Source organism: Arachis hypogaea, chromosome 18 (assembly GCF_003086295.3).
Source record: "Arachis hypogaea cultivar Tifrunner chromosome 18, arahy.Tifrunner.gnm2.J5K5, whole genome shotgun sequence".
Taxonomy (NCBI): domain Eukaryota; kingdom Viridiplantae; phylum Streptophyta; class Magnoliopsida; order Fabales; family Fabaceae; genus Arachis; species Arachis hypogaea.
Genome location: NC_092053.1, coordinates 38,141,588 through 38,213,676, shown reverse-complemented (window position 1 = coordinate 38,213,676; position 72,089 = coordinate 38,141,588). Strand labels below are relative to the sequence as shown.

Sequence of the window (72,089 nt, the reverse complement as noted above, 5' to 3'; positions counted from 1 at the left end):
ACTCTACTGAACCGAACAATATTCATGTGCTGAATAAAACGTGATAAACATTCATTCATCAAGAAAAGTATTTTTGCATGCACAAGGACTCAACTGAACACACTAACAATTAAGTGAATCAATAAATGAGCAACTCCACTGAATCGAATAACATTCATGTGTTGAATAAAATGTGATCAACATTCAATCATCAAGAAACACATTTCTTCATGCACAAGGACTCAACTGAATACACTAACAATCAAGTGAATCAAAATGAGCAATTCTATTGAACCGAAAAGCATTCACATGCTGAATAAAACATGATAAACATTCAATAATCAAGAAAATATTTCTGCATGCACAAGGACTCAAATGAACAGACTAACAATCAAGTGAATCAAAATGAGCAACTCCACTGAACCGAACAACATTCATGTGCTGAATAAAACGTGATAAACATTTAATCATCAAGAAAAATATTTCTGCATCTACAAGGACTTAACTAAACACACTAACAATCAAGTGAATTAAAATGATCAACACCAATGAACCGATCAATATATCACAAAAAGAAAATAACAATATATTTTCTATTCGTATGCACTAGTTACGCAGTAAAAATGGATTCAGAATAAGTCGATTTACTAAACGAAGTAACTCAATCCACTAAACCTTAAATCGAACTAGGAGAAACGCGAGTTTTGAGAGAAATTAAATAAACATAATAACAACAGTTTTTCTCATACCTTGCAGAGTCTCTATTCTTGTTTTTGTTTGTTTTTTCTTCTTCCTTTCGAAAGTTTGACGCGATTCTGGAGTAGGATCAGTTTCCGCAGAGAACACGATGTAGGTTTGAGAGATTTTGAGAGATTTGAACTTCTCTAGTAGCGGTTTCGAGGTTGAAAAAGGAACATTATTTTATAATAAAGGCGCAAATGAATATTAAACGTTTTGGAGGTTTGGGTGCATGAATACACGCTCATTTAGTGGGATTAAATTTTTTTGGTGTTGGGTCAGTTTAGATGGACTTAAATAAAAAATTACATGGATGTGTAGTATGACCAATAAAATTATAGCGATTACAAGTGAATATCTAAGTACAACAAAAACGGTAGGTGACTAAACAACTTTATCAAAATTTTCAACATGACAGTTTTAAGGTCAGATAATTTACATCGGTAATCAACATATTTTAAAATAATTTTTTTATTTTGAAAAATTACTGTTTAACATTGGAATTGAATCCAATATTGAATCTTGAATCAAAACCCAATCAAATGCCATTTTTTTTTGGTTAAGCACGTAGGTTTTAGGGTAGTGTTCTAACCAAAAAATAAAAAAAATAAAAAAGTTTTAGGACTAGTTTGGTTTAGGGTTGGCTATGAGTAGGATAGAATAGAGTTTAAGACTTTATCCTAACTCTACTCGTACACTAAAATTTTTAACTTTATCTTATTTGACTCTATCTATAGAAAAATCAAATTTTTTCAAGCAAATATAAAATTCAATCATTCTATCTTTCATACAAATTAATAAAATAAAAAATAAAAAACTAAATTCAAATTAAAATTAAAAACAATAAAATCTTAAAAATACCAAAATAAAATTACAAAATAACATGATCATCAAGTTTTTAATAAAATTAAAATAACACAAATAAAAATAAATATCTTGTCGCTCTTCTTTTAACTCCAAGTTCTTGTAATATTACTCTTTAAATAACAAACATACTAAATTAGTAATTTAAATAATTAGCTTAGTAGTTATTTTGAGTCCTTACAAAAAGAAAGTTGTGGGTTTAATAATCTCTTCCTTCACTATACATATAATTTTTAAATATATATTATGTTCGGTAGGTCGGTTACCGGATGGTTCGGGTCAGGACCCGGGATGAAGGAATGGGCTCGTCTGGTCACGGTCGTCTAGTCCGGGCTGGGGAGGTCCCGAGCACGTCGTGTGAGAGAAGAAGGGGGGTGCCACCTGCAAAGACACTCCGACGCTCTTGTCAGAATATGTGCAGGCGAAATGAGGGTGGTGTAGGGATGTGACGTACCTCGGGGGAAGAGCCATTCTTCCCCTTATATACATGTCAGTCCTGGGCCCCTCTGGAGGTCAGGCCCATATTTTCAGGGACGCTGTCCCATAGCTGTGTGTGAGCTGTATTGGGCGCGTGTCAGGGTCGGTTGAAGGGCGCGTAGCCGGGCCGGGTGGAGCTCGGGTCGGGTTGACCCGCAGAAGTCCTGGGCTGGGCCGTAACAGTGCCCCGACGCGCCGGTGATGGTCGCGAGGACGATCGGTGGCGCGTGATTTCCTTACTCGTGCGTTGTCGTCGAGTCGGCTGACTGTGGGAGAGACGCATCTCTGGTGCGCATGTCTCTTGGTCTGCTGAGGCGTTCGTTCGTCGCTTCGTTCTTCGCGCTGAGCATTAAATGCTCGTAATGATTTGAAAAAACCCCGCGCGCAAAGACCATTTTGCCCTTGCCTCCTTTCGCGCTTATCATGGTGGTTTTTAAACAGTTTTCTTTTCTCTTCCTCCCACTTTGCTGTTTTCATCTTCTTTTCTCCCTGACATCCAAAGATTCTCTATTCGAGCTAACTTGTGCCTCTCTTCTACACTCCAGTTTCGTACTCCATTTCAGGTAATTTCTTGATCCTTCTCCCCCCATGTTTATATTATGCCTCACTGTTGCGGTAGTTACTGTTTGTATGTTTTGGTTTACTTTTGCTGAATGGCCTTCCATTGGTGGGGTAGACGAACTAGGGGAGGGGTACCATTCCTGGGTAGATTTTAGGTGATTTGCGTGATAGGTGTAGTTTTTAACTGTTCTTGGCCATGATCTAAGTTTGAAAAGGCGTAGTTTCTGGGTTTCTATGGACTCCCGACCTCATAGTCTAACGGAGTAGTACCCCGATGTAGGTATGCCTCGCATCGTTTCCCGGTCTTCAGGAACTGGCGCGGCCTACGACCTGTATGCCTGGGTGACCGACGATATAAGGAGCTCACCCAACCAGATGGACTTGGAGGAGTTGACCGAGTTCCGGCAAGCCGGCTACTTGTGTGGGGGTACTGACGAAGAGGCCAACTACGAGGCCATTGTCCCTGCCCCCATGAGCGTATTTATGAGCTCAACTTTCACTCCCCTCGTGTCCCCGATTGGATCTGGTTTTACAAGTCCATGTTCACACAAGTTGGCGTTCGGATACCGTTCTCCGAGTTTCAAATGGCGCTGCTGAACCGGATATCCGTCCCCCCGTCTCAGCTTCATCCGAACAGCTGGGCTTCGATCCGTTGCTTCGAAATGGTCTGCGAGTACTTGGAGCTGCCGGTGTCGGTGGATGTTTTCCTCTTCTATTTCAACCTTACCAACCCCTCCAAACAGGGGAAGGCGAGAAAAAGGTTTCTTTCTTTCCGTTCTGCCCAGGGTAGGAGAATTTTTGGCCTTTTTGAGGACTCCTACCATGGTTTTAAAGATAAGTACTTCAAGGTTCGTCCCGTCAAAGGTCGTCACCCCTTTTGGTTGTCGTTAGAGGGGGAGCGCCTTATCCAGACTTATTGGAGTTTTGGTGCGGGGTCGAATCCTTTCATCAAGGTGACGTACAAGAGGTTGTCGGCTGTAGATAAGCAAATAGCTGACGTACTTTTTGCCATTTTTGAAAAGAACCCCGTGAACCCACATCTTCTTATGGGTGAACGGGAGGCCGCCAGGAGCTATATTCGTGAGTTGTCTTCTTTGTTTGCCTATGCTTCTTTATCGTTGTTTTTCTTTTTCCGATCTAACGACTAACGTGCCTGTTGTTCGTTGCAGTGGAAATGTCTGCCACCGTGACCGGTCTTGAGAATCTGATGAAGACCTTTTTTGAAGCAAGTGATGACGAGAATGCCGAAGAGAAGGATGTCGGTAAGTCGGGGGGTCCTTCAGGGGAGAAGGAGAATCAGTCTGTGCCTTCTCCCCAGGATACCGACGTGTCGGGGAAACAGGCTGCAGGGGGCCAGGCTTCCCCTATCCGTGAGGAAGGGTCCGCTGAAGGGCACGCGACTCTCACCACCCAGCCGGATAGTGACGTGGAGCTTATCCATACTCCCAAGAAGCGAAAGATGTCTTCCAGCCCGGAAGGGGCCCTTACCATAATGGAAAGGAACTTTGACGCTACCAAATTTATTGACTCCCAACTGATACCCGGGACAGAGGAGCATTTTCATGAGACCGAACTGTCCGGGCAGGCGAGGTGGATGTATCGCACCTTGCTTCGTGGGGCCGTGATAGCTCGGAAGGCTGAATTCGAGTTGTCGGGAATGGAGGCGCTCCGAAGGAAGCTTGAGTCCTCTGTTAAGGCGAACAATGACTTCAAGGCTCAGGTTGAACTCCTCCAGGGTCAGCTGTTCGAGATGGGGGGAAAGCTTAGCGCTGCTGAGGAGAAGTTGTCGTTTGTTGCGGAGAGGTTGAAGGCGTCCGATGAGACCGTGGCCCGGCTTCTTGAGCGCAAGATGACATTGGAGGGTCAGCTGAACGCCGCTCAGGGTCGGGTTGTCGCCTTGGAAAAAGAGCGGGAGCAGGACGTCTCGGAGGCGAAAACCGCTAAAGCTGAAGTCGCTGAGCTTAAGAAGAAGCTTAAGGTGACCAAGGAGCAAGGGAAGAATGCCATCTCGATGACCGAAGATGCCCTGAAGGCTCAGCTGAGGATCGCAGCTCCTGATTTCGACACGTCGTCAATTGGCGTTTTCAAGACTATCCAGGACGGAAAGATTGTGGACATGCCGAGGAAGTGAGGTCTTGTAACTTAGGATATTTTGTAACGCGTTTGCTGAACAACTTATTGCTCGTTTTTTGTTTTGACTCTTTATAAGTTATACTTATTTGGTCGTTTGGCCGGGTTGCCGTTTATTGTATTTGTTGTCGTTATTTCGCTTGGGGGGCTCGCGCCCGTTTTCCCGTTTTATGATTGTTATGGCTTGGATCGCCGTGGTCGTGTTGTCGTCGCAGTTGGCTTTGGCCGTAACGAAGATGGCCCCCGGGGTGATCAGTCCCGGTCTGCCGTTTTAAGGCGCGCTCGTGTGCGGCGCACGTAGGGAAGAGGTAGACAAGTACGAAAAATTTTTTTGACAAGTATGAGTTAATCGTTAGCTAAGTAAATTAATCAATATGGTGAATATTTGACAAGATAAAAAGGTAGATTGCCATGCAAACAAAGTAGGTATTTACTATTTCTTTAGGTTCTCAGGTCGGCGAATCGTCTGGTCATGGGTAGAACCTTCTTAGGCTACCCGCATTCCATGTTTTGGGCACTTCCTTGCCGTCGAGTCTTTCGAGTTTGTAAGCACCTTTGCTGAGTACCTCCCTTACCCTGTAGGGGCCTTCCCAATTTACCGTCAGCTTGCCTTCCCCTGGGGTCGGGACGCCGATGTCGTTGCGTCGCAGGACGAGGTCCCTTTCCTCGAAATCTCGTTTGAGGACTTTTGCATTGTAACGCAGAGCTATTCTTTGTTTCAGCGCCATTTCTGTTAGGTGAGCCATTTCCCTTGTTTCCTCAATCAGGTCCTTTTCGACCGCTTCGCTCATGCCCGCGAGTAGTAGTCGGGGGCTCGGTTCGCCGATTTCGACTGGTATCACCGCATCGACCCCGTATGTTAGTCGAAAGGGAGTTTCCCCCGTGGCGCTTTGCTCGGTTGTCCGGTAAGACCATAGGACGGAGGAGAGTTTGTCAGCCCAGCTTCCTTTCTTGTTGTCTAGGCGCTTCTTTAGACCAAGAAGGACGACTTTGTTTGCGGCCTCTACCTGCCCGTTTGTTTGGGGATGTTCTACCGAGGAGAACTTTTGCTTTATCCCTAGGCCAGAGAGGAACTCCATGAACTTTTTGTCTGTGAACTGGGTCCCGTTGTCTGAGATAACGACTTCCGGGATATCGAAACGGGTTATCACCTGCTTCCACATGAACTTCCGACAGTTGGAGGACGATATCGTAGCCAGCGGTTCAGCCTCCACCCATTTGGTGTAGTAGTCGATGGCGACGATGAGGTATTTGACTTGTCCTGGGCCGACCGGGAAAGGCCCCAGGAGGTCGACTCCCCATTGTGCGAAAGGTCGAGTAGTCATCAGAGAATTTAGCTCGGAGGCCGGTGCCTTGTGGAAGTTGGCGTTTTGTTGACACTTTATGCACCTTTTGACAAATTCCTTTGAGTCTTTCATCATTGTTGGCCAATAGTATCCTGCTCGGATGAGCTTCCTCGCTAGGGCTTTGCCCCCGATGTGGTGTCCACAACACCCCTCATGGACTTCTCTAAGCACGTAGTCCATCTGGTCGGGGTGCAAACACTTCAACAGGGGCTAGCTGAGTCCCTTTTTGAATAGTTGTCCCTGTATGATTGCGTATCTGGCCGCCTCCCTTCTTAAGGCTTTGGCTGCCTTCTCATCTTCGGGCAACTTGCCGAGTTCCAGGAAGTTGGTGATGGGGTCTAGCCATGAGGGGCTTGACTTCGTCAAATGGAGGGCGACCGTTGGTTCCTTCACCATGCCTTGGATGAGGGACCGGTTACCCGATCCTGGCTTTGTGCTTGCCAGCTTAGACAGGAGGTCCGCCCGTGTGTTCCTTTCTCTTGGGACGTGTTGGACGACGACCTCCTGGAACTGACTCGTTATTTCTCTAACCTTTTCCAAGTATTTTTGCAGGAGGGGGTCCCGGGCTTGGTAGCTTCCGTTTACCTGCGAGGTGACAACTTGTGAGTCGCTGCATACTTCGACCTTTGTCGCTCCGACTTCCCGAGCTAACGTTAGTCCGCCCAAGAGAGCTTCGTATTCTGCTTGGTTGTTCGTCACTGGAAACTCGAACTTAGTCGATTGTTCATAGATGACCCCTGCTGGGCTTTCTAGGATGACCCCCGCTCCCCCGGACATTTGGTTGGAGGCCCCATCAACGTGGAGCCTCCACCGTGTGCCCGTTTCCTCGGGAGGGTCCCCCGTCACTTCAACCAGAAAGTCTGCCATTGCCTGAGCTTTGATCGCGTGTCGGGGTTCATATTGTAGGTCGTATTGGGAGAGCTCGATGGCCCAGGTCATCATCCTACCGGCCAAGTCAGGCTTTTGCAGTACTTGGCGAATCGCCTGGTCCGTCCTTACGACTATACGATGGCTCTGGAAGTATTGTCTTAACCTTCGGGAGGAGACTAGGAGCGCCAGCGCCAGTTTTTCCAACTTGTTGTATTTCAGTTCTGGTCCTTGGAGGACCCTGCTAACGAAATAAACGGGTTGTTGGGTCTTTTCCCCTTCTCTGACGAGCACCGTGGCCATTGCTTCCTCGGTTACCGATAGGTAGAGATAGAGCGGTTCTCCGGCCCTGGGTTTTCCGAGAACTGGTGGTGCCGCTAAAATTTGCTTGAAGTGGTTGAATGCCTCCTCGCATGCTGGGGTCCATTCGAACGTCATTCCTTTTTTCATTAGATTGAAGAAAGGTAGGGCTCTTGCTGCTGACGCGCCGAGGAATCGGGACAAAGCCGTTAACCTCCCGGCAAGTCGTTGGACGTCTTTGATACAGCCCGGACTCTTCATCTGGAGAACTGCCTGACACTTCTCGGGGTTGGCTTCCACTTCTCTTTGAGTAATCATGAATCCCAAGAACTTACCGGCCTCCATGGCAAACGCGCACTTGAGCGGATTAAGCCTCATGCCGTGTTGCCGGAGGGACGAAAAAACACCATCAAGGTCGCTAAGGAGGTCGTTGGGTCGTGTAGTCTTCGCGAGTATGTCATCCACGTAGACTTCTACTGTTTTGCCTATGAGTTCACTGAATATCTTGTTTATCAGCCTTTGGTACGTGGCCCCAGCGTTTTTCAAACCGAAAGGCATCACCTTGTAACAATAGATTCCTCCTGGTGTTATGAACGCCGTTTTTTCTTCGTCAGGTCGGTGCATCGGTATCTGATTGTATCCTGAGTAGGCATCCATGAAGCTCAGGTACCGGTACCCCGCCGCTGCGTCAACGAGTGCGCCAATGTTAGGTAGAGGGTAGCAATCCTTGGGACACGCCTTGTTGAGGTCAGAGTAGTCTACGCACATTCTCCACCTCCCATTGTGCTTTTTGACCAGGACCACGTTTGACAGCCAAGTTGAGTAGTCCAGTTCTCGGATGAATCCTGCTTCTAAGAGGTTGGCCGTTTGCCTGGCTACTTCTTCTGCTCTTTCTTGCGACATTTTTTTCCTCCTCTGGGCCACTGGCTTGGTTCCCGCCTTGACGGCCAGATGATGCGATATGAGCTGGGGATCTATCCCGGGCATATCGGCAGGCGTCCAGGCAAAGAGGTCGGCATTAGCCCTGATCATTTCCATCAATGGCTCTTTCATTTCGTGGGGGAGGTTCCTGTTTATGAATGTGAATTTATCGTTCACCTCGCTGATCCTGAACTTTTCCAAGTCTCCTTCTGGCTCTGGTCTAGGTTTGTCGTCTATTCTGGCGTCTAGGTCAGCCAGGAAGACCCCAGACGCTTATTTGGATTTTTTCCTGAGAGAGAGGCTGGCGTGGTCGCAAGCGACTGCCGTTTCCAAGTCGCCTTTGATGGATCCTACGGATCCGTCATCAGTGACAAACTTCATCACCAGCAGCTTTGTGCTAATGGCGGCCCCCAGGTCGTTAATGGTTTTTCTCCCCAGGATGATGTTATAAGCCATGGAGTCTCGTAATATTACGAAGTCCGCCATGACTGTTCGTCGCTTTTGCCCCTGTCCCACAGAGGTCGGGAGTGAGATGATTCCGTCCAGCTTGATGAAGTGGTCCCCCAACCCTACCACACCGTGCTGGTGGGTCGTCAGGTCGGCGTCCCTTAGTCCCAGGGCATCGAAAACGTTTCGAAACATGATGTTTGAGTCTGCCCCCGTATCTACCAGGATTCGTTTGACGAGGCCCGTTCCGACCCTGGCCGTGATGACCATGGGCGGACTTTCCGGTGCCTCGTCAAACCATTGGTCCTCTGGGCCGAAGGAGATGGGTGGGATACCTCGGAAACTTTTACCTGTAGAGGTGGAGACCGCTAGGACCTTGGCGTCTTTTTTCTGGGCTGACTTTGACCTTGGGGCGGTATTCCTGGCCGTTACCACGTTTACCACTGTAAGGCCGTGGTCGTCACCCTCTGGTTCCTGCCGTCGCCTTGTTGGCCGGGATCTATCTTCGCTATCGTGGTCCCGGTTACGTCTCCTTGGTTCCCGTATAAGGTGGGAGAAGTCGGAAAGTTTCCCATCCCTGATAGCTTGCTCCAGGGCGTCTTTTAGGTCGAAGTAGTCTTGGGTCTTGTGTCCGTAACCCTTGTGGTACTCGCAGTAGAGGTTCTTGTTTCCTCCCGTCCTGTCCTTCAGAGGTCGGGGCTTTGACAGTATCCCCTTTTCCGCTATCTGTTGGTAAACTTCGGTGATTGGTGCTGTGAGGGGGGTATAATTGGTGAACTTCCCAACTCGGGGGAACGGTTTGGGTGTTTTACCCGGACCGCCGTCCCTAGCGTGTTCCTTTGGTCTTTCTCTGCCTTCATAGTGTCGGGCTTAGTTGTAGGCGGGCTGCCGCTTATTGGCAGCCACGACCCGGCTGACTTCTTCGTCATTGATGTATTCTTTGGCCACGCACTGGATCTCTTGCATTGTCCAAACGGGCTTTGTGGTAAGGTGTTTCCTGAAGTCCTCATTCGAGAGCCCGTTCGTCAAGCATAGACTTGCCACCGAGTCCGTTAGACCGTCAATTTCCAGGCACTCGTCATTGAAACGGTCCAGGTATTTCCTGGTCGACTCTCCGGGTCTCTGTGTCACCCCTAGCAAATTGATTGGGTGTTTGGCTTTGACAATCCTGGTCGTGAATTGAGCCAAGAAGGCGTGGCTGATGTCGGAGAATTGAGTCACCGAGCCCTGCGGGAGGTTGTTGAACCACCGTATCGCCGGGCCCGCCAAGGTGACCGGGAAGGCGCGACATCTGACCTCGTCTCCTACCCCTTCCAGGTTCATTCTGGCCTCAAAGGCCGTCAAGTGTTCCAGGGGATCTTGTGTTCCATCATACTTCATGTCTGTTGGCTTGTCGAAGTGTTTCGGCAGCCGGACCTCGAGTACGGAACGGTGGAAAGGGGTCGCTCCTATTATTACTGGTCCCCGGGTAGTTCTCCCCGGCTCGTCATTCTCCCGACGGCCGTCCTCTTCGCCTCTGTTCGACGCACGCCGTCTCTCGTGTCGGGCGTAAATGATGGGGTCTCGACTTCTTCTTCTGGCTCGTTCCCGTCCCCCCGTGCTCTCCGACTCGTATTGGGGGCTGGGTGAGCGCCTCGAGCGGCTCCTTGAACGGGAACTGGTGGGGCTTCGCTCCGGGGTGCGTTGGTCGCGTTCTCTTTCGGCTAGCCGGCGTTCTAAATCTTGCATCCTGTGGCGCAACTCTTGCATTATCCTGGCGTGGTTGTCGCCAGTTCCTCCGAAGGGGCGTCTTTCGTGAGTCTGCGTCGCATCCCTCGGAGGCGACCTCTGCTGTTGTCGGGTTTCTGTCGAAACTGCGCCTCCCCCAAGCACCGGAGGCGCGGCCTCGCTGCCGGTCCCAGTCTGGACTAGTACGAAGTCCATGGATGGTCCCCACAGACGGTGCCAATGTTCGGTAGGTCGGTTACCGGACGGTTCGGGTCAAGACCCGGGATGAAGGAATGGGCTCGTCTGGTCACGGTCGTCTAGTCCGGGCTGGGGAGGTCCCGAGCACGTCGTGTGAGAGAAGAAGGGGGGTGCCACCTGCAAAGACACTCCGACGCTCTTGTCAGAATATGTGCAGGCGAAATGAGGGTGGTGTAGGGATGTGACGTACCTCGGGGGAAGAGCCATTCTTCCCCTTATATACATGTCAGTCCTGGGCCCCTCTGGAGGTCAGGCCCATATTTTTAGGGACGCTGTCCCATAGCTGTGTGTGAGCTTATGGGGCGCGTGTCAGAGTCGGTTGAAGGGCGCGTAGCCGGGCCGGGTGGAGCTCGGGTCGGGTTGACCCGCAGAAGTCCTGGGCTGGGCCGTAACATATTATATAATATATTAAGGGTGCGAGTATGATAGGGTAGAATATACCCTGAACCTGCACCCGATCCTATCCGCAAGTAAATCCTACTCACACCCTGCCCAATCATATCAGTTAAGAAATGCTAAATGTTTACGTATAAAAAAAATGTTTACATGTAAGGGTGTATCTGGACTTTTTTTAAAATGAAAATTAATTTGATTTGTAAATTAATTATTTTATTTGAAATTTAAAAAAAATTGAATTGATTTAGAAATTTTATGAATTTATTTTATATTTTATTTCAAAATCTTTCATTTTTTCAATACATTTTTTTTGTAATTAAATCATCTAAAAAATTTTAAAAGACTAATTTTTTAAATTTTTTGTTAAAAAAGGGTGGTAGTAGTAGTGGGTCTTAAATTATAGTAAAGTTAAAAATATTACTAAAAGTAATATAATATTATACATGGTCTTAAATAGGTTAGTGCTGTTAAGAAATTCGAAACATTGTATTTAACCTAATTATAAATGGTTTTAGTAAATACTAAGTCGTTGACTTAATTATAATTATGTTAATTATTTAGTAAAATGACGAAACTCGATTAAATTCCTATAATGGTCCCCTAGATTCAGCCCGTGCACTAATTTAACTCCTGATATTTCAATTGCACTGTTTATGTTCCCCAGATTGCGATTCGTGCACCATAATGGTCTTTCGGAGAATTTCCAGCGTGACTCAGCGACGACGTTGCTTATGTGGCACAGTCACTGCCACGTTGGACGCTGTAGTGTACAGATGACGTGGATTGGGTGGTAAAATTTTCCAATGTAGTCCCTGTCTTTATGTTTAAACCCTAAAATTTCGTTGGCCTCCCCTCAATGTCGTTCTCTCCATCAACGTCTTCTTCTGCATCTCTTCTGTACACCAATAGCTGTCCCCATGAGAGGAAGTGGGAGCCATGTTGCAGGAAGTTCCAACCGGTCATCGTCGACGGAGAACTGGAGAAGAAGCACGATGCGAAGCAGGCAGGGATGGGTTCCGGACTGGTGCGGCTGTGGTTGTCGCCCGGTGCTAAGGTGGTCTGGGACAGAGTCGCATCCTAACAAGCCCTTCTATGGTTGCCCCAACTATAATGTGAGTAAAGGTAAATAATTTGTAGCTGATTGAAATTTTTTTTTGGTTGATTATTTTGGTTGGTTGCAGACAAGTGGAAAAACATGGTGTGGGTTATTCGTCTGGGCTGATTCTGTGCAAGAGGAGTTGTCTGTATACAATCCACGTCATCTGGGTTATTTTAGGGTTTAAACATGAAGACAGGGACTACATTGGAGAATTTTACCACACAATCCACGTCATCTGTACACTACGGCATCCAACGTGGCAGTGGCTGTGCCACATAAGCAACGTCGTCGCTGAGTCACGCCGAAAATTCTCCGAAGGATCATTATGATGCACGAATCGCAGTCTGGGGGACATAAACAGTGTAATTGAAATCTCAGGGGCTAAATTGGTGCACATGCTGAATCTGGGGGCCCACTATGAGAATTTAGTCGACGAAACTCACACCAAATTCAGGAGTTTTTAAGTAATTATCTAAATTAATTATTCGAATATTTTATTGCATACAAATTGCTTAGTGTATTGATTTGATAAAAAAATATTACCTAATTTGTAAGAAGGTTCAAAAGATCTCTATTTATGTATGAAATTTGGGAGGCTTAGACCCATGATAATTTATAGAAATGATTAAGAAGAGTTTAGTATTCAAACTTTATTTTCTTTCTAAAAATAATTACTTAACAAAGGTTTATTTTACAATTTTATTATTTTTCGTTTTTATTGGGTCTGATTCTCAAAAAGTTATATATATATATTTCAATATTTAAAACTAATACTATAAGAGTTTAGTTTTCATTGATCTCAGTTAGGCACTTGTACTAAAGTGTTTTTGTTTTTGTTAGAAATTATGTAAAAATTTAAGTGTCTAACCACCGAAAATGAAATTTAGTTAGGCTTTGTTTCAAGATTAATGTTAGATTTAATTCTCACATGTTGAAAATTTTTTTTTAACCCACTCTTGAATAATTAAAGCATTCTAATATTTCTCTCATGATGCAAGGAATTCTCTCTCGCTAGAAGAGCTCTTTAGGACGCTGCGTTCTGTTTCTAGATATTTTGTTCTTGTTGAATCCTTCATGCTCTACTTCTGGTAACTCTTCAACTCTACTCCATCCATACACTCAGCCTCATCATTTTTTTCTTCTCCTGTACAATACCACATCCATTAAATGTCACAACACTATGTCCTGTTCTATTAGTCTCTTTTAATCTTATCAGTACAAACCTTTTCTCATTAACTAAACCTTCAGAATAAACCATATCCTAACTACACATCGCAACACCTAATTTTTTCTCATCCCTATTCATTCTAACAAATTTCTTCACATACATCCTACACATAACTGCTCCTCTTACCTTCTTCCTTATTTTCACCATAACTTCACCCTATATATGTTTGTCACTTATACCTTTATCTACATCCCAAAGACAAGTACAGGCCTTCTAGCCTCAAACAATAGTTCTCTACCGCCTCCCGCTTCAACATACATATATTAGCCACCGTTCTACCACCATACCAACTCTCTTCTATTAGCATATCTCCATAACTACCATGGCCAAACCTAACATGGGCACAAACCCCATTAAAGGCACCACCATCACCCTCAACCCAAAATCCATCCCCGACTTCAAGGCAAATTGTTTCACTCTGATCGGCAGAGTCATAACAGAAAAAGAAATAAAGTTCAGAGCAATAAAAAACACAATACTAGGTATATGGGGTAACCCCAAAGATGTGTTGAAAGAGCAAAACCGTTGGCTTATAATTTTCTTTTCGATTAGAGAAAAATAACTTCGTTGCAAGTATAGTTCCAAACCGACAAACAATGCTCAATCAAAGTTTAATTTTGGTTGTCACAAGTCCAACCCAATAAAAGTATCTGAGAGTATTAGTCCCGGGTCGTTCTCTCTAGGAATTACAATCGAGTGCTCAATTATTGGTCATGAGATGCAAGGGGGTTGGGTTGATAAAAGTGCAAGAAAATAAATGGCAAGTAAATAAAGCAAACAACTAAATAAAGCAAGTAATAAAAAGAGACATTCATGGCAAGGATTGAGAATATAGGCTTTCTTCACATGAGAGAAAGTTAAATAAGACTAGTTATTCTCAATCCAAAAGTCCTAATCAACTTACTAATTGAATTAGTAAAAGATTAGAGTCAATGGAAATAATATTAACTAACAACTCTAGATCACCAATATTAGTTGGGTATTAATGACTCAAGATTGCCTAATTTCTCTTTCCAAGCCAAGAATACTCAAAAAGCTACTCTATCATCCAACCAAGAATTTTGTCAAACACTTGGTAGGCATAAAAGGAAAGCATGATTAATTGCAAGGAAGAATAAATTCTACTACTACCCAATACAAGAAAAGTAAGAATAACAACTCAATTAAACAATAAAGGAACATAAAACATAAATTGCATCAAAAGAAAATCCAAATCCAACAAGAGTTCATCAATATAAAAGAGACATAAAAGGAAAATTAACTCCATAAACTAAGAGAAAAAAGAAGTAGGAACAATAAATTGTAAGGAAAACAAGATGAAAACAAGAAATTAAACCTAAATCTAAGAGAAAAATTAACCTAAAAATCCTAATTCTAGAGAGAAGATGGAGCTTCTCTCTCTAGAAAACTAATTAAAGCATCATCCTAACCTAATCTAATTGCTCTCCCTTTGAGCCTGATGCGGTATTTTACAACCACACTTACTAACCGGCAAGTGCACCGGGTCGTACCAAGTAATACCTTACGTGAGTAAGGGTCGATCCCACGAGGATTGATGGATTAAGCAACAATAGTGTTTGATAGGATTAGTTAGACAAACAGAAAAGAGTATTTGAATATTCAATCGTACAGAAATTAAAATAGTAAAGTAAATAAATTGGGAAGAAAATATGGAGAAAATAATTAAGGTTTCAGAGTTATCTATTTTTCCGGATTAATTTTTCTTACTAACTATTTTAATCATGTAGGATTTAATTTATGGCAAACTAGACCCTAATTCCTTAGACCTTCCTAGTCTCCTCTAAAATTCATCAACAGCCAATTCCTTGGTCAATTAATTCCAATTAGAGGGTGATAATCAATTTCTAGTTTATATGCCACAAAAACTCTAATTACCCAAAAATAAAAGGATTATATGTCACGTATCCCGTTAAATCCAAATAATTAAAATTTAGGAGAAATTGTTTTCAAGCTGTTGTTCAAGTAAAGAGCTTTTCCAAGTTTTACAAGAACTCAAATAGAAAGATGGTCATACTTCCGTTCCACCAAATTCATAAAATAAGGAGCGAAAACAATTCTTAAATTATAAATCCATACATAAATTAAAATAGAAAAAGCAATAAAATCAATCCATACAAATAGACAGAGCTCTTAATCTTAACAGTGGAGGTTTAGTTGCTCATAGAAAAGAGAGAAAATTAGGATTGTCAATTATGTTCCCCTGATGGGATGAGGTGGAATCTCCCCAGGGACCTTCTCAAAGGAAGGAAAGCTTCCCCCTTTTATAACTAATCCTAATGAATTTAAAAATCTAATATCTAAAACTAAAAATTAAAATAATATCTTTTCCTAATTTAAGATTTGAATTTAAATTTGAATTAATTAACAGATCTTCAGTTGATGGGTGGGGACCACTTGTTCTGTCTATTCTGCAGCTTTTAATCTGTGTTTTCTGGGCTGAAAATTGAGTTAAAACAGCCCAGAAATTGACCCCAGCGTTTTCTATCAATTCTGCAGATCGCTCATGTGACGCGTCCACGCGTTCGCGTCATTTGTGCAGATTCCAGTCCACGCGATCGCGTCAGGCACGCGATCGCGTCATTGCGATTTCCTCCATTCCGCGCGGTCGTGTGAGCCATGCGTCCGCGTCGGCATTCGTTGGTCATCTCCTTGGCTTCTTCTCTTTCTCTGCAGAAACTCCATCAAATTCCGCCAAATGCTACCTAAAATAAATAAAATTGCACAAAACTCAAAATAGCATCCATAGTGGCTAAAATATAATTAATTCTTAATTAAACTCAATAAATTAGATGCAAATTCACTAGGAAAAGATAGACAAGATGCTCACGCATCACAACACCAAACTTAAACTGTTGCTTGTCCTTAAGCAACCAAAACTAATATAAGCTTAGGATGTGAATTTGCATGAGAATGAGAGTTCGATTAGGCTCAAGTCTCTTCTTAGAGTGGGGTTTACAACTGGAATCCTGAACAGTTTTGGCATCTCACTTTTATCCTTTGAAGTTCAGAATGATTGGCATCCATAGGAACTCAGAATTCAGATAGTGTTATTGATTCTCCTAGTTCAGTATGTTGAATCTTGAACACAGCTACTTTATGAGTCTTGGCCGTGACCCTAAACATTTTGTTTTCCAGTATTACCACCGGATACATAAATGCCACAGACACATAACTGAGTGAACCTTTTCAGATTGTGACTCAGCTTTGCTAGAGTCCCCAGTTAGAGGTGCCCAGAGTTCTTAAGCACACTCTTTTTGCTTTGGACCACAACTTTAACCGTTCAGTCTCAAGCTTTTCACTTGACACCTTCACGCCACAAGTACATGGTTAGGGACAGCTTGATTTAGCCGCTTAGGCCAGGATTTTATTCCTTAGAGCCCTCCTATCCATTAATGCTCAAAGTCTTGGATCCTTTTTACCCTTTGCCTTTTAGTTTAAAGGGTTATTGGCTTTTTCTGCTTGCTTTTTCTTTTTTTTTTCTTTTTTTCTTTATTTTATTTTATTTTTTATTTTTTTCGCAAGCTTTGTGCCTTTCACTGCTTTTTCTTATTTCAAGAATCAATTTTACGATTTTTCATATTATCAATAACATTTCTCTTTTTTTATCATTCTTTCAGGAGCCAATAATTTTAACATTCATAAGCTTCACTATCAAAATTATGCACTGTTCAAGCATGCATTCAGAATCACAGAAAATACCACCACATTTAAGTAAATCAGATTATTCTTAAAATTAACTCAATTTCTCATGCAATACATCACTTCTTTTTCTTTTCTTTTTAGATTCAAGTTCAGTGAGTGGTACATGAAACATCTTTTTAGCATTAAAGCAATTAAAATAAAACTAAACTAGTCTTAGAATTTTAACTAATAAAGGATCATGCAACAAACAAAGCAAAATAGCAGAAAACCGGAACATAAAATAGACAAAGAGGGGAGGAATAAAAAATGAAAGGAACTCAACCACCTTAGTTATCCTAGCAGTCGTTTATTCTTCAGGTTGTGCTCCTCAGTGAAGATGATTTGCCTCCCTTTTGGTGCCATAGGAATAAACAGAAAACTTCTAAGCGAAGCGTCAACACCAAACTTAAAAGTTTGCTTGTCCTCAAGCAAAGAAGAACTGAAAATAGAAAGAGATAATTTGTTATGAAAGAAAGAAAAAGAAGAGGATAAAAGAATAAGAGAAAATTAAGATTGGGAGAGAGAGGGAAAGAAAACTGGGTGGAATTAGTGCGGCGCAAGCGGCGTGGACGCGTGAGTCACGCGATTGCGCGGTTAGCGCGCTGTTGAAGTGGCGCGAACGCATGGGTGACGCGATCGCGTGGATGGCCGATATTAAAAAAAATGACGCGGACGCATGGGGTACGCGTTCGCGTGACCAAATTTGTGCTTTTAGCACACTTCTTGCCCGAAGCCAGCACAACTCTCTGCCCAAGCACTCTTTTACGTCGATTCTGCAGGTCACGCGTTCGCGTGAGTGACGCGGACGCGTGGGAGGCAGTTTTCCTACATGACGCGGGCGCGTCATCGATGCGGTCGCGTGGAACAATTTGTGCCAAAGGCACTATTCCAGTGCCACTCCCTCGCAACTCTCTGTCAAATTTATTTTTTTCACACACACCCATCTGACGCGGACGCGTGCGCGTCGTGTGCGCTCTTTTTTTTTATAGCCTGAGGTGTTCGGTTCCTGTGATAAAATAGCTGTATGATCAGAAAATTAGTAAGAACTTAATAAAAATCAACTAAGTAAAAACTACTACTACGAAAGATAACTAAAAATGAAGAAGAACGATCATACCACGGTGGATTGTCTCCCACCAAGCACTTTTAGTTAAAGTCCTTAAGTTGGACATGTGGTGAGCTCCTTGTCATGGTGGCTTGTGCTTGTACTGATCCAGGAATCTCCACCAATGTTTGTTAATCCAATGGCTACCGGGATCCCAAACTAGGCGCATAACGCCTTTGAGCAAGTGGAAACAAGTGACAGGGCCCCAAGAGTGTTGATTGTGGGAATGAATTCCAGGGTCCCAAACCTTGCTTTTACACCCGTCTTCTTGTGTATCACCATTGTTCCCACCGGGTGGCAAGCAATCTGAATTCTTACAGAGACATCCAAACAACCATCTAGACCCATTTAGATTAGCTCTACACCAATCCTTGCACTTCAATTTGGAGCATGCAACCATTTTGAACCTTGCTTGACAATTCTCAGCACTAACCATCTTCCTCTTACTCTTAATATCACAGAGAGCTCTAAGTTGACCATCCGTCTCCAGTAGCCCATATTCAAGTGGGAAAGTAAGGATTAAGGATAGGAATTTTACCCACTTGAATGTTGTATTGGATGTTGATGGCTTTGGAAGAGGTCTTGCAAGCTCCACTCCCTTGTGTTCTTCTTTGAATTCTTCCACCTCTTTGCAAGCTTCCTTTATTTCAACATCTTCCTCTTGGTAGCTTTCTTTTTCAACTAACTCTTCATTGACCTTGGTCTCAGAGCCAGCTACTTTACCACTTCTCAATTGAATAACCTTGCAGTCTTCTCTTGGGTTCACCACTATATCACTTGGAAATGTACTTGCAGACTTCTCAGGTAATTGCTTGCTCATTTGGCCCATTTGCACTTCCAAGTTTCTAATGGAAGCTCTGGTTTCTTGCATAAAACTCATCATCATCTCCCAATTAGAATCTTCTTAGGATTCAGAGTTTGCCTGCTGAGTTGATTGAAACTGGTGGTTATTAAAATTATTCTGTTGAGAACCATCTTGAGAATTATGATTAAAATTTTGTGGCCTTTGAGGTTGCTCTCTCCACCCAAAATTTGGGTGATTTCTCCACCCCTGATTGTAAGTCTTAGAATAGGGATCATTGTTGGAGTTTCTAGGAGCACTCCCCATGTAATTGACTTCTTGAAGAGGATTTTGGGTGTTGATAGCTGAGACTTGCATGCCACCCATCTGTTGAGTAAGTAGATTTATTTGCTGAGTCATAAGCTTGTTCTGGGCAAGAATAACATTAAGAATTTCTACTTCCATAACACCCTTCTTCTGAGGAGCTTCAATATCTGATAGTGGCTCTTGATATGGGTAGAAAGATGATGGTTCTTGGTAGTTGGAACATGGAGCATTGAAGTTTCTTTGGTTTTGGCTTTGCCAACCAAAATTTGGATAGTTCTCCCATTCATAATGATATGAATCACTACTCGGGTGTGAGTAATAACCCATATGATCTCTTTCCATTATTTTTCCTTAGCACAAAACACCAAAAAGGATTAAACGCACCATGTGGTAAATAGGAAAGCAAAGAAGACAGAACAGAATTCTAAAAATTAAAATAAGAAAAATTAAAATAAAACTAACTAGAAAACACCAAACTTAATTTCAGAAATAAAAAAAATATTAGTGCTATTGTAAATATATATATAAATTTTTTTTGAGGTTAAAAATAGAAATAAAATAAAATTAATAAAATATTAAAAGATAAGAAAAATAATGGGAAGAAACGGAATGAAAATAAAAATAAAATAAAAATAAAAATAGGAAAATAAAATAAAAAATTGGACGCAGGTTTTGAAAACAAAATTTAAAAGTTAAATGAAGTAGAAAAATTAAAACTAAGGGCAGGGGGACGAACGAAAGAAAAGGAAAACAAGGGAATTTTTTTTTTAATTTTTTTTCGAAAAATAATAATATTTAATTAAAATTAAAATTAAAACGCCTAATCTAAACAATCAAGCAACTAATAGTTGTTAATCACAGTCAATCCCCGGCAACGGCGCCAAAAACTTGATGCGGTATTTTACAACCACACTTTCTAACCGGCAAGTGCACCGGGTCGTACCAAGTAATACCTTACGTGAGTAAGGGTCGATCCCACGAGGATTGATGGATTAAGCAACAATAGTATTTGATAGGATTAGTTAGGCAAACAGAAAAGAGTATTTGAATATTCAATCGTACAGAAATTAAAATAGTAAAGTAAATAAATTGGGAAGAAAATATGGAGAAAATAGTTAAGGTTTCAGAGTTATCTATTTTTCCGGATTAATTTTTCTTACTAACTATTTTAATCATGTAGGATTTAATTTATGGCAAACTATATGTGACTAGACCCTAATTCCTTAGACCTTCCTAGTCTCCTCTAAAATTCATCAACAGCTAATTTCTTGGTCAATTAATTCCAATTAGAGGGTGATAATCAATTTCTAGTTTATATGCCACAAAAACTCTAATTACCCAAAAATAAAAGGATTATATGTCACGTATCCCATTAAATCTAAATAATTAAAATTTAGGAGAAATTGTTTTCAAGCTGTTGTTCAAGTAAAGAGCTTTTCCAAGTTTTACAGGAACTCAAATAGAAAGAGGGTCATACTTCCGTTCCACCCAAATTCATAAAATAAGGAGCGAAAATAATTCTTAAATTATAAATCCATACATAAATTAAAATAGAAAAAGCAATAAAATCAATCCATACAAATAGACAGAGCTCCTAACCTTAACAGTGGAGGTTTAGTTGCTCATAGAAACGAGAGAAAATTAGGATTGTCAATTATGTTCCCCTGATGGGATGAGGTGGAATCTCCCCAGGGACCTTCTCAAAAGAAGGAAAGCTTCCCCCTTTTATAACTAATCCTAATGAATTTAAAAATCTAATATCTAAAACTAAAAATTAAAATAATATCTTTTCCTAATTTAAGATTTGAATTTAAATTTGAATTAATTAACAGATCTTCAGTTGATGGGTGGGGACCACTTGTTCTGTCTATTCTGCAGCTTTTAATCTGTGTTTTTTGGGCTGAAAACTGAGTTAAAACAGTCCAGAAATTGACCCCAGCGTTTTCTATCAATTCTGCAGATCGCTCATGTGACGCGTCCGCGTCGTCCACGCGTTCGCGTCATTTGTGCAGATTCCAGTCCATGCGATCGCGTCAGGCACGCGATCGCGTCATTGCGATTTCCTCCATTCAGCGCGGTCGCGTGAGCCATGCGTCCGCGTCGGCATTCGCTAGTCATCTCCTTGGCTTCTTCTCTTTCTCTGCAGAAACTCCATCAAATTCCGCCAAATGCTACCTAAAATAAATAAAATTGCACAAAACTCAAAATAGCATCCATAGTGGCTAAAATATAATTAATTCTTAATTAAACTCAACAAATTAGATGCAAATTCACTAGGAAAAGATAGACAAGATGCTCACGCATCAGAGCCCTCTTGAATTCTGCATCAAATAGCTTTAGGAATGAGTTGGATTTGGGTCAGAGCAGCTCAAAAATCACCCCATCGTATTCACTTTAATAAGGTCACGTGACCAGCATCATGCGTGCGCGTGGTCGACGCGTGTGCGTCGGTGGCAAATTTCTTCCTCACGCGTACGCGTGGGTGATGCGTGCGCATACGCGTGGATGATGCGTGCGCGTGGCCCTTAATTCTCCAAAATGCTTATTTCTTCATGAATTCTCCACTTTGCATTCTTTTCTCTTCACTTCTTCCATCCAATACTTGCCTTATGAACCTGAAATCACTCAACAAACATATCAAGGCATCGAATAAAATTAAAGTGAATTAAATTTATCAATTTAAGGGCTTAAAAAGCATGTTTTCACTCTTAAGCACAAAATTAGGGAGAATTACAAAAGCATGCTATTTCATTGAATAAATGTGAGATAAGTTCATAAAATCCTCTAAATTCAACACAAGATAAACCACAAAATTGGGGTTTATCAAACCTCCCCACACTTAAACTAAGCATGTCCTCATGCTAAACTCAAAAAAGAGACAAAGGGTATCAACATTTATTCAATGCAAACTATCTATATGCAATCTACCTACATGCAATCTATCTAAATGCATGCAACTACTTGGTCAAAATAAATCAATTCCCAAGAATACATATATGAATATAAGGGTTAGAGCAATAGCAATCAAATCAAACCCACAATTGAATTGAGTTATTGAAAAGATTTTACAAACTTGCAAGAAAAGAGATGATCATGGATGAAAACATGTAATTAAGCAATCGAACCCTCACCTGATGTGTATCCGCTCTAGTCGCTCAAGTGTATAGGGTTGATTCACTCAATTCTCCCCTAATCATGCTTTTCAAGATTTGTTTTTCATCTAACAATCAACAATTATTCAATGCATGCATACAAATATCATGATGACTTATCCATGGGTTGTAATGGGGTTAGGGTCAAGGTAAGGATACATATGGTCAAGTGAGCTTGAAATTTGAATCTTTGATTAACCTAAGCTCTCACCTAACCTACAACCTATACAATTCAAAGCTAACCTAACTACCCATAATTCTCACTTTTCCACACACTCATGCATTTTTTTATCACAACATATATGCATTGGTTATTATTGAACTTCACTTTGAGGCATTTTGTCCCCTTCTTATTGCTTCTTTTTCTTTTTCTTTTTATCTATATATATTTTTTTCTACACATTTTTTTTATATTTTTTTTTTGTTTTTCCTTTTTTCTTTTTGATGAATTATATACAAAGGTACCAATGCATATGGTTTAAATATTTAATGTATGAGTATGTACCCAATTCCCAAAATTTTCAACAAAAAATACAAAAATACACTTTTATCTCACCTAATATTCCCAAACTTCCCGCAATTAAATAATAAATACTCTCACTAGCCTAAGCTAATCAAAGATCCAAACAAGGGACATTTATTATTTTTCACTTAGGGCTTGTAATGTGCTAAAATGAAGAACAAATGGGTTTAGCATAGGCTCAAAGTTGGCTAACAATGGAAGATAAAAGGGTAGGCTATTTGGGTAAGTGAGCTATTTGAAACAATGGCCTCAATCATATAAGTGCATTCATACACAAAATAATGGACATAAAGAATCAAACAAATCAAAGATTACAATCATAGAAAGAGAATAATGCACACAAGAATGAAAATAGTGGTTATATGATGTAACCACACAATTAAGCTCAAAACTCACATGCTTATGTGTTCTTAGCTCAGAAACATGTTCCACAATATATTCAAGCAAGTTCCAAAAAAAAAAAATTTTCCAATCAATTGGAGTGCCCTATAAATAAATTTCTTGAAAATTTTCATTATTTTGACTAAGCTTATTATATATATATATATATATATATATATATATATATGCAAACTAAGAAAATGCAACTAAAAATCCTAAAAGACCTAAAAAATGAAATGCGAAAGTGTTGGGATTAGAAATTTGTCACCTAAAAATGGCCGATCGGTCGAACGACCTCGCCATACTTAAAAGTTTGCACCGTCCTCGATTCATTCAAAGATGAACAAGGGGGTACGGCAACTTTATGAGTTGCCACCTTCAGCTGGTGGATCAACCGGCTGCTGCATGTTCTTTCTCCCGCTTCTGTTTTTGCTCATGATGGTTCATCTTGACAATAGGAAACAGGATATAATAAGACAAGTAAATACATAAGCAAGGAAGCATAGATTGTTGGAATGAGGTAATGATCACTATAATGAAGTGAGTGAATTAGTGTGGCATTGAAGAAAATGGTGTGTGGGTTCTAAGTTGTGCACAGTTTAGAATACACACACTAATTACATAGAAGCTATGTCACGATTACACAAAGAAAGTATGCACTTCACTCATTTTAGTGTGCTTGAAATACTTCAAAAAAAAAATTTTAGGTTAAGACAACCCAACAAGAAATAAAGAAGCATGAAAGTATACAAGCAAAAATCAAGGAATTGTAAATTGGATATGAATGGACATTGATTGATGTGTAAGTAAACTTAGTGAACCAAGTGAAATATAGAGCTTACACATCAAACAATGACACATATTTAAGTTTGTTTGCAACACCTAAGTGATATAAAAGTGGAACACATGGGTGCTATGGAACTTAGGAAAAAGAAGATAGAAGTGAAAATCAATCACATAGCAAGCATGGTCCACAAAGCTTGAAAAGCTAAAAAAATATGTCACTAGGTAAGCTTTCAATCCAATTCCACAATTCCACAATCTCAATGCATGAAATAGGTGATGTAAATAAGGGTCAATCATAAACAAGTATCACCTAACAAAAAAAATGCATTGATTATACACATTCGCCTAACAATAGATAGTGAATTCAAATTACATGATGGCTAGCTACAACATGCAATTCAAGAGATGTAGAGAGCTTGAAGGCATTGCCATACACTTGGTATTCAAAAATGTTAAGCATGAAGAGTTCAAAACCAAGTAACAAATTGTAACCTCAATAAAAAAATCCAACAATGAGTATAAAAAACAATTATGCTAAAGTAGCATCAGATTAATAATAAGCAGCAATAAACAGTAAACAAAATCAGTAATCCAACACTTATCATGAAAAACAAAAAATTAAACAGAAATTAAACTAACTAACTACTAAAAGAGATGGTGATAGATGGTAATTGGTAGTGTTGGATGATGGTTGAAGGAGAAGGAAGGAAGAGAAGAGAAGAGAAGGGAAGAAAAGAAAAGAAATAGAAAGAAAAGAAGAAAAGAAATCCATTAATCCTCGTGGGATCGACACTCACTCACCGTGAGTTTATTACTTGGTACGACCCAGTGCACTTGCTGGTAGTTATACGGATATTGTTTGTAAATTCTGTATCAAAGAGCAGACAAGAAAATATCTAAATGGCAATACAAGATCCAACAACTCCTAAACTCTCCTCATACTGCCGACCAGCTTGATCAGATCAAGGAGACAAAGGAAAAAATTAAAGAGCTATAGAGACAAGAAGAGAAGTTTTGGGAGCAAAGGTCAAGAATTAAATGGCTCAAGTGGGGAGATTGCAACACAACCTACTTTCATGCTTCAACTCTTTATAGGAGGGATAGTGACGTTTGGTTTTTCTATCGGTAAAGAAATATAAAAATATGATCGCATTGTAAGTATAGCTTCTAAACCAACAGAAAATCCTTTCGTACAAACGCTTTGGTTGTCACAAGTAACAAACCCCTTTAAAATTGATAACCGAAGTATTTAAACCTCGGGTCATCTTCTCAAGGAACTGCAAGGAGATGTTCTTATTATTGGTTATGAGTTTTGTAAATTGGGGGTTTTGAAAGTAAGGAACAAGTAATTTAAATGACAAATAAAATAAATAACTATAAAATAAACTCTTGGCAAGGTATGAAAATTCGGAAGTCCTATCCTAGTTATTCCTATGAGAATTGAAGTTAATCTCACTTACTTAACCTTTACGAAAGCAAGGGGAAGTCAAGTGAACTAATTAGTTAGATTCCCAAGTCCTAGCCAACTCCTAAGGAAAGACTAGAGTTAGTGGAATTCCAGTCAATTAGCCGACATAACAATCAATCACGATAAGTTGATAACTCAAGAGCCTCCAGTTAATCAATTAAAGCCAAGAATATAGAAAGCTAAATAAGAATCATAAATCTGAAATACCTCAATTGCATTAATAAGAGAAAATCAATCTAAACATAGAGAGTTCATAAGCCAATTTGGCAACATAAGTAATTAAAGGAAAGCATTAAAGTGTCTGAAAGTAAGAGAGAAATATGAAGTAAAAGAAATATTGAACCTGAGAAAGGGTTGAAATCCTAAATCCTTAAAGAGGAATCCTAATCTTAAAACCTAAGAGAGAGGAGAGAACCTCTCTCTCTAAAAGCTACATCTAAAGTATGAAAAGTGAATAATTGAAAAAAACCTCCTTGAATGGATGTATTTTTCCACTTTATAACCTCTAATCTGTGCTTTCTGAACTTGGATCTGGGTCAAAAAGGGCTTCAGAAATCGCTGGGAGCGTTTTCTGCAGTTTCTGGTGAGTGGCGTCTGTCACGCGTCTGTGTGGGTCACGCGGTCGCGTCATCTGGGAGTTTTCCTTGTCACGCGTTCGCTTCGGTCACGCGTACGCATCATTTGCGTTCTGCTCAAGGCACGGATCCACGTCAGTCACACGTTCGCGTCGATGCCTTTTCGCGCTGGGCATGCGGCCGCATCGTCCATGCGTTTGCGTCGCTGCCAGTTTCTTCAAAAACTCCATTTTGTGCTTTCCTTCCATTTTTGTATGTTTCCTTTCCATCCTTTAAATCATTCCTGCCTTAGGAGATCTGAAAATACTCAACACACAAATTACGGCATCGAATGGTAATAAAAGGTAATTAAAATAATTATTTTTAAAGCATAGGAAACATGTTTTTCACATATATCACATAATAAGGAAGGAAAAGTAAAACCATGCAATTTTACATGAATAAATGGGTGAAGGGTTGAATAAATCACTTAAATTGAGCACAAAATATATCATGAAATATGGGTTTATCAACCTCCCCACACTTAAACAATAACATGTCCTCATGCTAAATCCAAGATAAAGAATAAGGTAAGGTTAGAGTGGTGGAATCTCATGTAATGCAATCTATTCTAAATGCAACTACCTAAATGAATCATGCAATTCTAGTTATTATTCACTTGTATATAAAGCTTACATGTAGTTAAATTAATTCATATCCTCAAGGAATCATATATGCATAGCCAAACCTTAGATAATGTAAAAGCACTTTTACAATTGAGATGGGTAAAAATATTTCACAAACTTGCAAGACAATTAACAATTTAAGCAGAGATGTATGGTGATGAGCTATTGAACCCTCACTGGATTTTGTGTTTACTCTCTAGTCACTCAGTGTTTATTGGGTTAATCACTCTATTCTTTTTCTATCCTTACTTTCTATAACTTTGTTCTTCATCTAACCAATCAACAATTATAGAATACAGACATACAAAAATCATGAGGTCTTATTCAAGGTTGTAATGGGGCTAAGGTAAAGGTAAGGGTATATGTATAAGGCTAAGTGAGCTAATAAATGAATCCTTGATTAGTTTAAGATCTCACCTAGCATACATACTATATATAATTTTAAAGTTCCTTAACCTATTTACCCAACATTTTTCCTTTTGGATTACAAGCTCATACATTAATTTTAAATTTGAAATTTTGACCCATGTGCATTGACTCTTTTTTATTTTGCATTTTGGGGAATTTCTTTGTGTATTCCCTTAATTAAATACTGAAAATGTAAAAATACTTTTTTTTTATTATAAATCAATGCACATGGTAATCCCATTGTTTTGATCTCACATGAGCATGCTTCCCAAATTTTTGTTTTTGAAATAGCTTACTCTTTTTAAATTCCTACTTTGTTTCTATCATCCCATGTTCTCATAAAATTTTCCACACTTAAACAATACACAATTTCTATCTTAAACTAACCAAGGATTCAACTTGGGATTTTTATTTTGTTTTTCTGCTTAAGGCTAGTAATGTGGTTTATAAAGCAAGAGGGGATTAAAAAGCTCAAGGGGGCTAACAAGGGTGATGTAAAAGGTAGGCTAATTTGGGATAAGTGAGGAAAAATTCAAATGATGGCCTCAATCATCTCTTGGTATGTATCTATATTCTATAATTGGACATATAGATTAAAACAAAGTAAAGAACATCAGAATGAAAAAGAAGGGTAAAACACACAGGAATAAAATTTATGGTCTGAATACAACCATACAATTAAGCTCAAAACTCACAGGCTGTGTGTTCTCCAGCTCGAAAATCATATATCAGTTATACATGTCATGCAAGAAGAAATTAAGAGTTCCCATTATTCTCAATGTAATTTTTAGGGTGGCCCTTAAAATCTTAGTGTTCCTCCTTGATGAAATGTTGGTAACTAACTAACATGTAATGCTATATATACAAGGTGTGTGGATTGTTTGATTATGTTAAAGTCTCTAGTTTACTCCTTTTATTTTCAATTAAATCAAACTATTATATGCTAAAAGGGTAAACTTTATACTAATTAATCCACATATTCTATAACTAATAAGTTTAGAATTACAAACTAAACTAAATGGCTAAAATATGAACTAAAGTGCAAAATGCGGAAAATAGGGTAAAAATATAGCAAAAGAACAATGTATAAGTACTGAAAAATGAAAATAAAAATAAAAATGTAGGAAAATAAAAAAATAAGATAAAAGAGTCTGTAGTGGTTCACCAAAAAAATACGCCAGGGATGGCGACCTCCCCACACTTAAAATGTAGCATCGTCCTCGATGCTCACTCAAGCTGGGTGTGAAGGAGTGTCATCACCGGAAGGACGGGCTGCTGGAGTCTCGGTGGTAGCCTGAAGGTCTGCGGACTGGATGAGGGTAGGAGGATCTGTCTGCTGCAGTGGAGGCTCTGACTATATAGGAATCTCTGGGTCTGCGGCCTGAATCTGGTGTGGCTCCTCCTGCTGTGGCACAGCCTGCTCTGGTCCTGCCTGCTCAGCCTCTCTATGTGCATGTGTCTCCTCCTCTTGCTCGTCCGCCTCCTCCTCAGATGGCTCTGATGGTGTGTCATGCTCGGAGGGGATGTCGCCGCCAGATCGGATCATCAACTTGAGGTGCTCATAGCGTCGCTTGTTGCGACGCTCAGATCGCTCATATTGCCGCCGGTTGTGGCGCTCCATCTGGTCCAGCTGCTAAAATAAGCGGTGCACGAGGTGGTAAACAGGCTCTGAGGCAGGTGGAGGTGCAGTGGGTGGGACTGGTGTAGCAGTGGAAGAAGAAGGGGCAGCTGAAGATGTGGCTACCTCACCAGAAGCGGTAAGGAATGGAGGTCTGTAGCCTAAATCTTGAAACTTTCTGCTGTGAGGAATGATCTTCTTGTAGTCTGCAGCAGTCGGCTTTGCATCAGCCAGCTCCCAAGGCACGTCAGCTCGACGGCCGAGCTGGGTAATCAGATATGGGAAAGGGATAGTGCCTCTGACATGGACCCTGACCTTGTAATACCGGATGAATCGTGGAAGATACAGGTCCTTACCCTCCATCACACACCAGAGGAGGGTGATCATAGCAGCAGACAGCTCCGTCTCATGAGTGCTCGGCATAACAAAGTTGCTCAGGATATGGTGCCAGAGCCGAGCCTCATCATTCAGATACATCAGTTTGATACCCTTAGGCATCGCTGTGTTCTTTCCCATGACCCATGGGACAGTAGGATCAAGGGCTATCCTCTGCTTGACAGCATCCCAGTCAAATCTCATGAAGTGCATGTCCTCTTCAGCCCTTTGGTAACCGTCAGGCTGATCTGACTTAGGCTGAAGCTGCAGAATATCCTCAATGGCTTCCTCAGTGACCAGTATCTGTTTTCCTCTGAGGTGCACTGCATCCAGGGAAGTCTTGAAATAGTTGCAGTAAAACTCTCTGACCCAGGAAGCATTGACCTCTGTCAAGTTTCTCTCCAAGAAGAACCAGCCTCTCTGTTTTATCTGTTCGGAGGTGTACTGCTGTAGTTCTTCTGGAATTTTCAGAGTCCTCTCCAGGTACAGGTTCCTGGAGGTGGCAAACACTGGATACTTCAGCTCACAGTATCTGTTTGCAAATTTAACTGGATCATTGGTAGGGAGGAGCTGGTCAGCCTTCTCCTGCGGGGTAAAGTGCTTTTCCCGCCAGGAGTCATCATGCATAATGTCCAGGATAGACATAGAGGATTTGCCTCTTTTCTTTTTGCCAGTGGTGGCTTTGCCTTTTCCTTTGCACTGAGGGTTAGACATCCTGAAAAATAGAAATTCCAGGATATAATTGAAGAACAAAAGCAGGAAAACAAGTGGGCAAATAGAATAATAACAATAGAAGCACATAGTGGCAAAAGAGCAGTAGAATTATGAAATGAGTTAAGTATATGTGCATTATGGATTGTATTTGAGTTAGAAATCTGAGATGAAAAATCACAATCCAAAATGTAATATAAGTAGAAGTCATGTTAAGTAGGAAAAATAAGAATCATGCCTTGAGTTAGAAAGTTAAAGTAAACAGTTAAAAACCAAAGAGAGAAGTTTGAAAGTTAGATCGGTTAAGATTGAAAAAGAGGTGAGAAAGTGGAAATCACTGAGTTAAGAGAGAGAAAATTAAAGTGAGTGGCATGATAAATGTTCCCTAGGTAACAAGAAATTCACAAATTTAAAGAATAATAAACTCAAATTCAAGCAAAAATATCAATGTATTGATGAAAATTCAGAAGGATAGAAAAGTTGCAAAACTAACATGAAATCATCAATAGTTCAAGTTATTAACTAGGGGATCAAAAGGAATAAGAATGCTAGCCCGGGTACGCATGCATTGGTTTGGTGTTGCCAAGTAAGGCAAAACAGTAAGTTCCAAACTCAATACATGAAAACAATTTGTAAAAAATTGGGCAGCATTCCGGCTAAAATTTGATGTTTTCGGGTAATAAACAGCCAGCAGAACAGTTCATAGAAATTAAAATAAAGCTGCAAATAGACACAAGTAATATGAACATGAAAGAGCAGTGTAACAGCATCATGAAATAGTGAAGAACAGCATATGAACAATATGAATACCACAGCCAGACCAAAATTGCAGAATAAAGAAAACAGGTAGCAAGAATGGCGTAATTATCAGGCCTAAATCCACTAACCACATCCTAGCTACCTAACCACCTAGAATCCACTACAAACATGCATCTCTAACTAGCCTAATTTGAACATAATCGGAAAAAATAAGCAACTAACTATGAAGGAAAGAGAAATTGGCGTTCGGCGGAACCTGGTATGTGTGTGAGCAGAGGTGAGGGAAGAGAGATGGTGGTGGGAAAGCGGCGGCACTAGGGGGCAGTGGCGGCACTGTGGCGGAGCAGGGTCGGGTTGGGGGTTGGGGTTTGGGTGAGGGGGAGAGGAAGGGAGAATGGGGCGAGGGTTGTGGGTTGGAGGCGGCGCTGGTGGGAGGTGGCGCTAGTGGCGTGGTGGCGCTGGTGGCGTGGTGGTGGTGGCTGGCCACGGTGGGAGCAGCGGTGGTGGAGGGAAGAAGAGAGAGAAGAAAGGGAGGGAAGGAAGAAGGAGAGAAAGGGGAGAGGGGGGTGTCGCGTGGTGGTCTGGGTGGTTGGGGGTGGTGCAGTGGTCGGAGTGGTGGTTGGGGGTGGTGGTGTTTGGGTGGGGAGCAGAGAGGGAGCAGAGGGGGGGTTAGGGGGAAGAGAATGGTGACGCGGGGGGGGAGGGGGGAATAGGGTTTCGCGTGGTTGGGGTTAGTGATTTTGAATCCACGCGAACAAGTGGGGCACGCGATCGCGTGGCTAGGGTGAAATGGGATTGACGCGGTCGCGTGATTGACGCGATCGCGCGGGTTGGGTACAAGATGGATGACACGGACGCGTGAGGCACGCGACCGCGTCGCTGTAAATTGTGCTAAATGCACAATTCCCGCGTCGTTTCAGCGCAACTTTCTGTCTCCATTTAGGGGGCCATAATATCCACGCGACGCGGACGCGTCGCTCACGCTTTCGTGTGGGATGGGTGTTTTGCAAGTGACGCATTTGCGTCAAGGATGCGAAAGCGTGGGCCGTTTTGTGCTAAACACACACCAGCCACACGATTCCAGCCCAGATTTATGGGCGTTGGATTTTTTACGCCGATTTCCAGATCACGCGTTCGCATGAGTGACGCGGACGCGTGGGAGGTGTTTGTCACGACTGACGCGAACATGTTGGCGATGTGGTCGCGTGGAAAAATTGTTCCAAAGGCACGCCTCCAACCACGCTTTCACGTGACTTTCTGTTCACTTTCCTTTTCTTCCTAATGCACTGGTGACGCGGATCCGTCGGCGACGCTGTCGCGTCGCGTGCAATTTTTTTGTTTTTTTTTTTTATGCAATTATACACTTATGCAGTATGCAATGCTAATGAATAATATCCAGGTTCAATGAAAATAATATAATATAAAAACAAACAAAACGAAATAAAATTGAAACAGGAACGATCATACCATGGTGGGTTGTCTCCCACCTAGCACTTTTAGTTAAAGTCCTTAAGTTGGACATTTGATGAGCTTCCTGTTATGGTGGCTTGTGCTTAAATTCATCCAGAAATCTCCACTAATGTTTGGAATGCCAACAGCCTCCGGGGTCCCAAACTAGGCATGTAAAGCTTTTGAGCAGCTTCAAACAGATTCTCAGGCTACCGGGGTGATGAATGTCAGAATATTTTCCAGGATCCCAAACTTTGCTTTTAAATCTGCCTTTGGCTTGATCTATATTCTTCCATCCGGACGGTTTAGAAATTGTGTTCGCACCAAGATGACCAAACGCCTCCTGAGACCCATTCAATTGAACTTGATACCAATCCTTGCACTTCGAATTGAAGTGCAGAACCTTATTGAACCTTGTACACCAGCTCTGAGTACGAGCTATTTCCCTCTTACTCTTAAAGCTGCAGAGAGCTCTAAGCTGGCCATCTGTTTCAAGCAAACCATATTCAAGTGGAAAGGTAAAGATAAAGGTTAAGGATTGTACCCACTTGAAGCTTGTATTAGGTGGTAATGGCCTTGGGATAGGTGTTTCCAGTGGTTCTGTAAGTTCTACTCCCTTATATTCTTCTGTGAATTCCTCCATTTCTTTGCAAAATTTTTCAACTGCAACTGCGTCTTGATCAAAGTCTTCTATGTCTTCCTCGTCACTCAAGTCATACGTTGGAGGTTGAGAGAAATCTACCTCGACATCATCTTCGTATTCACTTGGATAAGGTTCTTCAGACTCATGAAGTTCAGTTGCGGATGCAAGTTCATAACTAGGAGAGCTTGATTCATGGTCATCACTGCCAATGGAATCAATTTCTTGGTCTGTTCCGTCCAATTTTTCACAAGGTATATGCTTTGGAGGTTGTGCACTGTCCTCTTTGGCATCAATTTCGAACTTCTCAGCAGAATCCTTTACAGTTCTCGATTCCCATGGAGGTTCAGCATCTCCTAAATCTTCAACCACTTCTTCTTCTACAACTATCATGGCTTCCTCCACTTGTTCCAATACAAAGCCATGCTCCTCATTGTCCACCGAGGTTTCTAGTGTCTCCTTCATGCTTCGCTCTTCTTTTGATTCTCCACATGTAGCCATGGGAGTGCTTCGAGTGCTCAGATGTCGGGAAGCTATTATATTTACTACCTCAGTTAAGGCAGTAGTGAGTTCCAGAATGCCCCTTTGCATCCTCTCTTGCCCTTGAAGAAGAACATGAAGTTTGTCATTCATTGGAGGTTGGGGTGGGTAAGAGGGTTCGTTGGTTGGGAAAGAGGGTTCAAAATAAGAATGTGGTAGTTCTTGGGAGTAATTGGATTGGGATTGTGGTGGATAAGGGTCATACGGTGGTGAATGGTGAAAAGGAACTTGTGAGTGTGGTGGTTCAAAGCTACGTTGAGAGGATGGTCAATAAGCACAGGGTGGGGCTTGTTGGTAATTACAAGGGGATCCACCATGTCTATCAGCTTGGTATGCATTGTAGAGTGGTACTTGCCCATGATATCTTGGAGGGTGTTGTTGCCTAAAGAGTTGATCAGATCCTCTTGGCTCCATCCATCTTTGATTGCTTAGACCTTGATGCATATTCCTGTTGTAGCTTCCACTCCTTTCAACAGATTTAGAACCAAACTCAAAGCGAGAGGGGGTGAGAATTCATAGTAGCTAATAGAAATGAAAGGGAAAAACAAAAAAAAAATAAACAAATAAAAGAAAAATATTTACAATAACCAATAACAAGGCACACGTTTGCAGTTTCCCGGCAACGGCGCTATTTTTGACGTTCGATTTTTCTATCGGTAAAGAAATATAAAAATATGATCGCATTGTAAGTATAGCTTCTAAACCAACAGAAAATCCTTTCGTACAAACGTTTTGGTTGTCACAAGTAACAAACTCCTTTAAAATTGATAACCAAAGTATTTAAACCTCGGGTCGTCTTCTCAAGGAACTGCAGGGAGGTGTTCTTATTATTGGTTATGAGTTTTGTAAATTGGGAGTTTTGAAAGTAAGGAACAAGTAATTTAAATGACAAATAAAATAAATAAATAACTATAAAATAAACTCTTGGCAAGGTATGAAAATTCAGAAGTCCTATCCTAGTTACTCCTATGAGAATTGAAGTTAATCCCACTTAATTAACCTTTACGAAAGTAAGGGAAAGTCAATTGAACTAATTAGTTAGATTCCCAAGTCCTAGCCAACTTCTAAGGAAAGACTAGAGTTAGTGGAATTCCAGTCAATTCACCGACATAACAATCAATCACGATAAGTTGATAACTCAAGAGCCTCCAGTTAATCAATTAAAGCCAAGAATATAGAAGGCTAAATAAGAATCATAAATCTGAAATACCTCAATTGCATTAATAAGAGAAAATCAATCTAAACATAGAGAGTTCATAAGCCAATTTGGCAACATAAGTAATTAAAGGAAAGCATTAAAGTGTCTGAAAGTAAGAGAGAAATATGAAGTAAAAGAAATATTGAACCTGAGAAAGGGTTGAAATCTTAAATCCTTAAAGAGGAATCCTAATCCTAAAACCTAAGAGAGGGGAGAGAACCTCTCTCTCTAAAAGCTACATTTAAAGTATGAAAAGTGAATAATTGAAAAAAACCTCCTTGAATGGATGCATTCTCCCACTTTATAACCTCTAATCTATGCTTTATGAACTTGGATCTGGGCCAAAAAGGGCTTCAGAAATTGCTAGGAGCGTTTTCTGCAGTTTCTGGTGCGTGGCATCTGTCACGCGTCCGTGTGGGTCACGCGGTCGTGTCATCTGGGAGTTTTCCATGTCACACGTTCGCTTCGGTCACGCGTACGCGTCATCTGCGTTCTGCTCAAGGCATGCATCCGCGTCAGTCACGCGTTCGCGTCGATGCCTTTTTGCGCTAGGCATGCGGCCGCGTCGTCCATGCGTTCGCGTCGCTGCCAGTTTCTTCAAAAACTCCATTTTATGCTTTCCTTCCATTTTTGTATGTTTCCTTTCCATCCTTTAAATCATTCCTGCCTTAGGAGATCTGAAAATACTCAACACACAAATCACGGCATCGAATGGTAATAAAAGGTAATTAAAATAATTATTTTTAAAGCATAGGAAACATGTTTTTCACATATATCACATAATAAGGAAGGGAAAGTAAAACCATGCAATTTCACATGAATAAATGGGTGAAGGGTTGAATAAATCACTTAAATTGAGCACAAAATATATCATGAAATATGGGTTTATCAGATAGGAACCGAGTAGACAGATTGAGGAACAATGAAGGTAACTGAATTCATAATCGGAAAGATATTTTGGGACTAATTGAGGAATATTATTCGGGACTGTTCACATCTAGAGGGAGTAACAACAAACCCGAATGTATAAACTATGTTCCCGTTAGAGTATCATAAGACATGAACAATGACCTTCTAAAAGAAGTCACAGAGAAGGAAAGAAAGCAAGCTATTTTTGGCATGGATGGATCAAGAGCCCCAAGATCCAATGTTTTTAGTGGACAATTTTATCAAAAACATTGGAACACCATCCAAAAGACAAATGTGCGGTGGTTAAAAGTTTCTTTGACAAAGGCTACATCCCCAAAGAAATTAATGAGACACAAGTAGTGCTTATCCCTAAAATTAAGCAAGCAGAGAGCCTAAATTACTTGAGACCAACAAGTTGCTGTAATTATGTATATCAGATAATAGCAAAAGTGATGGTGGCCAGGCTGAAAGGTATTATGGAGAAAATAGTTTCGCCTACTTAAAGTGCATAAGCAGAAGGGTGATCCAGGACAACATAGTCATTATTCAAGAAGCTTTTCATAGGATTCCCAACAAAGGAAGAGAAGCCTCACAAGACATAGCCATTAAACTGAATATGAATAAAGTGTATGATAGGATGGAATAGAATTTTATTGAAGAAGTTCTCAAGGCTTTTGGTTTTCACCAGAAGTGGATTAAGCTAACCATGGAATGCATCAAAAGTGTGACATCTCACTAGGAAAATCATTTCCCAGAGAGGATTAAGACAGGGAAACCCCCTTTCACCCTACCTTTTTATCATTGTTTCATAAGTTTTTACCATCCTTATGGATAGAGCTTGATGAACGGATATTTTATACGCTTTTTGGCATAATTTTCATATAGTTTTTAGCATGTTTTGTTTAAGTTTCATTATATTTTCATAGGTTTTAGTGTAAAATTCACATATTTAGATTCTACTTTGAGTTTTTGTGTTTTTATGCAATTTCAGGTATTTTCTGGCAGAAATTGAGGAGTTGGAGCAAAAGTCTGATTCAAAGGCAGAGAAAGCACTGCAGATGCTGTCAGGATCTGACCTCTGTGCACTCGAAGGAGCTTTTCTGGAGCTATACAAGTCCAAATAGAGCGTTCTTAACGGCTATGGAAAGCTAACATCCAGGATTTCCAGAAATATATAATAGTCCATACTTTACTTTATAATTGAAGGCCCAAAACTGGCGTTCAACGCCAGCCATCTACCACAGTCCTGGCGTCCAACGCCCAAGGGAGGAGTGACCAGCGTCCAATGCCCATAAAGGTGTCCTTAGCCAGCGTTCAACGCCCAAGGAGTATCCTAGCACGTGGGAGACACTAAAGCTCAGCCCAAACACTCACCAAGTGGGCCCCAGAAGTAGATTTTTGCACTACAAGTCTAAGCCTATCATATTTCTGTAATCCTTAGTCATTAGATTAGTATATATATACAAGAGTTCATCGTTGTTAGAAAAACTCTTGCCCACTTTTATGTTTCTATTGTATTTCTATCATGAGTCTCTAAACCTCCTAGGTTGAGGGGAAGAGCTTTGCTGAGTTTTATGGATTAATAAAAGTATTACTGTTCTATCTTCAATCCGTGTTTGAGTCTCTATTCTAAGATGTATCTTCGTTCTTCATCCTTACGAATGCATTGAACCGGCACAAGGTTATCTCATTCTACATGGGTTCAGAGTGAGTCTTTCATCGGACAATGATGAACCACTAGCTTGATTATACATCTCTTATACGGGAAATCCACGACTTCGTTGGGGACTTCTCGAGACATCAGTTCAGCCGAGGTATGGGGAGATTAGAGTCTTTGTGGAGGAGGCTAGAACCAAAGGCGCAACATTCTTTGATCCAGAAGATTTGACCTTGTCTGTGGCGTTTTGAGTAGGATCATCAAGGAGAATGAACTGCAGGAGCTTCACCCTCAATCAGACTGGATCCGCACTAACCTTGGGGTTCAACACTGGAGGAGAATCGGCAACCTCTCAAGAAAGGCGTTGATCACATACAGCCTACCATAGAAGAAGTCATTCACAGTTGGAGTAGACAGTAGGGCCAAATTGATCCCGAAGAGCAAAGCATCTCTGAAGCCTTAACCATCTTCTTATCATTGCATTCACCATCAATTGAGTAACGTTATCTTTATTTTACTTTTATGCATTTTAAACAACCAACCAACTTTTCTATCCTCCTGACTAAGATCTACAAGATAACCATAGCTTGCTTCAAATCACAATCCTCGTGGGATCGACCCTGACTCACTCAGGTATTACTTGGACGACCCAGTGCACTTGCTGGTTCAGTTGTGCGAAGTGTAATTCCGCGCACCAGAGCTCTTAATAAAAACCTGATTTTGGGATTCAAATTAGCCCCAACAGCACTAGTTATCTCTCATTTATTATTTGCAGATGATTGTATTATCTTTTTAGGTGCAAAAGAAAAGAAAATATACCAACTTCTTCAAGTTCTCAATGAATATACCTCAGTATCAGGCCAAGTCATCAATTTAGAAAAGTCATGGATAATCTTTGGAAGCCAAGTTTCTCTTCAAACAAGAGTTGACAAGCAGATAACCTCAACATCCTAACGTGGGACAATCTGGGAAAATACTTAGGGTTACCGGCGCAATGGAAGAGATCAGAGAGCAAGTCTTTGGATTGGATTATGGAAAAGGTGGATGGTAAAATAGAAGGGTGGAAAGATAGCTTGTTGAATCAAGCTGGCAAGAAAGTGCTCATAAAAGCAGTCATCCAAGCGATACCAACCTATGCCATGAGCTTCTTAAAATTTCCAAAATCCTTTTGCAACAATCTAAGTGCAAAGGTGGCTAAATTTTGGTAGAGAAACTAAGGAAAAGAAAGAGGAGTATGCTGGAAAGCGTGGTCAAAGCTTTGCACGATCAAAAAGGAAAGAGGCCTCGGATTCAAGGAGTTCCATCACCAAAACACAGCCTAACTAGCCAAGCAAGCATGGAGGATCACCAAAAACCCGAATGACATTCGGGTCAGAAGTATGAAAGCTCTATATTTTTCAAATTGCAAATTTTGGGAGGCCGTAAAATGCTGGAGAGGTTCTTGGATTTGGAACAACATTCTGCAGGGAAGAGATCTTTTGAGAAATAAAGCGAAGTGAAACATAGGCTAAGGAAGGAATGTAAAAGTGAGGAAGGATAACTGGATCCATGGCGTGGAGCAACCAATAGACAAGAACAACAATGAAAATCTAAGAGTGAAGGCATTAATCTCTACATCCAGGGAGTAGGACCAATCTAAGATTCAGAATCTCTTTTTCCTGATCATTGCAAAGAAAATAATCCAAACCTCAATTTGCAGAATAGCAGAGATGGACAACCTAATTTGGCCTTACAATAAGATGGAAATTACACTATAAAAACAAGGTACCACATAGCAAAAAAATAAGAGAAAAGAACCTCAAAAAATATCCCCTCAACAAGCACTCTTATGGATGATCTTTGGCTAGGAATCTAGAATTTGAGAACATCACAAAAGATCAAAATGTCCTTACGAAGGATGGCTCACAACATTTTACCAGTAAAAGCAATTTGATCTAAAAAAAGATAACCAACTGTAACCTATGTCCTATTTGTATGCAGGAGGAAGAGACAACAGAACATGCTCTGTTATTCTGTGAGTAGACCAGAGCGGTTTGGTTTGGCTCACAAACTCAATGCATTCCAATAAAGGAAAGTGTTAAATCGGCAAGAACATGGTTACAAGACATGTTAAGGAAGTGCAACCAAGGAAGCAAACCCGAAGCAATTCAAACATGGAGTAGGATTGACATCACAATGTGGACAATTTGAAAAGTAAGGAACGAGAAAGTCTATCAAACTATAGATCCCAATCCAGAGACAACAATCAAGCATGTAAAACTATTGGAATTGGATTATCTAAATGCAACAGAGGAGGAAAAAATCACATACAAGAAAAAAAAGTAAGAGAAATTCAGCACCTATTTTTTAGAGACCTCCACCACCAAATTGGCACAAGCTAAACGCAGATGTTGCCTTTTCCAATGAAACCAATTCCGGAGCCATAGTAGTAGCAATCAGAGACAGCAATGAAAACCTCAGGGGAGGGACTGCAGTAGAAATACAAACAAGTTCTAACCTATCAGCATAAGCACTTGCAATCAGGGAGGCTATCATTTTAGCAGAAAATCTTAGAATTGAAAAAGCAACAATTGAATCATATAATCTACAATTAATTTAAGCTCTCAAAACAAGAATTCAAGACATAAAAGTTGTCCAGAATAGACTCCCGAATTGAGATTTTCTTAGATTCCAATAGATGAAAATTGACTGGCTCACACTCTAGCAGGCCTAAAATTGCAAAAACAACTCCAACATCAATGGTCTATCTCTCTGCCTAGCCAAATTGTAGAAATTCTCAGGAAAGAGAGAATGGACATACCTCATAAGCAGAAAAGGAATGGAAGATGAAGTAGGATCAGCAGTGGTATCTTAACCTTATGCGAATTGTTACATGCAATGATATCTCGGCAGAAGTGAATCCGTCAACTCTTAGCAGGTGTTCCTAGTCTTCATAACTTCCTTTTAATTAGTGGGCATCTCCTCTATAACAGGTTTTTATTCACTTGCCCAGGATTAGGTCGTTGCAGTAGCTTGTCCATAGTTTCCCGCATAGACATCATTCACGTCAGGACCTTCGTTCTTTTCGTTAATCAGCTCTTTTTTTCTAACGTCATTTTGTATGGGTAGAAAGGGATGAAACATGGGTAGTAATTACTAACTAGGAAGGGGTCCTAGTAGATAGTGGGTAAGAACTAGGACAAGAGTTATGTTCTTCCTGGTTTGGGATTTTGCAGGTCAATCTCTTCGACCCGCGTGAACCATCCAAAAAAAAACTAATTTTTTTTGAATAAAAAATTTATTTCAAAACATACTAAATACTGCAATTACAATATAAATTATTTGACTCTAAAATTGACACGCTATAATTCATGATGAAACTGTCTAGTCACCTGTAACTTTTTTTAGACTTAGATGTATACTTGTAATCATTATGATTTTACCATGTAAGTTCTTTATTTACTGAAAAAATTAGCTTTTAACACTATAGAACTTTTCTAAATTGACAGTGCATCAAAATTAAAATTTTTTCTAATATCAAATAAAGTGAGATTAAATAAAAATTAAATCAATATCTTACAAATTGTAACAAATTTTATTTATCGATTTTATTAATTATCTAATTTTACTCATATCGCATTTACTTGTCACTAAATATTTGAACATGAGATTAGAACAAAATTAAGCAAATGTACATTTTAAACGCACGTAAAGTAATTTGAAATGTGATTGAATATTAAATATATAAATTACATATATTGATAAATAAATAAAAATATTTATATAAAAAATCTATAAGTAATTAGCACTAATACATAATTCAAACTTATAGAATAATATATTACATTTACAGAAAAATTTTATATCAAAGTTATTTATGTAACCAAATTTAACCAAGTTGTTATAATATATTTTTCATTCACGCGTTTCTTCTTCTTCTTCTTCTCGTACATCGTTACTACTACTATCTCTTCTTATTCTCCTCCTTTTCCCTCATTTTCTCTTTCGTTATTGTTGTCATCACCATCACCACCACCTCCTCCTTTCTTTCTCATTTGAATTTATTCTCCTCCTTCTTCTTCTTTTTCCTCTTCCTCCTCCATCATCATTATCATTATCGCCATCGCTGCTGCAACTATCTCTTCTTATTTTCCTCTTTTTTCCTCATCTTTCTCTTTCGTTGTCATCGTCGTCATCATCACCACTATCACCTCCTCCTCTTCCTCCTCTTTCTTTTCTCATTTGAATTTATTCTCCTCCTCCTCCTCCTCCTCCATCATCATCATCATCATCGTTATCGTCGTCATTGTCATTTTTTTCTTATAGGTAAATTACAGTGTTTCTTTTTCTCCTTCATTTTTTTTCAAATTTGTTGCACATGTAAGATTTTAATTCAATAAATGTGCATTTAAATCTAATTAGAAAGCAATGCTCTTAAAAGAAGTAAGAGCGGTAGAAAAAAAAAGAAAGAAGAATAAGAAGAAAAATTGTAGCATTAAAGAAGAGATTTTTGTGTTTTTGTAACAATATTTTGGTGTCAAAATTAAGAAAATTTTGTGTTTTTTTTATTTTTGACAAGAATTCAATTCAATAAGTGTAAACTACATTTATTCAACTAAATAAGATTCCAATATAGTACAAACATGTTCATTCAAATAATTTTGGTGTTATTTTGTAATCTTTTATTAGTATGCAATTTATTTTTTACATTCATTCAATCTATCTATTCTTATTATTTAAAAGTTGATGCCAACTCTTTGTACATTGAATCTAAACCATATTTTTTTTCCTAATGATACCACGTCATCAATTTTGGTTACTTGGCAAAACCTTAAAAATTAATCAATTAACTTTTAGTAAAATATTAAAAAAAATTAAACCATAACTCCCATCCATAATTAATTAATTTATTACTATTTAATGAAAATATAAAATATTAATTAAATGTAATAAATATCTACATTAAAAATATCATAATAATAACATTATCATAATAAATTTTAAGTTACAAAATATTCAAATTTCATCCTATTTGACCTACACTTATATATCATACATCAGATTTTTATTATTATTATTTCATTTCACAATTCGTAATTGCCTATGAAAAATATTTATACCAACAAATAAAAAGAAACTTATCTACTTAAAAATGATTCTATTAGCTGATTAGGTACAAAATAAAAATATTTATTGTATTTTTAAACAAATTTATGAAAAAAATACTCTTATTAATTTTATTATTTATAAATTTTTTAAGTTTTTGTAATACTTTACATATAATTATATTTTCAGATCCTTATAATTATACTTATTTCAATATGTTATTTAAATCAAAGAATCAATTTTAATCATTTTTTAATACTATTTTGAGTTTGAATCACTCGAGACATTATCTAAAAGAGTGGGTTAAAAAAATATTAATAGGTATTTTTATTTTATGCTATTTAAATTATTCTTATTAAAAATAACTTATTCAATATATATACACAAGATAATAAATATTCTAAAAAAATTTGTTCTTACTATTATAGATGTCGTTGAAAACTTATATGCACTAGGAGAAAAAAAATAAATAAATGTCAAAGAAAAACAAAAAATGAAATTTTTGTGCTACAACATAGAAAATTATTACAGATTCAAATTATAAAAAATTCTATCAAATTATACCTATCATAAAAATTTTCATCAAATTATAAATTTCTAACTCAATAATTATTACATATTCAAATTAAATTAAAGGTTGCAAATCAAAAAGTTGCAATAACTTTTGTACTATTTGATAAAAAAAAATTATTGGATACAACTGTCTTAAATCTAATTATACTCCAAGTCACCAATAACACTAAAGCACTATCTCAATTGAAGAATGTATACAACTTCACACTTATATTAGAAGTCAAAGTAAATGATTTTAATTTTAAAAATGGCTCTCAACTGTTACCAAGATATTTGTCCCAATAAAAAATATTGAAATTGACCCCTGTTACAACAAATCTAATAGGTAATATTATAAAAAATTTATTTATTTAAAATATCATTTATATTACTCATTTATATTCTTCATTTATTATAGGAACCAACTTCACCAACACTAATATTATCAGATCTAGATGACATACCAATCAAGAGATTAAGGAGAAGAAAAAGTAAATGAATCTAAGTGTTTACAAGTTTACAAAGATGGAACAAAAAAGACAATAAAAAATGTTTACAAGTTAATAGTTTAGAAAGAACATGTCTTTAGTCTTTACAAAAATATATGAAAAAAGAAATAAGTCTAACAACAACCGAAAATATAAAAAAAAAGAGGACAAACACCACATAAGAAGACCAAGTTCGTCAATTAAAACAAATACAAAAATAAAAATAACAAATAAAGATATAATTTTGTACAACTTCAATATAAAAAAATTTTGTATTATAAAATATTTTAAATAAAAAATACATTAAATTTAATATTAATTTGTCTATATTTTAATTAATTTTAAGCAATATAATACTTATTAAAATATATTTTATACTATTATTAATTTACCACCCTGTGCATCGCGCGGATCTCAATCTAGTTAAATAAGATTATTATACATGTTCATTCAAGTTTAATATGAGAAGTAAGAGCATCTCCAATGGTGAGTTCCTCTTTGACTTTTTTCTGACATATAGGAACTCTAACTATTGGAGGAGAGAAGGAGTGAGTTCCCGCACAAGGATCAAGGTAAGGGAGTTCCTCTAAGCAGGGACTCAAATTAACCAATAACAACTTGCCATTTGGCAAGTTATTATAAAAAAATAATAATATAAAATCTGAAATAATTAAATAATTAAATAATAATTAAATTAGTAATAATTATAATAAAAATTATATTAAATAATTATATTTTTATTTAATTAATAATTTATATTAATTATTTAAATAATAATTAATTAAATAATTAATTAGATTAAATAATTAAGTTTTTATTTAATTAATTATTTATATTATAATTAATATTGAATATTATTTATATTATTATATTAAATTATAATTAATTAAATTTATTTACATTAAAAAATAAATTTAATTTTTATACCTTATAAAATAATTTTTAGTTGAGTTAGTTATTTTTATTTTTAAAATTTAAAATGCTAATGATATTATTAAAATTAGCAGTTGTAAACACAAAATTATAAATTAGTATAATCTCGAATTATATATTGTGTATTATTATTATATATGAATTTATTTAATATTAATATCTTTTAATAATGAATTATTTTTAAATTTATAAATTTAAATAATATTATTGAAAAAAATTAATTATATTAATTTTAAGTATTTTAATTAATTAATTAAGTGGGACCACAATAGGGACTAAAGTTAGTTCCTCCTAATGGAGAAGAGAGAGATGCTTTGAGTTCCTATTTATTGTTTATGACGCAAAAGCTGATGTGGAGTTACTTTTTATGACAGGTGGGCCATAAACAGGAACTGGGATGAGTTTCCTACTGGAGATGGTCTAATACTCTTAAAAAAAGTAACAATAACAATTCAAAACTCCTCATCTTCCTCCTCTTATTCTTCGTTATCTTGATCATCATGATTACCTAGCAAGATTAGAACATCAAATTAGAATATTCCTTCTCGTTACCTTTAGTTAATAAGTAGAAGAAGAAAAGAAGCTCTTATTGAAGCATAAGAAGCATAAGAAGACATTTATGTGTTTGTAGTAAAATTTTGGTGTCAAAATTAAAAAATTTGTGTGTTTTTGTAGCAACATTTCGATGTCAGAATTAAAATTTTGGTATTTTTTTGTTTTTGGCAAGAATTCAATGCAATAAGTGTAAACCTACATCCATTCAACTAAATAAGATTGCAATATAGTACAAACATGTTCATTCAAGTAATTTTGGTACTAACTTGTGATCTTTTAGTATGCAATTTACTTTTTACATTTATTCAATTAATTAAATAAGATTGTAATACATGTTTATTCAAGTCTAATTTGAGAAGCAATACTCCTAAAAAAAAAAGTAAGAATTCATCATCTTCATCATCATCATCACAAGAAGCAAAAAAAAAAAAATTACAGCATTAAAGAAGCTGTGTTTTTATAGTTAAATTTCGGTGAAATTAAGAAGTTTCGGTGTTATTATTAAAAAATTTTGGTGTTATTTTTTAATCAATTCTGCATAATTCAAAACTCTTCATCCTCCTCTTCTTTTTCGTTATCATCATCTTCTTCTTTTCTTGTCTCATATTCTTATAATTGTTCTTGTTTTACCCTTTTAATAAGAATAAAAACAAAAAAAAAGAGAAGAAAAAAATTAAACAAAAAAAAGACACATAATGCCCAAAAAAATCACCATGACAGTGAAGAGAAAAAGAAAAGAAAAACGTAGCAACTGCATGCAGAGGAAAAAGAGTGAAAAAGAAGAAAGAACGCGAAGGAGAAAAAGAAGAAGAGCGCAATGCTGTTGGGAGTTAGAACATGTCTAGACGCTCTCACTAATAAAACTAGTTTTTGTTAGATTTTAACCAATTTAGTTAAGTTGATTGCCAAAAAAATATGGATGTATAGCAGGACTTTTATATTTATTCAAGATATCAGCACATTTAAGAATAAACTGTCAATTTTCAAGGTTAAAAAAAAATCAGATAATTAATTTTCACATTTTTAATTTAGAGACTAAACTGTAAAGTGCTTAAACTTGAAACTCTATAGTGCAAAGCGCAATCAACTCTTAAACTAATGCTCGATCACCTAACTGATAATACAAAAAGACGATTGATTAACATTATTTACAAATGGCTTTTCCTAAAGTGAGATAATATTGTATTACATATAATTAACTAAATGTAATATAGGTCAAATCTTTAAAAACATTGATGTAAACTTTTATACAGGAAAATCAATGTGAATACATGATATTCTTAAATCTGAGTCTAAGCACTTGTACGGGAAATCACTTCTTGCTCTTTATTCAGCCTTCTGACCATAGCCAAACAAATAGATACAATATGTAACATACAAGACTATAGTGCACAACAAAGAAAATGGTTCTCAATATATATATATATATATATATGTATATATGTTTCTTAAATCTGATGAACATGGAAATGACCTAATTGCAAGAGTAGATCAAAGCTTAGACGCCATGAAAAGTTGTAGCAACAATGCACTATGTATGTTTTTCCTTTCAATATTCCAATTTGAAAGCACTGTTCAACCCCACCAATGAATGCACATATATACAGAAACTTGGAACTTTGAACTTTGAAGTGGTTCACTAGAGTAACTTCTGGCCACTCACACGGATGCAACAGTAATTGCATCAAAAAAATTGACAGAATCAAAGGAATGTAGCAACTGTTTATTCTTTGCACCTTGGAATCTGTTTCCTACACCAAATAAATAAATAAATGCAGCTGTTAATAACGAGAACTACTCATAAAGTTTATTATGGCACATCAAGTATGTTCTCTAAAAAATTTTGTTATCAATTTGGTCCTTCAATGTTTGAAGTACACATTTATTTGGTCCTTTGTTGTATATTATCCTAATGGTTATGTGCTATGAAAGGACAAATTGATATATAAGGCTATGTTAGTTTTTAGAACAAAATAAGACAGGACACTCATAACAAGATACAAAAAATATAAATACAAAAAAATTAGTATTTTTGTATTTTGTTTGGTGATAAACTATATATAAGAAAGAACAAATTATGAAAGACTAATTTACTCTCATTTTCTTTTACACAAAAAATTTACGAAGAAAAATATAATAATAAAAAATTAAATTATGAAAAATTGATAAGAATAATGAAAAATAAAAATGAGTTCATGTCTCATATCTCAAATATGATTTTGTGTCTCCGTATCCGTGTCCCTGCCTCAGTGTTCCGTGTCCATAAACAATCAAAGCCTAAGGTCTTTGAAGGACTAATTTGGTGTCATTTGTTAATTAGATGGGAAAAAACCAAGTGCATATTCTCATTGATGAATGATATTTCAGGTTGATTAATCAATGACACGTTATAACACTGCCAAATCAGAAATAAAAAAGCAAGTAAGAAATCAGATAAATCATGTGTCAGGGATTATGAAAGTTTAGAGATCAAGGTAGAATCATCATCTGAATGCCAGAACTTCATGTACTAATTTCATGATAAAATTGCATTCTTAGTCAAATAGAGAAAAGGCAATCTTAGCAATGAAATCAAAAGATCATGAATGAGTATGCTGCATGATCACTTTTCTTAATTCTTGATTGGAATATGGAACAGAAGCACTTCATGAGTTCATAATCAATAATCAACGCAATTAACTCGGGAAAACTATCTCCAAGTTGAGCATCAATTAGGTTTAGCATGGTCATTTTAACAGATCAACCCCACAAAACTGCAAAAACCAGATATCTTATTCTGCACTAATCTGCAGTTTCCCATACCTTTTGTTTTCGGAAGTACTAATCACGCATATGACACTATCAAAGGTTCTCCGGATTCTTCTCTAGATTTACTCTCGAAATAGAAATATAATACCAACTGTATGATTCCCAGAACAGTTCCTATCCCATTTGGCACCTGTAAAACACAGATGTAATCATATAGATAAATGTTAAATTGCACAAATCAAGAGATAACCAACAAAACAAAAATTTCGAATTAAAACAAGTATACAACAATAAATAGGAAAGAGTAAAATAGTGCTCAGAAGAACTTTACATAAATGAAGGGATCCTCATTGAGCAATCCATAAACCAAAAAGGAGGTGCTCATTAGGAAGGTGGAGAGCGAGAGATAAAACGGCATGAATTCGACACTCTTTGTCTGAATGACCAATTTCTGGGAAACATAAATACATAATTCAAGTAAATTCATCAAGTCAAAAAGCACAAATCAATGTTAATTGGGTATCTATGTAACGAAAAACTTACAATTATAAACAAAGGTGAGGCAAACATTGAAATGAGGGAAGCACAGCTCAAGAATCCAACAAGGATTCGGCGTGTTTGACTATCAGTTACTTGCAAGCTCCCAACTAAAATGATCACAAAAACGCCGATAACTGCCAGCAATAGTCCAAACATTCTCACCTATCAAATTGCAGTTTAAAAGTTTCACAGCTTAAGTTAGAAACCAACCATATCCATATCACAAGAACAAAATTCCAATAGTGTGGGAAAGTTAACCTTTTTTGATTTCTCAGCATACACAAGGAAGATAATTATGTACACAAACTGAAATACTGCTCCGATCGAATTAACTGTCGTTACCAACAAATTATCGGGCGATATCAGAGGCGTGCCATACCACATGCAGATCAAGCAGTTCATGAGAGAGTAAATATATGGCAATCCTGAGAACATTTCAGTTGATCCATTTCTGATAATTCTCCTAAATGTAGGTCTACAATTCAAAAACATAAAAAGAGTTAATAACCAATGAAACAAAAGGAATTTATAATAACTAAACAGAAGTTTCTTATGAATAATGATTTAGCATCTTAAAAATATTCCTAAGCATGTTCCTAAATGATAAAGAAAGTAAAAAGTATAAACTATCAATGTCTTGGAATCTTTTAATCAATTCTTGCTTCATTTAGTAGTTAGGAGGATAAATCATTATTCTAAATAAACTTACATGGGAGATACAAACAACCCAAAAGCAAAGATATTCCCTGCAAAATAAACAATTAAACATAGTGATTATTACTAAAATAAAATAAAATAAAAAGAGAATCTAAACTCTGTAAAGGAAAATCTACTAATCCACTACTACTAGCATATTGTAAAGTTGGTTCCTTTTGATTCATCAAAAAAACCCCAGAATGCTAAAAATCCCAGAAACAGAAAGACAAAGATTACGGTTTGTACCTGCGACTCCAGCTGCATCCTTTGCAACCTCATAGACAGGATATGCAGCAGAAAAAGACATTAATAATCCTCAAAAATCAAACACCAAACCCAGACAGCAACAAATGCAACCAAACCAACCCCTTAATTTATAGCACTACAATTGGAAGTGAAATTTGACTATTCAAGACTTGCCCTATGTGAATGCTTGTTCCTATCCCACAGAAATTGGAAAAAAACAAAGAAAACTCCCCCACGTTTCTAATAGAAAGACCAGAAGGTTTTTTTCTCTCTCCAAATCTTGTACTTGAGACTTGAGAGGGTGATAAGTAACTGATAAATGCAGCTGAAGGCCTATTATGTATAATGATGCTAAACCTCGAATTATAGTTATCACATAAATAAATTAGAAAAAGAGGGGTTTCGTTGAGCCACTAAAATTGAAGCAATTTGCAATTGTGTACATCCACAAGATTAATGATGAATGTAAGTTGTTGCTACTGAGAGAGAATTGACCCACAAGGCATATGTTAAGTATGAGGGGGTGTGTTTTAACTTTTAATGTTAAGTATGATTGTGTTGTCTGTTTGTGCGTGTCACTGAATGTATTTGGAACGTGTCTGAGCTGTTCGGATCAGGTCTATGGTGATTACGGGGCATAACAATTCGCCAACATTCAACAGAAATTAAATATGAAGATAAAGATAAAAAAAATTAAATTAAAAGAAAATTTTTTTAGTTTTCTATTTATAGAAAATAATTAAAATTTATGTTTTGAAATACATTATTTTGTACTAACGCCTGCCATCACTTTGCAGTTTAGATAAAGGATTTTAATTTTCTAAAGTTTGAATTTTACTTTAAATAGTAAAATGTGATTTTTTATTATTTATTTTATAAGTGGGATTAAAAATAAATATAAAAGAAAAACTATTCAAAAGTAGAAGATCATATTTTACTCTTTAAAGTGAAATTCAAACTTTAGAAGATATAAATCCTTAGATAAAGATTAAAATATATTTTATAAAAGTATACATACAGTTATAATCTAATAATTAAGAGTTGCGTATAAGTAATTGTTATAATTTGAAAGCATTAGGTTTGCTTTATGACGATAATGCCATATGAAAAAGAAAAAATAATTATTTCTATCCATAAATGCTAAAAATTTTAATAAAATTACTTATAGAAAAATAAGATTATAATTATATTCATAAAAAATAAGTTTCGTATAATAAAATTACCAAACCCTTTAGTTTTATTATTTTAAATATTTGTGAATAATTTTTTTTACTTTTATTTTTTGAGACTCAAACACAATCAAAGTCAAAGAAAAAGATGATTAGATGAAGTAAAAGATTTTTTTGTTATTGTTAAAGTTGTCGAGATACTATTCTCATTTCTAAATGAGAAAAGAAGTTTTATCTTATAATATTTTTTTTCTCAATAATTGAATAAGATTTAATATTGGAACTAAAAGGAATAGATGATACAAAAACAAAAATAAATAAATAAATTTACAAATACAAAATTTTAAAACAAACAGAATAGAAAAGATTCTTAAATTTTAGAAAAAAACAACCATTTGTATCATAAATTTTGAAAACGTTGACAAAAGTATCCATCAAATAAAAAAAGTAACGTTATACCTATAAAAGATGGGTTATGTACGACAAAAATTATCTAAATCTTAATTTTTTATTGACTTTTTAAAGAAATTTTCAAATTATCCCATCTTTTATTTTCAACCTTTTACTTCACCGCCGATTTTTCTCAAAATCCCAACCTTTCACAAACAACCGTCTACTTGCTAGAACTTGTTGAATCTGTGAACTTCATCTACAAACAGAATGATTTTCTGGTTGCTCTTTACTCTCAGCTTTCTAGTCCTGTCCACAGTTTTCCTAACATCTTTGATTCCGTTGGTGACAGCGGATAAGAAAACAACGCAATAATAAGTGTATTGGAGATGGAAAAAAGGAGTTGACGATGATTTTAGCGATAGTGGTCTTGCTGGTGCCAGGGAGACCCCAGAGGAGGATGAAGGGAAACGATTGCGGTGGATGCATGGCGGAGCAAAGGAGAGAAGTGGGGGAGAGGAGATGGTCTTGACTAAGGACATCGTCGAGAGTTCTAGGGCGGAGGCGCTCGTATACGAGCTTGTGGGTGTTCTTCTTGGAAGGGCGAAGAGAGTTGAAGAAGAAAGATTGAGGATTAGGATTTGAGGAGGGTAGTGATCTTTGACGTTTTGAAAGCGGGAATGTCTCATCGTGTTGTTGTTGCTCAACATCAATTGTTTATCCCTTTTGTGGGCTTGTGGAGTGCTTCGAGTGTGAGACGAAAAACCGTTCTATCTTAGGTTGCGTAGGCGCCGGTGGTGAAGAAGGTGAAGGGTTCGATTTATAAACGAGGATCTATTTAGTGACTTTCACGGTGAATTTGTTGTCGGTAGCAGCCAGAATGTGGCTTTCTTTGTGTGAAGGAACCGGTCAAAGTCCTCACCACCACTACCACCACCAATGGCGAATCCAAAAATTTTATAAGAGGGAGGCCAAATTAAATACAAAATAAAATAAAATATAACATAACAAAAAATCAACAAAATATAATTTATAGTATATAGGTCAAAATTAATAATTATATTATATAAAAATTAACATTTAACTACATACTTTAAGATTTTGGTATTTTTAAATTTATTCTGTGATATTTTATATAACTAAAATGATCAATTTATCATTTGAAATAAATTTTGAAACATTTTCTTTTTCAACATATACAATTATATAATCTGCTAAAAATTTATCTTTTATCTTATTTTAAAGTCTTGTTTTAATAATTTTTATTGTTTAAAAAGTCTATTGAATTATTACTATTGTCATAGAAAGAGTCAAAATAAATTTTTTTTATAGTTATTACTTTTTTACATTAATACAAACTTATATTTTTTAATAATTTTTTTATACATTTTTATTTTTTTAAACCTATTTGTTAATTGCTACTAATATATTATAATACACATTATAATTTATACATATTAAGTTACTAACATGTAAATTATATATATATATATATATATATATATATATTAATTATATAATAATAATAAACTAATAATATTAATTTAAAAAAAATTGGGCATGGCCACCTTAGGCCTCCGGTAAATTTGGCATTGACCATCACCATTGATTTCGGCTTCATCTGTTGTAGTAGTTTTGGACTTTATGACAAGGGTTTTAAAGGTGTAAGTTGAGTTATGGAGGGTTGAAAACAGGGGCGGAGCTAGGTACAAGGAAAGGGGGCAATGGCCCCCCCTAATTTTAATTTTTTACATGTAAATTATATGTAAATTTCAGTTTAGTCCTTCCTTAAAATTTTATTTTAGTCTTATTTTATTATATAAATATTTTTTGCCCCCCTCTAATATTTCTTCTAGCTCCGCCCCTGATTGAAAAAGTGAGTTCAGTTTGAGGGCGGGATAATTAGAGAATTTTATTAAAAGGTAAAAAAAAATTAGGGTTTGGATAATTTTGTCGTACGGAATTCATCTTCCATGGATATAGCATTAATTTTCTTAGTTTATGAATATTTTTGTCAGTGTTCGTAAACTTTATGGGTATTTTTGGTAGTTTTCCTAAGTTTTACTATCAAATTGTAGTTTGGTATTTATAAATAGAATTTAATTTTGATGCACTATTAGTATAAAACTATTTTATACGTGTATTCAATTATATAATATCATATTAGTAAAAATAATTATTTTTTACATTGATGGCATGAATAATCATTTAAGAAAATAATTGTAATTATACGACTATATAAAACGTTTTAGGAAAAGTCTAGGGAGCCATCAACTTTATTAAATTCTGGCTAGTATGTAACCAATAAAAGAAAAGTGAATAATCCTATATTATTGGATGAAATCTCACACTGTTAAAAACATTATTAATGGCTATAAATCATAAAATTTGTTGGTCTCCTAACACTCCTCAACGTTTTATATTATCAATAGAGAAGTATTAGGAACCCAGCAACTTTTATGTTTTGTAACCATCAATTGGCCATCAATAGTCTTTTTAATTGTGTGAGATTATATCCAATGGTAAGAGATCACTCACTTTTCTTTTGATAGTTAAGTACTGACTACAAAACACAAAAATTACTAACCCCTAAACTTTTTCATATCAATATATCAAAATTGAACTGTTACAAATAATACCATATATAGACATTTTAATTGTAATATGGCTGAATGGAAATGTATCCGACTTTGACTTTTATCATCATAAGAAAAATATGATCTTTTGGAATTGTATATACCTTACGAATATTCTAATTTCTATGAATCAAGAAGGGACTAAGCTGAGACGATTCAAATAATTGTATGGAGTATATTGTTGTTTTCGTTAGTCTAATTTTTGGGGAAGGCAACTATTAGTTTTTCATTTCATGGTATACGGATTATAAAAGGTCAAATGAAGGTTTTTTTATTTGGTTACTTCTACTATGAGTTTCTTAGCATGGTAATTTATAATTTATTTTTGTTTTTCTAATCTCTTTGCTCTGCCTTCTTATGTTGAGTTTTTTTATTAAAAGAAAATATTTCTAGTATATATGATTATAATTTTTATAACTACGGTGATTATATTATTGACTAACTAATAGAAAAACGACAAATAATACGTTAAACTTTTTCAAGTTTTATTTTGAGAATTTACATGTCATTTTACATATTTCTAATTTATATTAAATAATAATACAATTACAAATCACAATTAAAAAACAACATTTGAAATAATAAATATGATATCATTTTAAAAGTATAAAAAATAATTAATTTTTTTTTTTTTTTGGTTTCTCACGATATCCCCCAACCCGACAGGTCAAGGACTAATCCGTCGCGGTACTGAGCTCCATTTAAGGGTTTGCCGCTGGCCAATGGGTTGGGGCATGCACAAGGCGGGATTCGAACCCCCGACATTTGCTTAAGCGGACTAGTGAGCTAACCACTAGACCAACCCAACTTGGTTTAAAAAATAATTAAAATTTAATCAAAACAGATCGACCGTTAAACCTATAAAAAAAAAAGAAATAAGTTGGGCTAAAAATTTTGAATTTATCGAATATGTACGGCCAAACTACATGTTTTGGTGGGAAGTCTGTCAGGGCAAAAGATATTTTTTCAAAAGAATAACGAGTACTATAAAAATATAAGAATAATTAATTATTTTTTATCATGAAAAATTCAAACACGGACAAATTTATTCAGAAAAAGAGAAATTGATTTTGAAGCTATGAAAGATAGACTCTAGTTGATAAAACAATTATTCTCCACCTACAAGTTATTTTTTTATATAAGTCATTTATATTCACGCGCGCACATTCTTTTTCATGTTATTACTGTATGTTCTTCTTTTTCTCTTTCGTTATCGTCGTCACCAATACCACCACTTCCTCCTCCTCCTTTTCCTTCTTCTTTTCTCATTGGAATTTCTTCTCTTCCTTTCTTTTCCTCCTTCTCCTCCATCATCAGTTATCTCGTTGTTGAAAATAATAAATAATTCAAGTTCAAATTCTCAATTGAACCAAAATGAAATTGATTATTGTTTTGAATCCAATCAAGTGGCTGAGGTGTGGTTCGATTCTAATTAATTTTTTCGTTAGTAGTTTATGATTTTGTAGGTGAATAATGTTTCATCGTTGATAGTTTGAATTGAATGTAATGTAAAAGTTCAGCATTAAAGAAACTATTTTTCTGTATTTGCAGTAAATTTGGGTGTAACACGAAGATATTTGAGTGTAATACGAAGATATTTGAGCGTATTGTTTAAGAATTTTCGGTGTATGTGTCTTGATAAGTTTTGCATAATTCAAAACTCTTCTTCTCTCTCCTCCTTATCTTCTGCTGCTTCTTCTTTTTCTTTTTCATCATCATCATCATCATCATCATCATCATCATCATCATCATCATCATCATCATCATCATCATCATCTTTTTTTATTCATCTTTTTTTTTTCTTATTTTATCTTCTCAAGTTTCTTCTTGTTTTACTCTTTTAACATGAATAAAAACATAAAAAAATCTAATAAAGAAGAAGAAGAAGAAGCACATAATGCTGCAAATTACTTGGAAGAGAATGAACTTACATTCATTCAACTAAAAGAAAAAAAGAAATAAAGAAAAACAGAAGAAGAAAAAATGCAGCATTAGAGGAAACATTTGGGTATAACACGAAGATATTCGAGTATATTGTTTAAGAATTTTCAGTGTATATGTGCTGATAAGTTCTGCATAATTCAAAACCCTTCTTCTTCTTTTTCCTCATCCTCATCTTCTGTTGCTTCTTCTTCTTTTTTTTCATCATCATCATCATCACCATCTTCTTTTTTTCTTATTCATCTTTTTCTTTTTATTTTATCTTCTCAAATTTTTTCTTGTTTACACTTTTAACAAGAATAAAAACAAAAAAATCAAACAAAAAAGAAGAAGAAATACATAATGCTACAAAATTATTTGAAAGAGGATGAACTTATATTCATTCAACTAAAAGAAAGAAAGAAATAAGAAAAAGAAGAAGAAGAAAAAAATATAGCATTAGAGAAAATATTTTTCTATATTTGTAGCAAATTTGGGTGTAACACGAAAATATTCGAGTGTATTGTTTAAGAATTTTCGGTGTAAGGTCCCACATCGGTTGGGGAGGGGAACGAAGCATGCCTTATAAGGGTGTGGATACCTCTCCCTAGCATGACGCGTTTTGACGAGTGAGTGTGGGGGGGGGTTTCGGCTATCATCCCTATCGTCAAAGGCAAAACCGTGAGGCCTTGTGTGCCAAAGCGGACAATATCGTGCTAGCGGGTGGTCTGGGCTGTTACAGATGGTATCAGAGCCGGAGCCCGGATCGATGTGCCAGCGAGGACGCTGGGATCCCTTAGGGGGGTGTATTGTAAGGTCCCACATCGGTTGGGGAGGGAAACGAAGCATGCCTTATAAGGGTGTGGATACCTCTCCCTAGCATAACGCGTTTTGACGAGTGAGTGTGGGGGGCTTCGGCTATCATTCCTATCGTCAAAGGCAAAACCGTGAGGCCTTGTGTGCCAAAGCGGACAATATCGTGCTAGCGGGTGGTCTGGGCTGTTACATTCGGTGTATGTGTATTGATAAATTCTGCATAATTCAAAACTCTTCCTCTTCCTCATCTTTTGCTACTTCTTCTTTTTCATCTTCTTATTTCATATTCTCATAATTCTTTTTAGGAGGAAAAAATCAAACAAAGAAAAAAAAATCATAATGTTGCAAAATCAATAGAAAGAAGAGGAGGAAAAAAATGCAGCAACAACAACAGTAATAAAAAAACAACGACGAAGATGAAACACGCGAAGAAAAAGGAATAGAAACGCAAAGGAGAAGGAGAAGAAGAAAGAAGAGGAGGAGGAGAAGGAATGCAGGATACAAAGAGGAACAACGTGATTTCACGCGCGCCTTATGTAAGTGACTTGTATGCCAAAAAGACTTGTATGTGTAATAGTACTCTTGATAAAACTACTTAAACCCTACAAAATTATTTAAAATTTTCAAATTACCACCTCTAACCTAGCCTGCTCAACTAAAATCTAATTTTAACCCCACTTCCAATCTCTAATCTTTCACCAGTACTTTCAACCTCTCTTTTTTCTCTTTCACTTCCACACTAACATTCTCTCTACACCGTTCTAACCTTTTCAAATAACAAACTAACTCAGCACTCTTTCCAAACTTCGATCCTCCTTTTATTTTTTTCTTCCGCACCGTAACACCCATTTTAACTTTGTTAATAGCTGTGGCTATCACTTCTTCAAATACCAAAGCACGAGCAGCATCTAAGTCCTTGACCAAAGCTTATCCTCCAATCGTTTTTTTAAGGTCTCACATTCTCTATTAACAACCTCATTTTAAGACCCTCATTGTTCGTCATTTGACGGTGTTGTTCTTGTTGCTAAAATAATTTCGTTAGCGTTGGAGATTGCACTTCCTGCCTCACTTGATTTTAATCCTTTTATTTTCAAAATAGAAAAGATTAGCATGGTTGGTCATGATAAAGCCTTTGGAATGTTTATTTTATTTATTTTTAAATTAGGAATATAGATTAATATTTTATATTAGTGTACTTTTTGAAGCATTAAAAACTTATATAATTTAAGTTTTTCTTTAAGTAACTAAAAAAATAAATTGTCAGTTATGATTGATTTGTTGCAGCACATTGTGAAAGGAGAAAGAAACTTATTTCAAATTTTTGCAGAATGTTTTTGAGAAAAAATAATGGAGCCATAAGAAAGCAATGGAGAAAACCAGAAGTTGATGAACTAAAGAAAAAAGTTCGTGCTAAAAAATTATAAGATATGAGTTACTCGGACTCAAAAATTACATATCAATGTCATTGGATGAGTAGTGTGCTGGTAGAGTTTGGAGAGAAAATAAAAGGAGGGTTGAAATTTGTGAGGATGTTGAGTTGGTTTGTTGTTTGAAAAGGCTCGAACAAAGGTGATTCTGGTGGTGGAATAAGAAGAGAGGTTGGGGTGGTGGTAAAAGATTAGAAATTGGGGTCAGATAGAATTAGAGAATGCCATAGTTAAAAAGTTGGGTCAACTTAGATAAGGAGGGACAATTTAAAAATTTTGAATAGCTTTTTAGGATAGTAATTTTATCAACTAAAGTCTATTTTTTATGAGTACAATATCAATTCTTTTTTTGTGTGGATATTTTTGTTTGTGCTTGAATCTTTTATGGTCAAACATGGTTATTTACTCAAAATATAGTAAGCCCTTAGTGAATGTTATGCTTCACAAGTATCTCAAGCGTAGAAATATTTTTGAGACGAAAGCAGATAATACTTGCTCGGTTGCTCCATATTTGTAAATCTATTATTAAGGTAGTTAGCCTTTCGAAAAAAGATTTTGTTTGGGATGTGGGACCTCTATCCAATTCTTTTTAATTTTACTCTTGGATATTCTCAGGCACCGTGAAGATAAATAATATGTATTTTAAATATTCGTGATATGAAGAGATCAATTATTATTTAAAAGTTATTAGTTTATATTTTTAGAATGTTCAATTTAGTTTGATATATTTTAATTTTTTTTATTTAATTACTAAATTGGACATTATGTTATGGACTTTAATTTTTTTTTTATTTTAACCTAATAAGAGATTATTAAAGTTGTCAATTCAGATATTAGAGGTATGAAAATTGAAAAACCCTCCTTTTTGGTTTTGTAATGAAATCATAGTGGAGTCTTTTGATTCAATTTCTAAACTATGACATTGATAAGTTAGGTAAAAAATAGAGTGATTCTCTTTGTATTGAATTTCAATCTATCACTTTTATTTCTATTTTAATTTTAATATATCTTTTTATTCAATTTGAATCTTTATCTTTTTATTTATTTATTTTTTTTGTATCAGTAAGAATTGAGATATAGATATATCAGAAATCGATCTTTGGACTAGTCAACTTTACGAGGATAATATGTGGCAGCTTAATAGGCTATACTATTTGATTCCAGATATTTTGAAGAAGGATATTTTAAAAATAATCCTTTATTTTCCTATCAATTGGACTCTGGGTAGATATGAGAAGGTGTTGGATCAAAAATATATTAAACTAAAAGTGGTTATTTGTGGTTGTCGAAGAAACATAACCCCTGGGATTGGAGCAGAGCTCAAATTGGTCTTGGCTTTGGAAACTTTAAATCCCATAGAAGGTCCAACTTTTTTTATGGTTAAGTTTTTATTAATCACTTCTCAATGCTATCTTCTTTCATCATATAAATCTAGTTCCATCTAATATGTGTCAATGTTGCAACCGTAGTCTAGAAACTATTTTATACTATCTTTAAGATTGTCCTAAAGCTAGGTCGGGATGGATGCTACTGGATTTTTTAAATGTAATTTTTTTTTCTCGAACTAAAGTGTTCACAGTTGGATACAAATAGGGTGTGCGAAAGGGAGAGCTTAGTTTTTACAACTAGAGTTTGGTCAATCTAGCTAGATAGGAACAATTTTATCTTTGATAATGTAGAGCTCTTAGCTACAGAGTCAACTTTCAAAGTGTGTACCATAGTGGAGGATTTAAAAAGAGATAGGAATATCTGTATCCATTTTGCATACTTCATGCCCTCTTCTAATTGGTCGCTGCCTAAGCTTGATTTCTTCAATTTAAATTACAATGAGAGTGTCTTCTAGAGTAAGGGAGAGCAGGTTTTGATTGCATGATAAGGGATAGTGATGGAAGTAAATTTATGGATGTTCCAGCAAGATTTTGGGGACAAGCACTCTCAGGACAGAGCTTTGGGCTGTGTGAAGAGTTGCTAGCGATTGAAGCAAGTACGAACAAGATTGTATGTGAGATGGACTCACCTAATGTGTTTTCTATCATTAGGCAATGGAGGATTTCTGAAGTACACACCGATCAGGAGGTGATTTAGAGGATTTTTCATCTTAAATAGAGTTCAAGGTTCAAGGTGCGTTTCCAGCTGATGGTGAACTTGTCGCGAACTAATTGGCGAGGCTGAGTGCTCAAAGAGAAGCCGAATTTGTAACTTGGGTTCAGCCTCCAGGAAACATCTGCAAGTAATGCAGAGAGACAGAGTTGCATTAACTTGATTTTTCCTATTTTTCTCTTTTTTTTTTTTTCATTTTGTTTTCTTTAGTCTTGGTTCCCCCAAAAAAAAAACACAAAAAATAAATTATAATTTTCAAACACACTTCTTTTTTTATTCTTTTATGATAGTTTCTTTATTTATTTTGTTTTTCTATTTTTCTTCGTTTTTTTTTGGTTTTTTACTCTCATGTATGTGCTCCAAGCTGTGTGTTAACTTGTTTTTTAAATTAATTAGTTCTTTTTTTTTATCACAAAATTCTATTTGTATCTTTGAGTTGTATTGTATTTTAAATGTTGTTATTATTTTAAAATAGTTTGTTATTTGAAAATTAAGTTGAAACCAAGGTAGTAAAATCGTAATTTGTAAAATCGTTAGACGAAATGTAAATCTAACTCGTAAATCATAAAATCTGAAAAATCTAAAAAAATTACTGGTATGCGAAATTGTTACTCTGAGGTTGTAAAATTTGTTCATTCTCTCCCTGGCAATGGCGCCAACAACTGGTGCACAATACCATGGTCCAAACATAACTTCGCAACTTCGCACAACTAACCAGCAAGTGCACTGGGTCGTCCAAGTAATAAAACCTTACGTGAGTAAGGGTCGATCCCACGGAGATTGTTGGTATGAAGCAAGCTATGGTCACCTTGTAAATCTCAGTCAGGCGGATATCAAATAGTTATGGAGTTTTCGAAAATAAATAATAAATAAATAGAAAATAAAGATAGAAACACTTATGTAATTCATTGGTGGAAATTTCAGATAAGCGTGTAGAGATGCTTTCGTTCCTCTGACTCTCTGCTTTCCCGCTGTCTTCATCCAATCAGTCTTACTCCTTTCCATGGCAAGCTTTCTGTAAGGGCATCACCGTTGTCAATGGCTACATCCCATCCTCTTGTGAAAAAGGTCCAAATGCTCTGTCACAGCACGGCTAATCATCTAAGGTTCTCGATCATACTGGAATAGGATTCACCCTCCTTTTGCGTCTGTCACTATGCCCAGCACTCGCGAGTTTGAAGTTCGTCATAGTCATTCAATCCCTGAATTCTACTCGGAATACCACAGACAAGGTTTAGACTTTCCGGACTCTCATGAATGCCGCCATCAATCTAGCTTATACCACGAAGATTCTGATTAAGAGATCCAAGAGATATTCATTCAATCTAAGGTGGAACGGAAGTGGTTGTCAGGCACGCGTTCGTGGGGGAATGATGATGATTGTCACGTTCATCACATTCATGTTGGAGTACGAATGAATATCTTAGAAGCGGAATAAGTTGAATTGAATAAAAAACAGTAGTACTTTGCATTAATTCATGAGGAACAGCAGAGCTCCACACCTTAATCTATGGAGTGTAGAAACTCTACCATTGAAAATACATAAGTGATGAAGGTTCAGGCATGGCCGAGAGGCCAGCCCCCAAACGTGATCAATATGATTCAAAGATGAACTAAAAATCATAAGATGTCTAATACAATAGTAAGAAGTCCTATTTATACTAAACTAGTTACTAGGGTTTACAGAAGTAAGTAATTGATGCATAAATCCACTTCCGGGGTCCACTTGGTGTGTGCTTGGGCTGAGCTTGAAGTTTACACGTGGAGAGGTCATTCTTGGAGTTGAACGCCAGTTTGTAACGTGTTTCTGGCGTTCAACTCTGGTTCGTGACGTGTTTCTGGCGTTTAACTCAAGACTGCAGCGTAGAACTGGCGTTCAATGCCCTTTTGCATCATCTAAACTCGATCAAAGTATGGACTATTATATATTTCTGGAAAGCCCTGGATGTCTACTTTCCAACGCAATTAGAAGCGCGCCATTTTGAGTTTTGTAGCTCCAGAAAATCCACTTTGAGTGCAGGAGGTCAGAATCCAACAGCATCAGCAGTCCTTCTTCAACCTCTGAATCTGATTTTTGCTCAAGTCCCTCAATTTCAGCTAGAAAATACCTGCGATCACAGAAAAACACACAAAATCATAGTAAAGTCCAGAAATGTGAATTTAACATAAAAACTAATAAAAACATCCCTAAAAGTAACTAGATCCTACTAAAAACATACTAAAAACAATGCAAAAAAGCATATAAATTATCCGCTCATCAATTACACATAATTGAATATAACACTAATTAAAAAAGCTTCATTAAATAATTCGAAAAAGATATTTATTTAAAATTTAAAAATATAATCAGATTCAGAGTATTACAATAGAGTATATATTCATAAAAAAAAAAGGAGTTGCACATTCAAACTACACATTAACAAAATCACTAATTTAAATGTTTCACAACAAGCAAATTCACTAGGGTTCTTCTTCTTTTTTTTTTTTGGACATAGGTCCAGGTCCACAATTGGACCCGACCTAGCATAAGCTACCCATCCCCATCACCATCAGACACCCTTTCCCAACCTGTTCCCTTCAACCCAGATTCACAACACTCACTGCAACCTAAATACTCCATGATCGTGCTTATGAAACTCCTTCCAATGGCAAATCCACCTCCTTTGGTGTGTTGAGCATATTGTCTATAAAATTTTTCTGGAATATCTTTTTCGCACTCCTTTCCTAGGTTTTGGGTCACTCAGTTTCTATGAAGAGACACCGCGAAACCGCCGTATGAAGGAGATGTTGGTGTTGCATTTTCTTTCGCTTTCCTCACTTTTCTGTTCAAGCTCCCGATTAGCTCTCCTCCATGGAGGAGGAAGACAGCGCCAATCGCCCTGTATGTGTGATAAACCCATATTTTATTATATTTTGTGCTTAATCTGAGTGTTTTATTCAATCCTTCACCCACTTATTCATATTAATTGCATGGTTTTACTTTCCCTTCCTTATTATGTGATGTATGTGAAAAACATGTTTCCTATGCTTTAAAATTAATTATTTTAATTACCTTTATTTCCATTCGATGCCGTGATTAGTATGTTGAGTAGTTTCAGATCTTCTAAGGCAGGAATGACTCAAAGAATGGAAATGAAACATACAAAAATGGAAGAAAAGCACAAAACGGAGTTTTTGGAGAAACTGGCATCTACGCGATTGCATGGGCGACGCGGCCGCATGCCAAGCGCGAAGAAGCAGCGACGCAGTCGCATGACTGACGCGACCGCGCGCCTTGAGCGAAACACATATGACGCGGTCACATGACTGACGCGACCGCGTGGCAATAACAACTCCGAATGACGCGACCGCGTGACCCACGCGGACGCGTGACAGAGGCCACGCACCAGAAATTGTAGAAAATGCTCCCAGCGAATTCTAAAGCCCTTTTTGGCCCAAATCCAAGTCCAGAAGACATAGACCAGAGGTTATGAAGTGAAGGAATGCATCCATTGAAGGAGAGTCTCCACTTTAGTTAGTTTTCATGATTTAGATTTAGTTTAGAGAGAGGTTCTCTCCTCTCTCTTCTCTCTTTAGGATTAGGATTTAGAATTAGGATTTTATTCGTTTTCAGGATTATCTCTTTATCAGGTTCAATATTCCTTTTTATTTACTTTTGCAATTTAATTTATGAATTCTTCCATGTTACAGATTACATCTTTGAATTAATGTTATTTGAGGTATTTCAGTTTAATATTGCTTTCTCTTATTTACATTATTGTTATTCCCATCTGAAGACATTTTTATTCCAGTAGATTTACTTTTCTCCTTTTTGGTCTTGGTTAAGAAATCAGTAACTCAGGAGTTATCAAACTCAAACATGATTGATAATTGTTATCTTGTTAATTAAATTGAACTTCAATAATCCCAATCTTTTCTTAGGAAATAAATAGGATTCGAAGATCAAACCAATTAATCCCTTGACCTTCCTTCATCTTAGTAAAGGTTAACAAAGTGGAATTAAGATTCAATTCTCATCATCGTTGATAAGGATAGCTAGGATAGGACCTCTAGTTTCTCATACCTTGCCAAAAGTTTGTTTACAGTCATTTATTTATTTTACTTGCCATTTAAATTACTTGTTCTTCATTTACTTTAATTGCTAATTAAACTATTCGCTCCTCATTCTCAAAACCCCAATTTACAATCTCCATAACCAATAATAAGAACATACTTCCCTGCAGTTCCTTGAGAAGACGACCTGAGGTTTGAATACTTCGGTTATCAATTTATTTAGGGGTTTGTTACTTGTGACAACCAAAACGTTTGTATGAAAGGACTTTTGAAGGTTTAGAAACTATACTTACAACGAGGATTTATTTGCGAATTTCTAGACCACGCAAAAGTTACTCTCATCAAAATGGCGCCGTTGCCGGGGAGCTCCAATCGTGTGCCTTATTATTAGTTATTGTAAATATTTTTTCTTTTACTTGTTTATTTGTCTTTGTTTTCCCCTTTCTATTTCTGTTAGCTACTATGAATTCTAACCCCTCTCGCTTTGAGTTTGGTTCTAATGTTATTGAAAGGAATGGAAGTTATAACAGGAACATGCATCAAGGTCAGAGCAACCAAAGATGGATGGAGCCAAGAGGATCTGATCAACCCTTTAGGCAACAACACCCTCCAAGATATCATGGACAAAGACCATTCTACAATGCATGCCAAGAAATTAGACATGGTGGACAACCTTGTAATTACCAACAAGCCCCACCCTGTACTTATAGACCATCCTCTCAACACAACTTCGAACCACCACACTCACAAGCTCCTTTTCACCATTCACCACCGTATGATCCTCATTTACCCCAGTTCCAATCCAATCACTCCCAAACACCACCACTTCCCCCTGTGCCATATCCAAATCTATCACCCTGAGAATGAGAGGTTCGCCTCAAGGAAACAGTAAATCGACTTCAAACAACCCTTCATCAACTGGAGCAAGCAGTAAGTCAATTATCTTCCAGACGTTCGAACATTCAAGGATCTCCCACAGCCCCATGTGGACAATCTAACGAAGAGCGTAGTATGAAGGAGATACTAGAAACTCCAGTGGACAAGACAGAGCATGGTTTCGTACTGGAACAAGTAGAGGAAGCTGTCATTATTGAAGAAGAAGAGTTTGTTGAAGACTTAGGAGACGCTGAACCTCCATGGGAATCCAAAGTTATGGAGCATTCTGTCAAGGATGTTACAATTGATGCTAAGGAGGATTGTGCGCAATCCCCAGAGCAAGTCTTTCATGAAGAACTAGACAGAATAACCCAAGAAGCAAATTTCCTTGATGATGATAGTCACAAGTCAAGTTCTCCTAGTAATGAACTTGCATCTGCAAGCGAATTCTCTGAGATCGAAGAATCTTCCCCAAGTGAATACAAAGATGATACGGAGGTAGATTTCTCTCAACCTTCAGTCTATGACTTAAGTGATGAGGAAGACGTAGATGGCTTTGATCAGGACATGGATACATTTGAAGAATCTTGCAAGGAAGTGGAGAATTTCACAGAAGAACATAAGGGAGTAGAACTCACAGAACCACTGAAACCACCTATCCCAAAGCCATTACCACCCTATACAAGTTTTAAGTGGGTACAATCCTTAACCTTTAACTGTGTTTTTCCACTTGAATATGGTTTGCTTGAAACAGATGGCCAGCTTAGAGCTCTCTGCGGCTTTAAGAGTAAAAGGGAAATGGCTCGTACTCAGAGCTGGTGCACAAGGTTCACTAAGGTTCCACGCTTCAACTCGAAGTACACGGATTGGCATCATGATCAATCAGATGGATCTCGGAAAATGTTTGGTTATCCTGGTAAGAATCTAATTTCTAAACCGCCCGGATGGAAAAGTATAGATCAAGACGAAGGCAGATTTAAAAGCAAAGTTTGGGATCCTGGAATCTATGCTGACAATCATCACCCCGGGAGCCTAACAATCTATTTGAAGCTGCTCAGAAGCTTCACATGCCTAGTTTGGGACCCCGGAGGCTATTGGCATTCCAAGCATTGGTGGAGATTTCTGGATGAATTTAAGCATAAGCCTCCATAACAGGAAGCTCATCCAATGTCCAACTTAAGGACTTTAACTAAAAGTGCTAGGTGGGAGACAACCCACCATGGTATGATCGTTCCTTTTTCAATATTTTTTATTTTTATTTGTTTTCAAATTTTATTTTATTTTATTATATTGAACTTGGAAGTTTTGCATCTCATTCATATTCATCATTGCATTATGCATACTGCATAATTGCATACCTGCATAAAAAAGGGTGCGCGACGTGACCGCATCACTCATGCGATCGCGTCAAGTTGCGAAAACACTTCCCACGCGACCGCGTCATTCACGCGGCCGCGTGATCTGGAGATCGGCGTAAAGATCCAACGTCCAGAAAGTTAGGCTGGAATCGTGCGGCCATTGTGCGTTTCGCACAATTGACCCACGCGATCGCGTCACTTGCACAACACCAATCCCACGCGACCGCGTGAGCGACGCGACCGCGTCGCATGGATTGCACAAACACCCCAAAGGAGACAGAGAGTTGCGCTGAAACGACGCTGAATTCGTGCGTTTAGCACAAATTCCAGCGACACGATCGCATGTCTCAGGCGATCACGTCATTTACTCTTTTTGCCCTCCATGCGATCGCGTCACTCACGCAATCGCGTCAACCACCTTTTCGCCCCAACCACGCGACCGCGTGCCCCACGCGATCGCGTGGATTCAAATTATAACCCCTCCAGTCACGCGAACCCTATCAGTCGCGCCCCCTTCCCAAACCCCTCCACTCCCTCTCTTCTTCTCCAACCCCCAACCACCACCCAGCCACCATCACCGCCACCGCCAGACGCCGCCGTCCACCCAGACGCCGCCGTCCACCCAGACGCCGCCGCCACCCACCCCCCTTCCTCCTTCCCCCTCCTTTCTTCTTCTTCCTTCTTTTTCCCCCCTAACCGCCACTGCCCCTCCGCGCCACCACCACCACCGCGCCGCCCCGTCGTCACCGCCCAGCGCCACCCACGCCCCCTTCTTTCCCCTATTACCCCCTACCCCCATTACACCCCCTTTTTCCTCCCTTCCTCCGAACAGCAGCCACCGCCGCCGCGCCACCCTCTCCCGCCGTGCCGGACGCCACCGCCGTCATCCCCAGCCACCTCTCTGCCCCACTCTCTTTCTTACGCCTACCAGGTTCCGACGAACGCCACCCTTCTATCCTTCGTAGTTAATTCATATTTTTTCTGTTTATGTTCGTCTTTAGGCTAGTTAGATATGCATGTTGTAGTGGATTTTAGGTTGTTAGGTAGCCTAGGATGTGGTTAGTGGATTTAGGTCTGTTTAATTACACTGTTCCTGTTTCTTATTTTATTCTGCTGTTGCTGTGATGATTGTAATGTTCACATGCTGTACTTTCTTGTTTCTTGCTGCTCTGTACACTGATTTTTCATGTTCTTATTCATTATATGTAATTGCAGCTTTAATTTTGATTCATATGAACTATTCTGTTGTTGTTTATTTATCAGGACAATCCAATTTTAGCCGGAATGCTGCCCAAATTTCTGTCAAATGTTTTCATTCATGTCTTGATTTTGGCATTTTCAACTGTACTTTCCTTAGATTTAACCAAAACAATTCATGAATGCCCAGGGCAAGCTTTCTTATTCTTTTTGATTTCCTGGTTCATAATTTGCATTTTTGATGTTTGATTCCAATTTTTGCTATTTCTATATCTATTTGAATCATCAACAACCTGTTTTCCTTATTTGGATATGAGTTACTTCTAGCTTCTAACTGTGAATACTTGTTACTTGGAATATTTTCATTATGCCACTTACTTTAACCCACTTTTTACTGACTCACTAATGTTTACTTCCTAAACTCTTTTTCAATTCTAACCAACCTAACCTTTCAAAACTTCTCTTCTGATTTTCTTTCACTTTCTTTTAACATTATAACCATGGCATGATGTTAATTTCTCTATTTAACATGAATTCAATTATATTTTAGATTGTGAATTCTCCTTTTCGAACTTTTAACTCTTATATAATCCTTAATGCACATTTACTTAACTCATTTTCCTTATCATTTTGCTCCTTTGCCACTTTGTGTTTCTTTTGATTATTTGCCTATTTGTTTTCCTATTTTTACTATATCCTGGTTTTCTGTTTTTCAGGATGTCTGCCAGCTAGAGAAAAGGAAAAGGCAAGGCTACTACTGGCAAACGTAAAAGAGGAGAATCCTCCATGTCCATCAAAGATATGATGCACGATGAATCCTTGCAGGAGAAAAATTTTACCCCGCAGGAGAAGGCCGACCAGCTAATCCCTGCTACTGATCTAGTGAAATTTGCAAACCGATACTGTGAGCTGAAGTATCCGGTGTTTGCAACCTCCAGGAACCTATACCTGGAGAGAACTTTGTAGATCCCAGAAGAACTCCAGCAATACACCTCTGACCAGATCAAACAAAGAGGCTGGTTCTTTCTGGAGAGAAACCTGACTGAGGTCAATGCATCTTGAGTTAGGGAATTCTACTGCAATTACTTCAAAACCTCCCTAGATGCAGTGAACCTTAGAGGAAAGTAGATTCTGGTCACTGAAGAGGCCATTGAAGATGTTCTGAAGCTTCTGCGAAAAACTGATCAGCTGGATGGCTATCAGAAAGCTGAGGAAGATATGCGCTTCATGAAATTTGATTGGGATGCAGTCAAGGCCCAGATAGCCCTTGGCCTGATCGTTCCTTGGATTATGGGTCAGAACACCACCATGCCAAAGGGAATCAAGCGGATTTACCTGAATGATGAGGCTCGGCTATGGCATCAAATACTTAGCAACTTCATTATGCCGAGTACTCACGAGACTGAGATACCAGCCGCTATGATCATCCTCCTATGGTGTGTGATGGAGGGTAAGGACCTGTACCTGCCACGCTTTATCCGGTACCATATGGCCAGGGTCCACGTCCGAGGCACTCTTCCCTTTCCTTATCTGGTTACACAGCTAGGCCGTTAATGAGGGTGGCATCTTCCTCTTCTTGAAGAACCAATGGTGCTCTTGAGCTCCTCTATGTCTCTTCCTTGCCTTTGTTGCTCTTTCCTCATAGCTCTTTGATCTGCAATCAATTGCTCTACCACTGAATTATGGAAAAACAAAAGCAATGCTTTTACCAAAAAATATGGTGCACGAATTGTGAATCACACTTTTCATAATTCGTACCACTAACCAGCAAGTACACTGGGTCGTCCAAGTAATACCTTACGTGAGTAAGGGTCGAATCCCACGGAGATTGTTGGCTTGAAGCAAGCTATGGTTATCTTGTAACTCTTAGTCAGGATATACAATAATAATTCTTAGTTTTAATTGTAAAAAGTCAAAGGGCATAAAATAAATACTTGTTACTCAATAATGGAGAATATGTTGGGGTTTTGGAGATGCTTTGTCCTCTTTATTTCAGCTTTTCTCTTGTACTCCTCTTCACACACACGCAAGGCTCCTTCCATGGAAAGCTGTATGTAGGGTGTCACCGTTGTCAATGGCTACTTCCCATCCTCTCAGTGAAAATGGTCCAAATGCTCTGTCACAGCACGGCTAATCATCTGTTGGTTCTCGATCATGTCAGAATAGAATCTATTGATTCTTTTGCGTCTGTCACTACGCCCAACAATCGTGAGTTTGAAGCTCGTCATAACCATTCAATCCTTGAATCCTACTCGGAATACCACAGACAAGGTTTAGACTTTCCGGATTCTCATGAATGCCGCCATCAATTCTAGCTTATACCACGAAGATTCTGATTACGGAATCTAAGAGATACTCATTCAATATAATATAGAACGGAGGTGGTTGTCAGGCACACGTTCATAGATTGAGGAAGGTGATGAGTGTCACGGATCATCACCTTCTTCATAGTGAAGCGCGAATGAACATCTTAGATAGGAACAAGCGTGTTTGAATAGAAAACAGAGATAATTGCATTAATTCATCGGGACGCTGCAGAGCTCCTCACCCCCAACAATGGGGTTTAGAGACTCATGCCGTCAAAGAGTATAAAATTCAGATCTAAAAATATCATGAGATACCAAATAAGTCTCTAAAAGTTATTTAAATAATAAACTAGTAACCTAGGTTTACAGAAAATGAGTAAACTAAGATGGATAGTGCAAAAATCCACTTCTGGGGCCCACTTGGTGTGTGTTGGGGCTAAGACTTAAGCTTCTCACGTGCCTGGGCTGTTTTTGGAGTTGAACGCCAGGTTGTAACCTATTTCTGGCGTTGAACTCCAACTTGTAACCTGTTTCTGGCGCTGGACGCCATACTACAATATGGAACTGGCGTTGAACGCCAGTTTACGTCATCTATCTTCGCGCAAAGTATGGACTATTATATATTGCTGGAAAGCCCTGAATGTCTACTTTCCAACGCAATTGAGAGCGCGCCATTTGGAGATCTGTAGCTCCAGAAAATTCACTTTGAGTACAGGGAGGTCAGAATCCAACAACATCAGCAGTCCTTTTTCAGCTTGAATCAGATTTTTGCTCAGCTCCCTCAATTTCAGCCAGAAAATACCTGAAATCACAGAAAAATACACAAACTCATAGTAAAGTCCAGAAATGTGATTTTTAATTAAAAACTAATAAAAATATACTAAAAACCAACTAAATCATACTAAAAACTAAGTAAAAACAATGCCAAAAAGCGTATAAATTATCCGCTCATCACAACACCAAACTTAAATTGTTGCTTGTCCCCAAGCAACTTAAAACAAAGTAGGATAAAAAGAAGAGAATATTCAATGAATTCCAAAAATATCTATGAAGATCAGTGTTAATTAGATGAGTGGGGCTATTAGCTTTTTGCTTCTGAACAGTTTTGGCATCTCATTTTATCCTTTGAAGTTCAGAATGATTGGCATCTATAGGAATTCAGAATTTAGATAGTGTTATTGATTCTCCTAGTTCAGTATGTTGATTCTTGAACGCAGCTACTTTATGAGTCTTGGCCGTGGCCCTAAGCACTTTGTTTTCCAGTATTACCACCGGATACATAAATGCCACAGACACATAACTGGGTGAACCTTTTCAGATTGTGACTCAGCTTTGCTAGAGTCCTCAATTAGAGGTGTCCACGGTTCTTAAGCGCACTCTTCTTTTTGCTTTGGACCTCGACTTTAACTGCTCAGTCTCAAGTTTTCACTTGACACCTTCACGCCACAAGCACATGGTTAGGGACAGCTTGGTTTAGCCGCTAAGGCCAGGATTTTATTCCTTTAGGCCCTCCTATCAACTGATGCTCAAAGCCTTGGATCCTTTTTATTACCCTTGCCTTTTGGTTTTAAGGGCTATTGGCTTTTTGCTCTTGCCTTTTGGTTTAAAGAGCTTTTGGCTTTTTCTGCTTGCTTTTTCTTTTTCTTGCTCTCTCTTTTTTTTTCGCATTTTTTTCTGCAAGCTTTGTTCTTCACTACTTTTTCTTGCTTCAAGAATCATTTTTATGATTTTTCAGATTATCAGATAACATTTCTCCTTTTTCATCATTCTTTCAAGAGCCAACAATTTTAACATTCATAAACAACAAATTCAAAAGACATATGCACTGTTCAAGCATTCATTCAGAAAATAAAAAGTATTACCACCACATCAAAATAATTAAACTATTTTAAAATTCGAAATTCATGTACTTCTTTTTCTTTTTCAGAAAACAATTTTCATTTAAGAAAGGTGATGGATTCATAGGACATTCATATCTTTAAGACATAGACACTTAGATACTAGTGATCATATAGTAAAGACACAAACATAATTAAACATGAAGCATAGTAAACGAAAAACAGGAAAATAAGAACAAGGAGATTAAGGAATGGGTCCACTTTAATGAGGGTGGCATCTTCCTCTTCTTGAAGAACCAATGGTGCTCTTGAGCTCCTCTATGTCTCTTCCTTGCCTTTGTTGCTCTTTCCTCATAGCTCTTTGATCTGCAGTCAATTGCTCTACCACTGAATTATGGAAAAACAAAAGCAATGCTTTTACCACACCAAACTCAAAAGGTTTGCTCGTCCTCGAGCAAAAGAAGAAAGAAGTGGAGAAGATGGAGGAGATGGAAGTGTGTGAATGGGTGGGTTTGGGAGGGAAATGGTTTGAATTTGAATGGTGAGGTAGGTGGGGATCCTGTGGGGTCCACAGATCCAGTGGGGTCAAGGATTTAGCATCCCTGCTCCAATTAGGCGTACAAAATGCCCTTACTGTGCAATCCTGGCGTTTAACGCCAGACTGCTGCCTGTTTCTGGCATTAAACGCCCAAATGTAGCCTGTTTCTGGCGTTTAACGCCAGACTGATGCTTGTTTCTGGCGTTAAATGCCAGCTTGGTGCTTGTTTCTGGCGTTTAAACGCCAGAATGATCTTCCTCCAGGGTGTGCTATTTTTTCATGCTGTTTTTTTTTTCTGTTTTTGATTTTCCATTTGTTTTTGTGACTTCACATGATCATCAACTTAAAGAAAACATAAAATAGCAATGGAAAATAAATAGATATAATTAAATAACATTGGGTTGCCTCCCAACAAGCGCTTCTTTAATATCAATAGCTTGACAGTGAGCTCTCATGGAGCCTCACAGATAATCAGAGCAAGGTTGGGACCTCCCAACACCAAACTTAGAGTTTGAATGTGGGGGTTCAACACCAAACTTAGAGTTTAGTTGTGGCCTCCCAACACCAAACTTAGA

At 37.6% G+C, this 72,089-nt stretch overlaps 2 protein-coding genes and 1 long non-coding RNA gene across 6 annotated transcripts; 1 reads left to right on the top strand and 2 right to left on the bottom strand.

Annotated features, from left to right (window-relative positions):
• Positions 1-25,864: 25,864 nt before the first annotated feature.
• LOC112772055 (uncharacterized) lies at positions 25,865-40,349 on the bottom strand. 3 transcript variants are annotated; one of them, XM_072226009.1, is made up of 3 exons: positions 39,848-40,312; positions 39,387-39,515; positions 25,865-29,899 (listed from the first exon to the last, which is right to left on the bottom strand). In XM_072226009.1, the coding sequence occupies exon 3, from the start codon at positions 29,896-29,898 to the stop codon at positions 28,825-28,827; it is 1,074 nt and encodes a 357-aa protein (XP_072082110.1). In that variant the 5' UTR covers position 29,899; positions 39,387-39,515; positions 39,848-40,312; the 3' UTR covers positions 25,865-28,824. The 3 variants fall into 3 exon arrangements, 2 of the variants coding, with proteins under 2 accessions (XP_072082110.1, XP_072082111.1); XR_011876789.1 differs by lacking the exon at positions 25,865-29,899 and adding an exon at positions 34,482-35,158 and having other exon boundaries at positions 39,848-40,310; XM_072226010.1 differs by lacking the exon at positions 25,865-29,899 and having other exon boundaries at positions 31,985-39,515; positions 39,848-40,349.
• A 5,470-nt stretch (positions 40,350-45,819) lies between these two features.
• On the bottom strand, positions 45,820-49,539 carry LOC112771761 (bidirectional sugar transporter SWEET2). Of its 2 annotated transcripts, none has more exons than XM_025816574.3 (7): positions 48,891-49,539; positions 48,658-48,694; positions 48,207-48,423; positions 47,952-48,110; positions 47,740-47,859; positions 47,463-47,598; positions 45,820-46,411 (listed from the first exon to the last, which is right to left on the bottom strand). In XM_025816574.3, the coding sequence occupies exons 1-6, from the start codon at positions 48,949-48,951 to the stop codon at positions 47,485-47,487; spliced, it is 708 nt and encodes a 235-aa protein (XP_025672359.1). In that variant the 5' UTR covers positions 48,952-49,539; the 3' UTR covers positions 45,820-46,411; positions 47,463-47,484. The 2 variants fall into 2 exon arrangements, with proteins under 2 accessions (XP_025672359.1, XP_025672360.1); XM_025816575.3 differs by having other exon boundaries at positions 45,820-46,404; positions 48,891-49,435.
• An 8,924-nt stretch (positions 49,540-58,463) lies between these two features.
• LOC140181580 (uncharacterized) lies at positions 58,464-59,612 on the top strand. Its single transcript, XR_011876451.1, has 2 exons — positions 58,464-58,610; positions 59,161-59,612. It is a non-coding gene; the product is annotated as an uncharacterized lncRNA (long non-coding RNA).
• The last annotated feature ends 12,477 nt before the right edge of the window (positions 59,613-72,089 follow it).

What these genes read in the sequence shown, in the direction of transcription:
- LOC112772055 (XM_072226010.1), bottom strand. Translation starts at nt 33,376, where the DNA reads ATGAATGACAAACTTCATGTTCTTCTTCAAGGGCAAGAGAGGATGCAA.
- LOC112771761 (XM_025816574.3), bottom strand. Translation starts at nt 48,951, where the DNA reads ATGTCTTTTTCTGCTGCATATCCTGTCTATGAGGTTGCAAAGGATGCA. An exon ending in GGATGCAGCTGGAGTCGCAG is followed by an intron (nt 48,695 to 48,890) that starts GTACAAACCGTA and finishes TTTATTTTGCAG; the next exon opens with GGAATATCTTTGCTTTTGGG. An exon ending in ATGCTGAGAAATCAAAAAAG is followed by an intron (nt 48,111 to 48,206) that starts GTTAACTTTCCC and finishes GCAATTTGATAG; the next exon opens with GTGAGAATGTTTGGACTATT.